Source organism: Mesocricetus auratus, unplaced genomic scaffold, assembly GCF_017639785.1.
Source record: "Mesocricetus auratus isolate SY011 unplaced genomic scaffold, BCM_Maur_2.0 Super-Scaffold_100013, whole genome shotgun sequence".
Lineage (NCBI taxonomy): Eukaryota > Metazoa > Chordata > Mammalia > Rodentia > Cricetidae > Mesocricetus > Mesocricetus auratus.
This window is the reverse complement of record NW_024429196.1, coordinates 50258614-50330702: the sequence shown is the minus strand read 5'-3', so window position 1 is coordinate 50330702 and position 72089 is coordinate 50258614.

The window sequence follows — 72089 nt, the reverse complement described above, 5'->3', positions numbered from 1 at the left end:
TCAGATGCATAGATCTCTGATAGATTCTAGTGTAACAGGAAGGAAATTTCTAGCACGTGAGCCCTTCACATCCTGACTGATCATACCAACCCTCAACTATCTGATAGTTCTTTGATTGTAGCCATACCTATAGCCTCTCTGGGGCATGCTGATTACTCAGAAGTACATCCTTAATAATTATTAGTGAAGGGATGTCCACATGGTGGCAGTCAGCAAGTGTTCTACATGTTGCCATGTACTTGGTGCAAGGAATGGGGTTGTATGGTTTTTAGGCAACAAAATGAGGAGCTGAATCCACTAAGAGATCATATGCCTTTTCCACGCTTTTGGTTTCCTCTTGACAGTGACTACAGATGATGCACATTGAGATACAGAACCCTAAAGTGGCGTCATGTAGTGAAAGAGTTGCTGAGCATAACAGTGCATGGCTTAGATGTGGAAGGGTTTGCTTGCTACCCCTGGAACATTGAGATTGTGGTTCCAAGACTGTAACTTGCACACACATATTATTCACCTTTCCAAGGGACTACCTCTCAGTCCCTTGATGGCTTTCTCCTCAGCCTTGTTTATTATTTTACCTCAGCTACCCATCTCCTTTAGTTGCATGTTGACTGTCAACAATCATAGAATCCTTTGGATCAACTTTAAATTAAGCTTTTCATGTTTCACACATCATCTTATGTATTTCTAAATCATTTCTGCTGCTTTAATTAAATCCAGCAAATCTGTAAACCCTAACTTTTGTTCTTCCTTGATACACACATCCTAATTTCTGTCTGAATCCTGGTAAGATTGCACAGTTTATATCAGTATAGTCACTTCTGTGAATATAACCTCAATTATTTTTTGTCCTTTCTTCTTGGCAAAACTCTCACCACATTAAGTTCAACATGTTCACAAGTGGATATACCTGCAGAAAAAGATGAGGACTTGTGAGTGAACTCTAGTCCAGGCCTCCAAGTTCATTCACTTCTGGTGTCTTAGATGAGCATTTCAAGCACAAACTTTCATATGGAAGTTGCACATGGCAACCCTATGGGAGGAAGCGTTCCAAGAGCAGGCACAAGAGTCAGAGACCCACTTGTTCTCACACTCAGGAGTCCCACAAGAATACTAAGCTGATAACAATAATATATGAAAAGGATATGGTATAGTCTTGCTGCTTCAGTCTCTGTGAGCTCATATGCACCTTTGATTAGTTGAGTCACAGTGTCTTGTTCACCTGGTGTCTTCCATCTTCTCTGACTCTTATATACTTTCTGCCTTCTCTTTTGCAGCATCCTTTGAGGACTGAGGGGAGGGATTTCATGGAGACCTCCAATTTTGACTCTTCTAACATAATGTCTAGATGTGGTTTTTTGCATCTGTTCCTATCTGCTGCGGGAGGAATCTCTCTGATGATGACTGAATAAAACACTGATATATGAGTATAGCAGAATATAATTAGAAATAATATATTGATTTTTTTGAACAGTTAGTGTTTTGACCTAGGTCTGAGGGCTATCTAGTCTCTAGTAGTTCTTGGTTACCCAAGCAGTGTTGAGTGTGGATTCTTTCTTGTGGAGTTGGCCTTAGGTTAAATCAGACATTGGTTGACTATGCCCACAAGTTCTGGGTCACTATTGCCCATGCTATCCTGGGTTGGTGTCCAAATTTCTCTTTCAGGGGCCTGCAGAGCACTTTCATGCACTAAAGAGAATAGAACAAACAAATGTGGGTTCCATGTAGGCACCAGCTCAACTTTTCCATGTTCAGTGAGTTGGGTGGGTGGTGTCCTTGACAATGAAGCCCTGCCTTCAGTTTTCAGAGAGTAACCTTTTGTCTTAGCAACAGTCTGAGTTGTTTGGGGATTTCTGTGGGATCCCTTTGGACCATAACTTAATTGAATGAAGCCTGGTACCACCACTGGAAGCCTTTCCTTACTACAAAAGATAGGCGATTGCGATTCCATATATCCCATTACTGGGAGTCCTCATTAGGATCACCTTTATAGATTCCAGGAAGTTTCCACTGCACTTAGGTTCCCACACCATCTTTCAAATCCCCCTATTCTAGTCATCGTTCCCCAAACTCTCTCCCTCCACCACATCTTCCTCCAACCTGACCCTGTATTCTCATCCCCATGAACCCCCCAGTTTTCCCATAAAAATCTATTTTATTTACCCTTCCCAGAGAGATCTCTGTGCCCCTCCTAGACCCCTACTTTTTACGTAACCTCTCCAGATGTAGCTTAGTTATCATTTACTTAATTGATAATGTCCCCTTTTAAGTGAATGTATATCATATTTATCTTTCTGGTCTATGTCTCAGCATGCTCTGGTCGTTCGGTCCAGGGCAAGTCAAGGGTGGGTGGGTTTTTACTTTTCTTTTTTGTTTGTTTTTGGTTTTTTGTTTGTTTTGCCTTGGTTTCTGTTTCCTCTCTGGATTTTCTGAGAGTGTGATGTTTCTGAGGTCGTATGTTGCCTGATTTCATGGAATGTTTAGCTGGTGTATTCACAGGGAATGGCTGCTGGTGTTGGAGACTGGGTAACCGGGTGACTTATGGGAAGGAAGGTTCAAGGAGATCTTTGTGACCCTTTTGGGGATGGGGTTTGAGAGGACAGGGAGACCACAGCAGCTTTCCTGCTGCTGAGTTTGGGAGCAGACTGGAGAGATTGAATCTCAGGAGGTATAGGAGAGGTGTGGGTCCGCCTTCAACTTAATAGTTGCCTTGGGAGGAGCAGCCCTTGGTTTAGCAGGGTGCTTCCTGGAGTTGGGGTCTGGGACAAAGCTGCAATTTTTGGGAAGGAGGCTAGAATGGAATGGCTTATGGGATCCACAGGAGATGTGGGCAGGGATGAGGGTAGGCTGGTGGACTGTTGCAGGCCTAGAGCTGAAACTGGGGGGTTGAGTCTTGAGGAACACAGAGAGAAGAGAAGGCCTATGGGCAGCCTACCTGGTTTTCTGGAAGGCATGGCCTTTGTTTTAGTATATGATTTCTGCTGGAACTGGGAGCTGGGATTCAGCAATGGAGCGGTGGTGAGGGTGGGATGGGGGGGGATTACGGGAGGACTGTTTGTGGGATCTAGAGGAGATGTGGGCAGAGGGGAGGGAAGGCTGCCACTGCATTCTGTTACAGCATTAGGGAGGAGACAGGGATTGGGTCTGGGTAACAGAGAGGGGGGGGTTCTGCCTATCCTCTTTTCGTTGTTAAAGTCACATAAAGGAGAGTCTGCATGGCCTTTTCTCGCTTTTTCCCTAAGCCCTCCAATTAAAATCATGCTCATATTATCTGAAGATCAAATTTCCACTTTCATCTTATGGCATTGATGACAAAGTCTCTTAAAGCAAATTAAAATAGGGGATTAAAAAGAAATTAAAAACTGAGATTCTGGGATTTCACTCTCACAGTTCTTTTAGCTAATTCTTTCTCAGTTTCATTTGCTTTTCATCCTCTAGACGTCTTTCTTGTGTGTTGACATGACAAAGACACAATTTTCATCTACTCTAAACCATTTTCTAAACCACCTCTTTTGATCCCATGGCTAGTGAGATAGTTCAGTAGATTAGAGTGCAAATATGGGAACTGGATTTCACTACCTAGAACTCAGTTAAAAGTCAACTACAGCGTGCATATTGTAATCTCAACATTGGGCCATAGGGACAGGTGGATCTCTACAGGTATGCAGCCAGCCACATATCACTCTTCACCTCCAAAACAAGATTCAACCTTAACCACTTCCAAATGAGTCACCACTCCTGACTAGATATTTAAAACTCCAGTGCAGAGACACCATTATAGACCCTTTCATTTCTAAAGAGCACAATTTTGCTTTTTATTCTTTTTGTGCTGAAGTGCAAGAGGGCAGCTTACCAGCTGGAAAGTAAGTCCCTAAATGTTCGATTGTCTTTTTGAAGTTTTAGGGGGGTTGAGCACTCTGAGAAACGAGATCTCTCTACTCATAATTAAGAATTCCAAAAGGATCAAGAATGAAGTCATATTTTTCCCTTAGTATTCAGCATCAGATTATCACATTTATATGCTAAATTCCTTTTCTCCTATCTGTGCATGTTTAGATATACAATTCCCTTGTCCCATTCCTTCTCTTCTAACCAAACCTTGGCTTTACATTTTTAGGACAGGTTATAACTGAAGTAACTAAATTACCACTTGCGCAGTTCATTTAGGACTATGTTACATTAGGTTCAAAACCTGGACTATCAAATATTAATTTTGAAAATTGTAGTGGTCACTCCAGTAGTATTTTAAACTTTATTTTCTTGCTTTCCCTTGAAAACTTGTGCAAGCTAAAGCAGCGATTCAAGGTTGCAGCAGCCCCAAAAAAGCAAGAGTGTGGTCAATAGTTTTGTGTAGATCTTTTCAGGTTGTTAGTGAGGTTTGGATAGGGCTTTACAATGAGCTGAATGAAGAGAGCTACTGGCACCTGCCCTGAACACTAGTTTTCAATGAGTCACCCTTCTGGAGGTATTAGCTGCCTGATTTAAATAATAATGAGATCCAAACTAGTGGTTCCTAAGGGCTCTCTTAGGTACTCTCACCCCATCATCTGTTTTTCCCTCTCATCTTTATAGTGAATGACAGTGAATAAGCAGTTAAGTCTCTTTTGCTTTGCTTTATCTTAGGGACTTCACAGGTGTGTGTTTGTTGTGCCTTCCCTGCCTCTCCCAGGAAGCCAAGGCTGCCTCGCACTCTGTTCTCTGAAAAGAGCCCATGCTTTCTGCTCTTCTGGACTTGCTCCCACATGCCATCCTCTCTTTCAGAGACTCTTCTTTCTGGCTAGCATCCTTCTTCTCCTTCTCCTTCTCCTCCTCCCCCTCCATCTCCTCCTCCTCCTCCTCCATGTCCTCCTCCTCCTCCTCCTCCTCCTCCTCCTCGTCCTTGTCCTCGTTCTCCTCCTCCTCCTCCTTCTTCTTCTTTAGGAACTTTTAAAATTTTAAATAAAAAAACATCTTATTTCACATATCAATCCCAGTTCCCTCTCCCATGTGTCCTACCATATCCGCCCCCCATCCCACCCTCCATTCCCTTCCCAAGGATGGTGAGGCCTCGGATTCTTATAAAGTCCCTGGTTCTCTTGTGCTCTTAAATAACCCCTCTCCTTTTTCATGAGGATGAAGACCAGAAGTTCCAGTGCCCCAGACCCTTTTCTCCCGAGTGTTTGTGAATGGTGTCAGAGTCGGGCATGTGACCCAATGCAGCCATCAAAAATATTCCTATATTACCCAGGCATGGTGGGGAATGACTTTAATACCTGCATTCTGGAGGCTGAGTTTGATTTTAAGCTTCTGACTATTGCAAACGGGATTTACTACTGACTTTGATGTTTATACCCATCAAATATGGACATTAGCAGTAGAAATTATGGGCATTTTCTTTCCCTTTGCTTTTCTCTTCCTGTTTTTCTCAAATGTGTGTTTTGATATGTGTGTGGAGGCAGAGGACAGCCTTGTGCATCATCCCTCCTCAGGCACCATCCACCTGTTTTTGTTTGTTTGCTTGTTTGTTTTATTAGGCTAAACTGGCTGGCCAGAGAGTCCCCAGGTATTCCCCTATCTCCACCTTCCCAACTCTGGGATTATAAGCATCTATTATTTCAACTTGGGTTCTGGAATTCAAACTTGGACCTCACACTTGTGTGGCAAGTGATTTACCTACTGAATCGTCTCCCCAGGCTTTCTGCGCCTCTTTCTGAAGCTATCATAAAAACTTGCCATGTTTGGTAGGATGCTGGCACAAATTCTGGCCCTTCAGTCACACTCTAAACTGCTGCCCTACCTGTCCATACATACCTTATCCCCATCCACTCCTTCTTACAATAGTCTTTCACTCACTGGCTGCAGAAATGAGAACTTACCAGGATGCTGTTAATATGTCCTTTATGGATCTGGGTGCAGTTTCTCCTGCAAGACATGACTATGCCTCCCAAGTCAGATGCATGAAGAAGCTCCCTGAATTTCAACTTGAATTAGGGCTGCTTTTAGATTCTCAGGCCACAGACTCATGAACGTATGGATGTGCTGTGTCTACTATTGTTCGGACCACACACAGGGTTGAGAAAATGCATCACTGGTGGAAGAGAACAAGGCTAACACATATGAGGACCACGGATTTAGAAGGACAGTGTGCATGCTATGGAGCAAAGGTCCTGGGTATCTCACATGGGGGCACTCTAGAGCAGGCTGAGTCCTTAGAAATAGCTGTAGAGAGGAGGTTTGGCATATCGGACACTTGTAGGGATCAGGGTCTATAACCCTTTGTGGTGTGGGCATAATTGTTTTATAGTGGAAGACCTCTTCATTGTCTTCAGTCAACTCAGGGAATAGCAACTCTTAGTAGGAAAGTTAGGTCTTTTATATAGACTTCAAAGGCAGTGGGGAGGCATTCTGAGGTTCAAGGTTTTGGTGGACCCTTGTCCCACTTGCTCCTTCCAAGGGAAAGACCCAATTGTTCCAACCAGGTTCTGATCTACACCAGGCTGTCTGGGTTGGCTAGTTTGACTTCTTGAGGATTTTGGTCACTCTGGACCAGATTTTCCCCCATGGCAGATCACTGAGGCTTTTATACGTCTTTGTTTTCTTTGGCTCACAGTCCGATGATGTCTCTTCATTAATGTTTCCTAGGAAGGGATTTTTCCATAGGGACACCCCATGGTCACCACCAGCAGCATTTTCTTACATTTACCCAAAATGTCAAAATTGTTGGACTCTGCCTTTGAACTTCTCAACCCAAAAAATTAGACTGGAGCCCAGAAACCTTGCTATTTATCAGTTGTCCAAGTGAGTTTTGTGTGTTTTTAAATTTGAAAACCATGGTTCTAGAATATCAGTATTGTGTAACAATTGCCACCACATAGCACTGTCCTGTTAGTTGTAACATCATAGCATCTCGAAACTGTCTAAGAACTCATTATAGTTACTGGTGTGTTGTTCCATATTGACCTCTGCAGTGCATTTCAGACCCTAGCCTTGTATTGAATGCTATTCTAGTTTAAATTAGCAGTCCACTGCTTACTACTAACTGATTTCTGATGAATGCACCTAAAACACTTGGTGTATAGCTGTGCAAAGTATATTTTTATTAACATTATTAATAGCAATCTTTTCTTACCACATAATCATGTACTGCTTTGATGCTTACAAAGTCCTTTCTTATGCTTCTTTCCATGAGTATAGTAATGAGAAGTCTGTGAAAGGAAAAGTAAGGCAGATTCTACCAAGATGCCTATGGCTCACCATCTTTGAATAGCTTCCCTTTTTCTTTTGTGATGATATGAAACATGATAATGTAAAATAAGATAGAAATTCCTCGTTCTAGCACTGTGAGATGCTCTCATTCTTCCATTGTCTTTAATTGAAACTTGCTCCTATGGTCTCAGGAGAGTTGCAGGGATAAAGACCTGTCCTCAGCCTTCCTTAGAGACCTTTTCTGCTGTCACTGGCATGACACAATCTGTCCACAAAGCATATGACAGTGTTCAATGACAATATGTTTCGCATTCTCTCTGGGTGTACATGCAGTTTCCAAATGACACACTTGATCCTATCATTTTGGCAGGCCTCAGGTTCAGTACCGATCGCTGCTCTCAACTAACTGTGACTTACATCAGCTGTTAAGACAGATGAGTGCATTTTTACATTGCAGCTTCTGTGCTTTTCATTTTTCAACTGTGCTCCTGGTCTCCACGTCTTTAAAGCTGAAATCACCAGTCTTTGCTCCAATAGCCAGTTTGACTTTAGCTATTCTATCTGCTCAACCAGGAAATGAATGCCAGTTGAACCCTAAATGCTAATATCTGCTGGGGGAAATCCTGAGGCTGGAGTTCCTACATTAGAATCCCTGTGCAATTGATTCATCAAGAGGTGATTATTGAGGAATTCTGAGAAGACGTGGGGGAAGTCTGGGAGGGAAAGGAAACAGCTAAGATATGATTTCAGAAATCATTTAGTCTCTGATTATGTGTTCTCATCACATAATCTTACAGAATGCATCATACAAGAATTTGCTCTGCATAGACAGGAGGACTGGGTTATTTTCATCATTTGCAGGAGTCAGCTATTGGCTATAAGTGGCCTTAAAGAGGGGAGGGCATAGCACTCCAAATATCTAAGTGGAACTCATTCTTGTCTGCTGAAGTGGCAAATCCTCATACTGAGGCTATAGAAATAAACCCTTGCCAGTTGGCATCTTCTATAGCTGGGTGATGGGATACAAGCCTGGCATGGGGGGAATCAGGGCAGCACCAATGACTTGTATATGAAAAGTAATTACTTGAATTTCTAACAATAATAGTAATGCTAATAATAGCACTGCTGTAGGTTGAGCTAGACAAATAAACCTACATTCTGCCCTCCCTTGGTAGAGTTAAGCTCACAAAGTACAAAGAGACAGAATGAAGAAATTGCAGGAAAAGCAGAGGCAGAGCTATGGAAGAGATGATGTGACAGAGATGGAGGAACAGTATTTTTTGCCCTTGGTCCCGGGATCCATCCCTAACATTTCCCCTGCACTGATCTCTGTCACTAACCTTTGGTTCCATTAAGCTGAAGCCATTAGTAGGAAATCTGACCTCAGAAAAAGGAACACGCTAGGGTATATCCCCTTTGCTTCCTCTCTTAGTGGGTATTTCTAACGGGTTGCATTACTGACTTGATTCAAGCTCCCTCTGTAAGTGCCTCCTTTGATGGCATCACCTCTCATGGGGCAGGCTTGCCATAGTCCCTGCTACTTCTCAGAGGTCATGCTTTCCAGATTCTAGTGGCCAGTAGATTATTGCTATTTTTAATGGGACTTGTCATTCTTCCTTGGGCTTTTCAAAGTCACCATCAAAATAAAACCAACCCCTTTACTAATTTATTTTAGGTGATATATCTAGAATAATTGGTTATATTGCTGTGCCATCATTCCATACTCTGCTAAGGGAATGAATTCTAGGATTGATCTTTATGTAGCACCTGGTACTGTGGTACCCTGAAAAGATGGATAGCATTCTGTTTTCAATCACTGAATTAATTGTAGTGGTAGTTTTTATAATTTCTTTCCTTTTTATATGAGCTTGTGACCTGTGCCTTATTTGAGATGGCTTGAACATTACGTCTGATTTGGAAAACTAAGTTCAGTTTAACTCAATGATCTATAAAGGGAAAGCACTTACATAAAAAGCTCTTTTATAGGGATCCTTAAGACCAGATATTAATCACAATTTCCATGTATATCTATTCCATTTTTCTATTTAACAACAGGAATTCATTGTTTCGATATTTGTTTTTAAATAGGATCTCAATCAGCAGCCCCATGTAGGCCAGGGACTCACCGTGTAGCCCAGGCTGGGCTCCTGCCTCAGCTGCCCCTGTACTGGGTTTTACAGTCTGATTTACCATGCTTAGCTAGCAGTGGGGATTCTTAGCCTAGCAGCAAGTGGCAGGGGCATTCTCTGCTCACAGTATGGAGCTGACCAAAAGTACTATTTGTCCATCTCCTTGTAAGAAACTCAGAACTAACCTCATAGAAGTTCTCTATCAGAACATAGGAACACCTTGGATGATAGTCTTATCTTTCAGAAATGGATCATGAGCCATCTGGAGACAGGACACCTGTATCAAGACTGTATCACCCAGCCTGAGCTGAAATGTTGAGAAAGGTTTGTATAGATCAATGGAATTGGAATTGTAGATTGTTATGAAGACCTGACATGATGCTGGGAAGTGAACCAGAGCTACTCTACATGACAAACAAGAGCTACTAACTGCTGATCCATCTCTCTAGTGGCCTGTACCTTTTGTTTTTTCTTTATTCTAACATGATACATGATATTAAAAGAATATTTGGATGGCAGGGCAGTGGTGGCACATGTCTTTAATTCCAGCATTCAGGTGGTAGGGGCAGATAATTATTTTGAGTTCAAAGCCAGCCTGGTCTACAGAGTGAGTTCCAGGACAGCCAGGGCTATGCAGAGAAGCCCTGTCTCGACAAACAACACAACACAAAACAAAGCAAACAAACAAAAAAACCCACTACCACCACCAACAAAAAGAATATTTGGAAGAATGAAAGGAAATTACATAAAGGACTGCAGTATATTCTATGAGATATTGTTGGCTATAACATGCAAGTCAAATCCCAGACCAGTACCAAATTCAGAGAATTCTGGTGGAATGACTGTCTCTGAGTCTGCATGGCAGACACATCACTCTTAAGCCTTCCAGAATGTTATTGCAGGACCACTTAGGAAACATCCTCATTAAATCACATGGTAGAAGTCCCCTAGTGATAACCAGGAGGACTTCTAGCTGACAGGCATTAAAGTCAAGTTTATTGCAGCATAATTCTTCTGGACAAGAGTAGGGACAGCCCAAGCCATCTGCAGTATATCATGGTGAGTGGGTGACCAAATACCAGTTCAACAAGAAATAACTGACAGGCAGTCAGGCTGGTGGCAGTTTCAGACTAGTGAGTAAGAGCAGCAATCAAATCCTCCTGAGCTCACTGTGGTTTGGCCTTACACACTAGGGTAAGGCAGGTTTGATCTAATTTATTCTCAGATACAGAAAGGCATAGCAAGCCTGGGTAGGAGACAGAGTGAGGATCCCTGGTAGGAGTTTGGTCTTGGGGTGGGTTTTAATATTACCAGGCCAGTGGTGTCAGTGAAGAAGGAACAGCTGAAAGATAGTGTGACTGAAGTTTCCAAAGGGGGAAGAATGGCAACTGAGTTCTCATGAAGGTTCTGAGGTCGCTTGTATTCCTCGTGTTGTCAGGTTTTTCAACTGGTGCATCTGCCTTAAACAAGGAGAAGTGCAAAATCTGTATGTCAGTGTGTTGATTCAGCTGGGTGATGCTGCTCATTTCAATATTAGTGGCATCCCAGCAATTCGATAGATGACACTTCACTAACTTAGTTGGAATAGTTATTTGGAATTGTTTGTTCAGTTATTTGATTAACACTTTCTATTTATGATTTAAAGCACAACATGAAGAAAAACCATTTCATGCTGATGAAGAAAATAAGGAAAGATGCTGCAGTCCTCCCCCAGCCCCTTAGGTTTTAATGCTTTCACCAAAAAGACCTAAAGGCATATGCTTCTTTGAGATAAAATACATTTTGCATCCTGGTCTTTCTACTCACATCCTGAGCCTATGCCTTCACCCCCTCCCTAGCTCTGGCTTGGAGGCAAGTCTTATCTCTTCCCAACATGCATCCTGGAATGTTATATTTCTCAAATGAATGGAAACCTGTTTCGGAAGGGAAGAAATATAATGATCATCTCACCTGTTTAAATGGCCGTGTGAGTGTGCTTTAGTCATCATCATTAAAAATATGTTTACTGGGCAGGTTCTATTGCTGGATGAGTTCCTCTATACGAATTCCTTCATGATAGCTATTAGGGCATGGAAATCCAGTTAAGTGACTATTTTCATATGCATCTTAAAATTCAAGGCTACCATTTAATGAGATGAAAAGGGCTAGAGTTAAGAGCTTCCCTGTTCTTTCAAGCTTTTCCATTTAATATTCACATGACCTTGTCACAAAGGTCACACTCTTTTCAACAATAAGCTTCAAATATGTAATCGTAGTGGTTCAAATAAACAAAACTTAAGAAGCCAAGGAGGTTTGGAAAACCCCAGAAGAAATGCTTTGGGACTTGTATGAAATACTGGACACAGTACCTGGTGCAGACTACATGCCTAAAAATAAAAATATTTTCTGCTGCTTCTAACCTTTTAGTTTTCATGTTTTTAGTTCTTGCCCTTGAGAATGGCTGGTGATATTCTATTTGCTGGGCAGGAATTTTGCTAGCATATTCCCAGAATGAGTCAGATATCTGTTTTCTTCAGATACCAGATAGCACAGAACTTCATGAAAACAAAGCCAAGAGTGGGTGAGTTGCAGCAAGTAAAGTTGGCCCTGTAAGTCTCTCTTGCCTTCTTGACAAGGTGGTATCATTTCCCCATTTTTAGGTAACAAACAAACAAAAAACAAAATCAAAGCTCAAGTGTTTGCAAAATGAAGACATCTCAGTTATTGGGAAAACAGTTCAGACTGTTTTCTAGAAACGTTTGGAAATATAATACATGAAAGAATAATGTGAAGAAAAAGAGTCTAATTTTTTTGTTTGTTGTTCTTTCCTGTTTTTGTTTGTTTGCTTTTAGATTATGGATAGGAAGTGGCTAAGTCTACAGTAGCATTTGCTGGTCAAGCATGGGAACCCACGTTTAAATTCTCAGCACTTACATAGAAAAATGATGGGAATGGCCACATACACTTGTAGTCCTAGTGCTAGGTGGGGGTCAGAAACACAAAGATTCCAAAAGTTCCCTAGCCAGTAATTCCCATGAAACTGACAAGTCAAGCTTCAGGGTCTGTGAGAGACTCTATCTCCAGCAAACAAGGTGGATAGTAATGCAACAGGACACCCCGATGTTCTCTGGAAGATGTTTGCCCACATATGCATCCCATCCAGCTACATGTACATACATCCACACACAGAAAAGAAGTTATAGGTTCAATTTATTTTGCTCGTTTCCCTCCCACAGAGTAATTTAGTTTATAGCTGTAAAAATCCACATAAGTGGATTTTGCTATCTAGGATAATAAAAGTATGCTGTCACCATCTCTGGAAGGTCAGCTGGGAAATGTTCCAGGCTTTATTTCCTTTCAAACCAGGGCATAGTCAATATTTTAGACAGAATACCTATCATTTCCCGCATCAAAAAACCATCTGGGTCTAGAATGAGTATGATGTGGTGAAAAAAAAATGTGCGTTTGGGAGTTGGGTTTTCTCCATCTAGTCCTTAGCTGTGGGCATAGAGGACTGGACACATTTGAAGGCCTTTGCCTAGTGGTCTTCTGCCTCTGCCCAGTGGACAGTGCCATTGGACTTGCTGACTGGTTGTGAGACATGAAGGAGAAGGAAGATGTGAAAGTACTTGGAAAAGACTAGTTTCAACTAATAACCATCAAATATGGAATTGTAATGGTTCAAAGATACTGTGGGAAGCTGTCTTTGTGGGGGGCTATAATTGGAATCAGACGACTTGCCCAGTTTGTACCTGAGGGGGGAGTATGGATTGAGAAAGGGTAGGTAAAGATGTTAAGAGAAAGAGACACAGAATAGAGTCTAGAGGGCAATTCAGTCAATACTGAATGCCTCTAGTTTATTCTTCAACATTCTTAAGTACCCAGCCAAAATGGGGGATGGGGGGAGTATGGCAGAAGACTTCTATTATCATGTACAAGGAACAACCAGACTTCACTTCCCTTAATCCTCCAGGCATTTGGTAACCATGCCTGTTATCCAGCCTTCAGAGTCAAGAGCCCAAGTCTATTGTTATTTAGATAAGACATCTGCTACCAAGACCAAAATATTCTGCCGTAGCAAAACTTTAGACCTTTAGGTCTTTAGACTTATTAAGGACAGTTTTGAACTCTCTGACCTTGGGGCAAGATGAACTGGACCCATCTTTATGGGGCCCAACAATTTCCCCTTCCTAATTTAATTAATTAATACCTGAGCTTCTACTACATGACAGATGACTGTGTCGGTCTTAGGTTGTCTTCTGTCACCTTCCAGTCTTACCCGTCATTGGAACACACATTCTGTCATGTGTGACCTGTCTTGGTTTCCTGGAAGCAAAAAGATCTTACCCATCTTTGACTACCAGCCTCTGTAATAAAAAGGGTAGGGGATAGTGCATAGCTTGATGCCATGTACCTCTGAGCCAACTTTTCACTGAAAATTCACAAGCAAGCTTGATCATGCTAAACAATGTATATGCTTTTGTGGCTATAACACCTCCTATTCAAAGAGTAAGGATGATCATGACAGAATGGCCTTTCAAAATTGGTCTACGTTTTTTTCAATAGTTTTAGCTATAACAAAATCTAAATCTGCCTTCTTAATTACGTTGCTTCTAAAGACTCATAAGCATCATGTCAAATTCCTGTCAGAATGAGCTCTAACTTCTTTCATCCATTAACACTTACATAGCACAGCAAAGGTTATATGATTAATAACAACGGATACATAATTGACTAGATTACAATTCTCATAATTTCAATTCAATCAAAGGACAATAAAATGGTCTCATGGTAGGTGAAGTATGAATAACTCAACAATTCTGAACCGTTACTTTTTCCCTCTCTTAAAGTCCAATGCATTGCTGCTTGTAATTTCCAAAGATAAGTTTGAGAAACTACAGTCCTTGAGTACTGAATACTAGCTGCAAAACTTTTGTCCATCTCCTCCTCAAATACTGAAGAAGGGCTTTAGATACATGTCCCCTCCATAATAAAGACTGGCAAAAATGAGTTCTGTGTCCCAAGATGCAGTGTGGATGAACTCCTAGACATTCTGTCCTTGGCTGGATCCAGGATAAAACTCAGGTCTGGGAAGTTGATGCATCAGGTTTGTTGAGAAACTGAAAATCTCTAATCACAGTCTCCTTCCCTTCTCAGACTATAGAATGATGACATCAGAGGGTCAGGAACACAGCTTCAGCAGATCTGACTCAAATTCATTTGTGGGGACTCCAGCAGTCAGTCACAATAACATCCGGCCTGGCATTCCTCTGCATCACGAACCTCACCAGAAGTTCTGGCAGTCATCGAGCCTCTTTTCTTCCTGCAAGAAAGCACAAACGTGCCCTCGACCCCATATTAAGGAAGGATCAGGTCCTTTCCGTAGTCCAGTGCAAGGATCTTTCCATTTGGTTTGAGCAAAATTCACTCAAATTTTATCCACAGCAGATTGCTCACAGGCATCCACATTCAGAAAACTTAAAGTAAAGAGTGCGTGATTTAATACATTATGTGGAGACTGGGAGCACAACTCCCCTTTGCTTGCTTTTTGAAGTTGTGTTTTCAAGGAGCTATGGGCATGCTCCACGATTCCTTGTCCTTGAGGATTATAAGGAATGCCTGTTTTGTGTCCAATTTTCCTTTGGGAACAAAATTGCTGAAATGTTTTACGAGTATATTCAGATCCATTGTCTGTTTTTATAATTTTAGGAAATCCCATGTAATCACAACCTTTTAAACAGTGACTTATCACACGCGTAGTGGCTTTTCCAGTTTGTGCAGTGGCCACTAAAGAAGCCTGCATATGTATCAACTGCCACATATTTTAACTTGCCAAATTCTGTAATATGAGTAATATCCATTTGCCATAAATAATCAGAAGCAGGCTTCAAGTATTTACTCCTAAGCTAGTGACAAATAAATATTGTGGGCACACCTCACATTGTTTGACAACTTGACCAGCAGTCTGTCTAGTTAAACCAAATTGTTTTCTTCGACTTTTGCTATTCAGATGATGAAAGATATGTGACTGCTGAGCCAGTACTACCTGGGATAAAGTGATCATCCTTGTTAATCTATCGGCTGATGCATTCCCTTCAGACAGTGAGCTGGGAAGGTTTGAATGAGCTCTTATATGACCCACAAAGTATGGTGATTTCCTCTGATGAATGGAATTTTGAATTTGCTGAAACAGTATTCTAACCTGATCATTACTAGTTCCATGTACAGAACTGTCTCTGTTACTTGAAGAGCTTTAAAAACATAATGACTGTCAGTATACAAATTATAATTATTCACGTGAAGTTGAAAAACTATTGCAATAGCTTGTGACTCACCTATTTGAGTGGAAGCTGGAGTTGTTTGTACTACATTTTTTTTTTGCTGTTAAGTTACTTTAGCATTATTTCCTTTATTTATTTGACACATAGCATTTAACATAACCAATTTTAAGTGTGTGGCTGTTATATCCATAATCAAGAGCAGTTTCTCTCTATTGACCATTACTTTTCTTGTGAACAGGCCATACTTTCCCATTCCTTTTTGTGCCTTGCAACTTTCTTTTTTCTTTCTTTTTTTTTTTTATTTTCCTTCCCCTCCTCTCCTCCCCTATCACCTACCAGCCCCCCATCCCATATCCCCTCGGCTCCCCAGGGAGGGTGAGACACTCCATGGGGTTCCCCAAAGTCTGTCATATCATCCAGGGCAGGTCCCAGGCCCTCCCTCATGTGTCCAGGGAAAGAACACATCCCTCCATGTGGAATGGGCTCCCAAAGTCCTTTTGTATGCTAGGGACAAATTCTGATTCACTATCAGAGTCTCCATGAATTGCCAAGGCCTCCTCACTGACATTCCCATTCTGGGGGTCTATATCAGTGCACGCTGGACTCTCAGCCATCAGTCTGGGGTGCATGAGCTCCCCCTTGTTCAGGTCAGTTACTTCTGTGGGCTTCACCAGCTTGGTCTTCACCCCTTTGCCCATCACTCATCCGTCTCTGCAATTGGGTTCCAGGACTGCAGTTCAGTGTTTAGCTGTGGGTGTCTGCCTCTGCTTCCATGAGCCACTGGATGAAGGCTCTAGGGTATTCAAGGTTAAAGTCAATCTCATTATAGGGGAGGGGTATTTAAGGTAGCCTCTTTACTATTGCTTAGATTGCCAGTTGATGTCATCCTTGCAGATATCTCGAAATCTCCCTAGTGCCAGATCTCTCCTCAGACCTATAATGGCTTCCTATATTATGGTATCTCTCATCCTGCTCTCCTCTATTCTTCCCCCACCCTTACTCAACCTTCCTGATCCCCTATGTCCTCCTCTCTCCTCCTCTTTTCTCCCTCTCCTTCTCCCAGCTCCCTCTCCCCTCCCCCCATGCTCCCAATCCAATCAGGTGATCCTGTCCCCTTCCCCTTCTCCAGGTACCATGTATGTTTCTCTTAGGGTCTTCACTGTTTTCCAGCCTCTCTGACGGTATGGATTGTAGGCAGGCAATCCTCTGCTCCATTTTAAAAATTCATATATGAGTGACTGCATACCATATTTGCCTTTTTGTGAATGGGTAACCTCACTTGGACAATTTCTTCTAGTGCTTGTGAATTTCAAGATTCCATTTTTTTATTTTTTTGCTGACTAGTACTCCATTGTGTAAATGTATCACATTTTCTCTATTCACTCTTCAGTTGAGGGGCATCTCTGTTGCTTCCAGCTTCTGGCTATTACAAATAATGCTGCTATGAACATAGCTGCACAGATGTACTCATTGTATGAATGAATGTGCATCTTTTGGGTGTATGCCTAAGGGTGGAATTTCTGAGTTTTGTGTTAGATTGATTCCCATTTTCCTGAGGAATCTCCATTCTGATTTCCAAAGTGGCTGTCAAGTTGGCATTCCCACCAGCAGTGGAGGAGTGTCCCCCTTTTTCCACATCCTCTCCAGCATAAACTGTCATTGGTGTATTTAATTTTAACCATTCTGATAGGAGTAAGATGGCATCTCAGAGTTGTTTTGATTTGCATTCCCTGATGGCTAAAGATGTTGAGAACTTTCTTAAGTGTCTATCGGCCATTTTAGACTCCCCTATTGAGAATTCTCTATTTAGTTCTATACCCCCCTTTTTAATTTGATCTTTTGGTGTTTGGAGAATAGCTTCTTGAGTTCTTTGTAAATTATGGTGATCAACCCTCTGTCAGATGTGGAGTTGGTGAATATCTTTTCCCATTCTGTGGGCTGCCGCTTAGTCTTATTGACTGTGTCCTTAGCCTTACAGAAGCTTCTTGGTTTCAGCAGGTCACATTTATTAATTTTCCATCTCAGTGTCTGTGCTACTGGTGTTATGTCCATGAAGCAGTCTCCTGTACCAATTCACTGAAGGGTAATTCCCACTTTCTCTTCTAAGAGGTTCGGTGTAGCTGGATTTATGTTGAGGTCATTGATCCATTTGGAATTAAGTTTTGTACATGGTGATAATGGATCTATTTCAGTCTTCTATATGCCAGCATCCAGTTATACCAGCACCATTTGTTGAAGATGCTTTCTTTTTTTCTACTGTATAGTTTTAGCTACTTTGTCAAAAATCAGGTGTTCAGTTAATATCAGGGTTTTCAATTTGACTCCATTGGTCTATCTGTCTATTTTTGTGCCAATACCAAACCGTTTTCAGGACTATTGCTCTATAATAGAGCTTGTAGTCAGGGATGGTGATGCCTCTGGAAGTTCCTTTATTGTTTAGGGTTGTTTTAGCTATCCTGGGTCTTTTGTTTTTCCATATAAAGTTGAGAATTGTTCTTTCAAGATCTTTGAAGAATTGTGCTGTGATTTTGATGGGGATTGCATTGAATTTGTAGATTGCTTTTGACAAGATTGTCATTTTTTACTATGTTGATCCTACCTAAGAGCATGGGAGATCTTTCCATTTTCTGGCATCTTCTTTAATTTCTTTCTTTAAAGACTCAAAGTTCTTGCTATACAGGTCATTCACTTGTTTGGTTAGTGTTACCCCAAGATATATTATGTTGTTTATGGCTATTGTAAAGGGTGATGCTTCTCTGATTTCTTTCTCATTCCTATTGTTGTCTATATATAATAGGGATGCTGAATTTTTTTTAGTTAATCTTGTATCCTGTCACTTTGCTGAAGCAATTTATCAACTGTAGGAGTTCCTGTGTAGAGTTTTTTTTTTGGGTCACTTATGTAAAGTATCATATCATCTGCAAAAAGTGAAAGTTTGATTTCTTCCTTTCCAATTTGTATCCCCTTTATCTCCTTTTGTTGTCTTATTGCTCTGACTTCCTAGAATTCAATGAGCATGAAGACACACCATACTGAAACCTATGGGACACTTTGAAAGCAGTGCTTAGAGGAAAGTTCATAGCACTAGGTGCCCACATGAAGAAACAGGAGAATAGTCACACTAGAGAATTAACAGCACAATTGAAAACTCTAGAACAAAAAGAAGCAAACTCACCTGCAAAGGAGTAGATACCAGGAAATACTCAAATTGAAGGATGAATTCCATAAAGTAGAAACAAAGAAAGCAATACAAAGAATCAATGTAACAAAGAGTTGGTTCTTTGAGAAAATCAACAAGATAGTCAAGCCTTTATCCAAACTTACCAAATGACAGAGTGTGAACATGCAAACCAACAAAATCAGAAATGAAAAGGGGGACATAACAAAGGACATTGAGGAAATCCAGAGGATCTTTGGGTCTTACTCTGAAAACCTGCACTCCCTTTCTTTGATAGATATCACTTACCAAAATTAAATCAAGAACAGATAAGCAATTTAAATAGACCTATAGCCCCTAATAAAATAGAAGCAGTCATCAAAAGTCTTCCAACTAAAAAAAGCCCATGGCCAGATGGTTTCAGTGCAGAATTCTACCAGAAATTCAATGAAGAGCTAATACCAGTACTTCTTAAAAACTGTTCCTCACAATAGAAGCAGAAGTGTCATTGGCAAACTCTTTTTACGAGGCTACAATTACCTTGGTACCCAAGCCACACAAAGACACAACTAAGAAAGAGAACTACAAACCAATATCCATCATCAACATCAATGCAAAAATACTCAATAAAATATTAGCAAATTGAATCCAAGAACATATCAGAGAAATCATGTACCATGATCAAGTAGGCTTCATCCCAGGGGTCCAGGGATGGTTCAACATAGGAAAATCTATCAGTGTAATCCACCATATAAACAATCTGCAAAAGAAAAAGCACATGATCATTTCACTAGATGCTGAAAAATTCTTTGACAAAATCCAACACCCCTTCATGATAAAGGTCCTGGGAGATCAGGGATAACAGGAACATACCTGAACATAATAAAAGCAATATACAGTAAACCACCAACCAACATCAACCTAAATGGAGAGAAACTCAAGGGGATTCCTCTAAAATCAGGAACAAGACAAGGGTGGATATTGCAGGATAGTTTACACCTGTTAGTGTGAGTTTTCAATTATTGTAGTGGGAAGGAGGTGTTCAGACTTGGGTATCTTTTTCAAATAAGCTAAGGTTTAGATGGTATAGATCATAAGATATGGGTAGATTATAATTTGTTTATCATCTTCTATGTATATATGCTTTGTATATGTTTGAGACATTCTGTTTATTGACACAATTTAGTTTTGTTTTAAGTTTAAATCTTTTCTTTTGACTAAAAGGGGAATTGTAGGGAGTGATTTTATGTATCCATCAGCACTGACCACTCCAGTGTGGGTGTGTTCACGGGTATGTAGAACATACGGGTAAATAGAGCGAGGGGGAGGTTTTGGTTTTTGGGTTTTGGTTCCATCCTGAAGAGCAGTGTAGGCACCTTTGGTTCTCAGCTTTCTTGGCTTTTCACATAAGTTATTTCTCTTTCAATAAATATCATAGGACACCCTTAAATTTGTGTAGTTTAATATTTCTACTTGAGTCCACTCTCTTCATATCTCTTCAATATTATACTTGAATTAGTACATATACTTTACCATCAATAACATGAGCTGTTTTTCCATTAGAACCATCAGTAAACACTACTAAAGCATTTTTTTTCAGGATATCTCCTTACAATTTTAGGGAATATAAAAGGACACATTAGTGCAGGTTACAACAGTCTATTATCTGGCAAGTGATTATCAATTTGGTCCAAAAATTGTGCAAAAGCAATTGCCCAAAAATCATTGTGAGTTGTTTGGTATAGGAACAGGTATTACACTTGGTTATCAGCCAAAATATTTCCTAGATTCCATATGGCATTTCCACACCATACAAGCTACTGCTTCCTAATAAGGATTTAACACTTTGGCTGGGCAAACAGATAGGTGTAACCATAATAATGGTCCCTCTTGCCATCAGACCGAAGTTGAACTATGCTGTGTAGAAGTATATAAGTTTCCCATGGTTTTGCATAGTTAATATAGCATATTGCTGTGGCTGGATTGCATTCTCCACCTGGAGAGAATTTGCCTACCTTCTTTAGTGAGCTGTCGAGGTGAGTTGGGATCACTATCTTCTTTTGAATGTTGCTTAAAGTTTTCAAATCTCCAGTAGATACATTTAAAGAAGGTTGAATATTTCCCAGTAACTTCTGAACGTCATTCAAAGATTGCAAACTATCTTTCCTAACTTCCAATTTTTGAGGCTTGATTTCTTTAGGGTATAACATATGTCCCAAATAATGAAAAGGTAAGGTGGCTGTCTCTGCACCTTTTTAGGGGAAATTACTAATCCTGCTCTGGCAAGGTTCTCCCACAGCTTCACTCTTATGGGCAAGCAAAATATCTTCCATATAATTAACAATATAAACCTGTGGAAATTGATCTCTAACTTCTGGTACAATGCTGCACTATTAGTCATGTCCTGGGGCAAGACCTTCCACTGATACTTCCTCTTGGTCTCCTAGAAATTAACTGATGGAACACTAAATGCAAATCTATGACAGTCTTGGGGAGCCAAAGGGATGGTATAAAAGCAATCCTTTAAGTCTACAATAATCTTATACTTATCTTTTGGTATGACTGTAGGAATAGACAATCCCGGCTATAAAGCTCACATTAGCTGTATGGTCTCATTAACTTGTCTCAAATCTTGCATTAATCTCCATTTTCTAGATTTCTTTTTATTGCCTACAAAATTGGAGAATTTCTGTATCCTCTCCTCTGATAAAGGCTATTGAATCATCCATACAAGCTCTTTGGGTTCTCAGATCATGCTGACTTTGGTCATTTCCCACTGACTGGCTCTGGGGGTCAGCCATGGGAGATGCAGCTCTTCACATTTTACTGTTAAGACACTGTCTGACCTGGTGCCCTTTGTGACTACATCCAAAGCAATTCAAATAGGTTCTTTTGTTATGATTCAGGCATTCACAATCATGTGTGTGTGTCCAGACCATACAGAACATGCATACATCTTTCAGCCCTCCTTTACTTTGTTGGAGTAAAACATCTTTAACTGAAATCTCTTGTAATGCAGCAGCTATAGATAACCCTTGAGTTATGAGCATCCAAAATCTGAACAAATTCTAATACAAAAAAGATCTTTTTTTTTTTTTTTTTTTTTGGTTTTACAAGACAGGATTTCTCTGTATTGTTTTGGAGGCTGTCGGTCCAGCCCAGCCTTGAACTTACAGAGATCTGCCTGCCTCTGCCTCCCGAGTGCTGGGATTAAAGGTGTGCGCCACCACCACCCGGCTTCTAAAAGATCTTAAAGCACTTTCTATGTACCTGACTGGGCTGTGGTCATGGCAGCAGCTCCCAAGGCAGCAGACTTCTTGGCTTGACCTGACCTCAGCTTGTCTTTGTCCTCTGGGCCTGGGTTGGCCTACTGCAGGTCATCTGTGGCTGCAGCTGCTTGAAAAGTCAACAGCCACCATTGTCGCAACTCTGAGTTCTTTTAACCTACAGGTCCTGCTGACCTAGAACATATGCGGGGCCACACTTTGCTTGCCCAAGCCCTGGTGCATGTCTGAGACAGCTGCAGTGGTGACTTCTGCGAGGGGGAAGGATACTCACAAAATTTACAATTTCTAAACATTTCTGTACTTACTTCTGCTTTACTCCAGTTCTCCTGGCTACTAAATATACCCAAGTGAATATACAATCATCTGACTAATATTTTTCTGTTTCATATCTACAATTATGTACATTTTTACTCACCACAGCACTTCACTTCTTTTATCTGATAGTTCTCTTCACATTTGTACACCAGCAGTGTCTATTCTTCTGTGGTATCCATCATTTCTGTCCACTGTACTCAGGTCCATGCTGCGATGGCATATGTGGTCACTCTCTGTGGTTGCCCTACATTGCTGTGCTATCTGTGGGAAACCATCTTTGTGGGGCTACAGTTGGAGTCAGCCGACTTGCCCAGTTTATACCTGAGGGGGGAGTATGGATTAAGAAAGACAGAGACACAGAATAGAGTCTGGAGGCCAATTCACTCAATACTGAATGCCTCTAGTTTATTCTTCAACATTCTTAAGTACCCAACCAAAACGGGGGGGGGGGGGGAGGGGGAAGGGTATGGCAGAAGACTTCTATTATCATGTACAACCAGACTTCCCTTAATCCTCCAGGCATTTGATAGCCACACCTGTTATCCAGCCTTCAGGGTCAAGAGTAAACATACCTGAGCCCAAGTCTATTGTTATTTAGATAAGATACCTGCTACCAAGACCAAAACATCCTGCAGGAGCCAAACTTTAGACCTTTAGGTCTTTAGATTTACTAAGGACAGTTTTGAACTCTCTGACCTTGAGTCAAGATGAAGTGGACTCACCTTTTTGGGGCTCAACAACATACCAAACTTAAAAAGCTGAGGAGACTTGGAAAACTCCTGAAGAAACATTTTAGGACTTCTGTGAACTAATATGAACATATGGAGTAGATTTCCCAATTTGAGCATACTGTAGCCTTGGGATTAAGATGAAAATTATTGATTTTTACCCACCCTGGAAAGTCTGACAGGAGTTCAACACATTTGACCCTTCGCAAACCCCACTGAATTTGCCAGCACCGAGGAGCCAGGAAACCTTAGATGAAGAAATATATCTGCCTCCAAGCCTTCAGACGTAGCTGATTGAGAGTTCAGGGTTACACATACATCAGGCTCTTTTGAGATTGACCATGAACGCTCCTTAACACTGCAACCATTCTCCCCCTCTCTCCATCTAATTTCCAGTGGCACTTTTTAGAGATTAAATCACTAGTTCATGCACGGTATTTTCTTCAGCACTGCTTTTTAGCTCATTCCCCAAATTATGCTGCAGTTGGACGAGGTTCAGTTGCTTCTGAGAGACTGTTGTTTGACTTCTGGATTCCATTCACATGACTCTCCCCTTCATTACTCATAGATCATTAATAATAAATGCTGTCAAGAGTATGTTATGTGAAAACTAATATTAAGAGGCTGAACTTATAAAGCAAGACCTATTAGGCTCTAGCAGACATCAAGGTTCTATGGAAGCTCACTGCCTCTCTATATTATGTTCCTCTGTTTCTTTCTCAATATTTCATGTGAGGCTTCAGGTCTTAAAGCTATTACATGATAAAAGCACAGATTAGAAGACGTCACAAGTGAGAGTTCATTAGTACTACCTTCCAGTTCTTGCTGGAAAGACCACTGATGAAAATACTTTCTCAGAAAGGGAATTTTCAAAATCTACATATTGCCTGAAAGATAACTAGACATTGTTAGTATCCAAAAGGATATTTGAGTCAAGGCCAAACTCAGAACTGAGAAATTGAGTCACTTGTAAGCATATTAAAAGTTGGGCAACTGAGAATGGGTATAACTGTATGGAACACATCTTGGCTTTGAACAAGAAACAACTTTCAATGTTACTAGGTGTATGACTTATCTACTTAACTTTAAATGATAATCAGGATGTTGCAATGTGGGGATTTTATAGTAGATAAGCCAAGAATCTTAGTCAAATCTCACATTAGCATATATACCTTCAATAAATGATAACACTGTGATAAAAAGCTCAGATATAAGTCATTATGATACATAAAACCAGGGTATTGTGAGATAGAAAATGACCATTCTAAGTATCCCTTCTAGCACCCAAGAATTAAAGACCAAGCATAGAAAATTTAAATGAATAAAGATAATAAAAGTCTTAGTTTCTTTGGTATTGCAAGATAGCATTGGGTAACACCAAACAGTACAGGTTAGGATGTGGCAGAATATAGTTTGGAACATTATGAGATCTCCCTCTAGACAGTCTGAATGTGCAGCTAGGGATAGCCACTTCCTCTTTGTGTAGCTATGAGCAAATAATTTACTCATTCCACATCAACTTCCATTTACACATCTGTAAAATGGTAACAATAGCAGTTGTGATAAGAATCTCTTTCCAAGTTGTTCTGAAGTAAAATTCTTAGCCCAATGTGTACTTACTAAGAACCATTACCCTCCCCTTTTCTAACCTCCCTCCGCTCAAACATTTTACATGCACAGCTCAATGACATTAAATTAAGCACATTTGCACTGTATCACCATCATCCATCTTCAGGGTTCTTTTTATTGTGCAAAGCTGAAGATCTGTTTGCATTTATCAGTCCTTCATATTTCTCCTTCCCTTCAGATCCTGTAAGCCATCATTCCATTTTCTATCCTTTTGAATTTGACTATGAGAGCTGCCTTGCATAAGTGGAATTATGTAGTATTTCTCCTCTGGGGCTTGGCTTTTTTTTTTTTAATTCAAGATTTATTCACTTATTTTATGTATACAAACGCTGTATCTGCATGTACAACTTTATGCCAGAAGAGGGCATCAAATCCCACTATAGATGATTGCAAATCCCACTACCATATGGTTGCTGAGAATTGAACTCAGGACCTCTGGAAGAGCAGCCAGTGCTCCTAACTGCTGAGGCATCTCTCCAGCCCAGGGGAATGGCTTTATTTCACACAGCATAGTGTCTTCAGAATACACTCAAGTGAGCAGGTTTTAGTATGTCTTTCCTTTTTAAGGTCAAGTCATATTCTGCCTCCTGTCTGTTTCTCATTTGCTTTTCCATACATTTGCCTATGGTACCTTAGTCTGAGTCTACCTCTTGACTGTTGGGAATGATGCTCTGACCATAGCGCTACAGGTCATTCTTTGAGCCCTGCTTGCAATTCTTTTTAGTAGCTTAATGACTAGTCCTATGGGAGTCCCACCAGACTGTTTCCATGCTTGTATCATTTCACATTCCTACCAGCAACGAGCAAGTCTTACAGATTCCTGACCACTTCACGAAGCATTACTATTTCCTAGTTTATTTTATTTTATTTTTATGAGGATAACAACTATCCCAATGGATACGTTGTGGGTAAATCCACTGTTAGTGCCACTTGACCTTGTTTTATTATGTGCATGCTTTTCTTTGTACTCCATTGCTTATATTTCCAAATGTCTCCATGCTGGGAAAGAGAAATCTCTGGATATCATACAAAATTGTCTTTAGAACTCAGAATGTAGGACTTCTTCCATAGCTGTGTCTGTGGAGTAAACCAAGGTTGGAAAACTAAAGAATGAGGATACTGGCTACAGTGACTCCAGGTGGAACTTCCTAAACAAATGTAATTAGACAGCAAACATGCATTGCAGGAGTGCATGAAGGGAAGCTGAAATTCATTGGCGCATATTGTATGAATGTTAAATATTAATTATTGCACTCTTAGTATATCAAGCCAATACATGCTAATTAAAACTAAAAATTGTAGACAGGACAGCATTTACCTTTTGGAAAACAACTGCATCTGGGTCTGTAATGAGGACCTGAGAGGTTCATGGTGGTCATGCAGGGTTTTTTTGTAATTTGCTTTAAAATCCATCTGGAGATAGGCAAGGCAACAAGCTTCTTTTCAGAGATTCACAATCTCTGGCCTTGTTCTTGAGAGGCACCTCTGAACCTGTATTAATTGGCAGGGATAACAAACAAATCTCCAAAGGAACTCATTGTTGGTGAACCTGGGACTCCTTAAACTACCAGAGGAAACCAAACCAAAGAAGATTAATCTTCATGCGTCCTTGGACAAGATTGACCTCAGAAACTAAGAATGGTGTGTGTGTGTGTGTGTGTGTGTGTGTGTGTGTGTGAGAGAGAGAGAGAGAGAGAGAGAGAGAGAGAGAGAGAGAGAGAGAGAGAGAGAGAGAGAGAGAGAGAGAGAGAGAGAGAAAGAGAGAGAGAGAGATCATGTGTTTGTATGCAGGCATGTAGTTCACATGGCATCAGAGGTCAACGTCTGGTACCTTCCTCAATCCTTCTCTAACTTGATTTGGAGACACAGTTTCTGTATAAATTGACTCAAGGGAACTTTGTCTTTGCCCCTCACCTGGCCATGTCAAGGGTTACAACTGGATATAATCCATATAATCTCATCTTTTTTTAAGGGGATTGAAGTCCGGTCCTCATCCAAACCCCTTCCCAAGCCCCCTCTGAAGCCCTCTCAGACTCAACAATTAAAAGTGGGGTTTGATTGAAGAATAGTGGTGGCATTCATTACCATGCTTCTCCCTCTTGGATGCAAACTCAGGCAGGAGCAGAGGCTCTTGGAATGCTGTGGAACTGGATGTGTGAGACTGATCTCTCCTTGATTTCCTTTGACCTCTGCCACATCCCCATGGAAGCTGGGGTACTAATCTCAAAAGGTACAGGCCAGGATTTATGGGAACAAAGTGAAAACAGAAATCATCTGGCCTGAGTTTATCATTAGGCATATAAGTCAACACAGCACATGCTTGTGACTTTAGTTGTAGTTTAATTGATTTGTATTTGCTTATGATTTTAGCTATAATTTAGTTGATTTGTATTTTGTGTGTTATTTCATTTTCTTCAAACTTCACTCTTTAAATGTAACATCTGGTTCAATTAAAGATGGGTAGAACATAGGCATTATGTTTCAGATGTTGAAAAGCGGGTTTAGACTTCCAAACAATATAACATAGTTGGTTTGTACATGCTGCAGAAACTTGAGGTCCAGCACAGCCTCCAGAATTTACTATCTGCCAATCTTTCCACAAAGTATACTTCTCCATTTTCATTATAGCATAATGATACTCACTGAAAAGCACTATGTGAACTTAATGTTCATTAAATGTTTATATCATTCTCTTTTTGATAGGTGGATATACACGGTGTGATCTCTGGGTCTGCTACTGTTCATGGGAGATGCTACTATTTGTGGGCATGCCACTGAGGAATGATTTTTGTTTATTTCTAAAGATTTATTTATTTTTATTTCATGCATGTGATGATTTTACCCCTATGAATGTACATGCATCCTATGGATACCTGGTACCCATGGAGGCCCAAGAGCAGATGGGATATGCTAGACCCGGAGTTATAGATGCTTGTAAGCTGATATGTGGGTCCTGGGAACCAAATCTACATCCTCTGTAAGGACAGAAGTGCTCTTAACCATTGGAGCCATCCCTCTAGTCCTAGGAATGTGTTGTAAACCTCCGTGAGTGTCAAAGAATTTCAAGTAAATACCCCATGACTAGCAAGCAGTACAAAACACTGAGAAACAGTCACAGGGCACAGAGGGGGTGAGTGTTTGACATGCTTGGTTTTGCTCTTCACAAAACAGTAGAGATCCCTTCAACTAGACATGCTCCTAAGCTTTAGATAGAGAGTGGAGTACTTGCCCTTGCAGGGCAGTGGTGGGGGGAGAGTAGAGTGAGCTCCTGAGAGACAAGGTCAAAGAAGGTGGTCTGGTTCTAAAGCCTTGTGCTTTTAGAACATAGGGAAACACAGTTCTGTGGGTGAGGAAGAAGTACAATGGGTTTGGATTCTGTGACCACTGGAGGCTAGTGACAGGAAATCAGTGGGTTTCCAGCCGATGGAGTCCATTTTCTCTGCCGGATGGGAATTGGGGTCATCTGTGAGGGAGGTTACAGTAAGAAGTTGGAGAATGGAGAAAATTGAAAACAGCTTTAGGAAGAAGATAAGATGCTGACCAAAGAAATAGATTTTTTAAGCAGATCTTATTGTTTTAGATGAGGGAACTAATAGATGGGAGGCTATACAAGATGGACAGTATCTCAAGTCTAGGGATCAACCTGGCATTGGATGTTCACAGTTCCCAATGCCATACATCAATTGGTCTATGCAGTTGCTTTCTGTGTTGCTCATGCAAATGCTATATGTATTGCTCAGTAAATTCCTGGTGTGTAGGATCTGCTGTTCATTTCATCCTTGTGTTCCTTGGGGTGCCTGGCACAACTGCATGGAGGAAGAGGAGACATAGCAAATATTTGCTGGGAGAGTGAGGGAATGAATAAAGGAAGGAAAATGTGCAAGGTATGCATAATCAGCTGAGACCTAGCTGAAGCCTCTCTCCAAGATAAGGGTAGACTGGGGAGCAATGATCTGAAACCACGTGTAATGATGCAGCATGGAAAAGGGCTGCTTTGTGGGAGTTTTAAAAATTATTGTTATTATTATTTTTTTATTGTTTTGAGGCCTGACATAGCCTAAGAGCTAACACCTGGGAGGGTCCCTTTCACCAGGATGACTGACATCACAGGGTTCATGTCCTTATCATTCATTCTCGTGGAAATAAACAAATATTGAGATTGGCTGGGGCTCTGACCTTGGGAATGAGTAAGATTTCCCAAAGTTAAACTTTGACTAAGAATTTCCCCCTGAGCCTCAAATTCTATCATTTTCTGCTATGTTTACTGATGATGTTACACTTTATCTGTATCTCAGCAAATATTTAATTTAATTGAGTGAAAACATGTCATGAATGCATTACGCAAAACTCTGCATTCTCCAAGAATCATCCAAGTGGCAGAAACAGAATTTCAAGCCAAGTGCAAACTTCAGTTCTGAATTCTGAGGCAAAGAGGTATCTGTATAACAGAAGACGAGTAATGATAAAGGGTTAGATAGAGGGAGTTAGTTGATCAGTTAGCTCTTCCTTGTGTTGGTTCTGCCCAGCTTTGAAATTAAATGGCTTAAGATATTATCATTTAAGAATCAAAAACATAGGCCAATAAGAATAAAAAACCGGGGCCAATGCCCCCTCAAACCACAAGATCTGAGTTTGATCGCTGGATCTCACCGGGTAGAGAACTGACTCCTGAAAGTTGTCCGTAGACACTCCTCACCCATGTGCACAGTGTCACATGTACACACACACACACACACACACACACACACACACACACACACACACACAAACACACACACTCCACACTTATAAACAACAGAGAGCATGTGTTGAAATAGATCACCTCTTTTTGTTTCTGAATTCTCGCTCCACTGTCAAGTTTACAGCTGATGATGGAAGACCCCATGGGTGAGATGTCATATCACATACCATCACATGCTTTGGTACCAATATCAGAGCCTCAGAGCTGAAACTCCCTAGAGAAAACAGAAGACTTCCTGACATTGATGCTTTTGTGACATACAGTATTCTAGAAAACCAAAATGGGTTGTTTACAGAAGAGGTTCCATGGGTAAGCACCTGTAAGAACTCATTATTGGCACTACAAGCTGAAATCTGACCATAGAAACAATTCTTTTGCTTTCCCAAGTGACCTCATAAAGGGTTTGCATGAACTCTAATTCCAAAATCCAAAGAAAATAAATTTTATCCAGATGTTGAGCCTCAAGAATCACGGTGCATGACAAACAGAACTGGTATTTGTTTTGTGGAAATATTACTACATACTGTATCTACCTTACAATAAAGGTTATGTTTGCTTCTTCATTCCTGCTGTGGCCCCATGTTCAGCTTTGGAATACAACTTCCCCACTTCCGAGTCTCCAGCATTTCTGTGTTTGTCGACAACGCGCATGATTAAAACGATATTTTCATATTTCAGTGTAGTTGGAGCTCCTTAAAGCAGAGAGTTGTAAGTGCAAAAAAGGAGACGTGCAGTTCCCTAATGGCTCATTAGCATCACATTTGCAATTCAGATCAGCTCTAAATTGACTGAAATTTTTAAACACATAGCAGGCAGTTTAAACTAATGATTGTCTGGAGGTTCACCACTGACATGAACTAAGCTTCTGTTCAAAACAAATTGCAAATAATTCCTCCCTTAGAGTCAAAATGTCACTTTTCAAACTCCATGTTAATGCTAGATTTTTGTCAGCTATGTACAGAAAAAAAATCCATGTATGGTGTGTGCTGTATATTTGAAAGGACACAGAGTGACACCCTATTAAAAAGAAATAACATAACAACATGTATAAATATATATGAACCTACGTTATTTCACTAGGAATCCCCCCCTCTCTTCCCCTTCAAAAATCCTAATTGTAAAGTAAAACACCCTTGGGGCAGTGGTAGGCCCAAGTTGCTTAGCAACCCTCAGCAGGTAGCCAGGCTTCAGCTGCAGCTGTCCTGATTCTTTCCTAAGAACCTTCTTATTACTGTTTGTGTTAATCTTTAACCAGGCTTTTAAACCATAGCCTTTTCCCGGGTCTCTTGTCGTTAGATTGCAGGGACCTGCTCAAATGTTGTCCCAGGGGTAATGGCATTAAGGATTGCTATTGAATGTTGGGAGTGTGATAAGCCTTGAAAGAGGTTAGAATTGCGTGTACTAGCTAACCTGATTTTGCATTCTTAAAAAAAAATCATGAAAATTGTATCCTAGTAGGGGCAGTGCTGGGTGTTGGCACACAGATTTAAATCTACCTTTTGCTCCCAGCCATAAACTCCTCCAGGACTCTTCCTCTGCATCAGGCGTTTCTCTTAAAAGACCTGCAACATTGCATTCTTTCACAAAGACTACTTCAGAATACGTTGAGAATTGCAGCCTCCTACTGATTACAGTCTCTTGATGTGATTATAGGAGAGCCAGGTAGGGTGGTACGGATGGGCAGAGAGATGTGAATACAGATATAATATGGGGTTAAAAAAATCTCATTTTTGAGAGAAGTGTTTCTGCTTGAGGGGAGGTTTCTGTCAATCTAAAAGGTCTGTGGTTGGACAAGAAATTGACCAATTCCTTAAGGATAAAAAGTGTTTTGTGGCCAAAAATAAAAGCGCTTTCACTTTTAATAGTGTCCAGATCTCTATTCTGCCATGAGGTTTGTGTAAATTTCAGAGACTGCCCACAACTGTTAGGAACCAATGGAGATGAGCTCATAAAACATTTAAAAATGAGGTTATTTCTATATGCCTATCACGAAGCATAGGGATAAACCACGAAGACAGCTGCCTGGAGGTTTTTCACTCAATCCCTTTCAGTAAATTAAAATATAAATATCTTCAGAAATGATTCATCTTCTGAACCTTAATTCTGTGTCACTGAAAAGGAATTTAGGCTTTTCCCCATCATAACGTTTAGTTACATACCTGGTTTTACCATGTAACATAATATGTACTTAATAACACTGGTTAGCAAGGTAGGAAACTGGAGAAAGGTCAGAGAATATGAGAGAGAAAACAATTTTATGTTTTTTGAGCCTTATTGAAGTTTATGTATACAGATATTGAAAGACCCCGAATTTATAGAAATAAAATATAAGCTTAAACAGGGAGGGCACCCTACTAGAGAACTTGGGAAGTGAACAAAGGACCCCATCCCAGGAACTGGCCAAACCACAGAATGGAATGTATGTTTTAGGAACCTTAATTGCAGAAGGGCTGTAAACCCACAAAAGGCCAAATTCTAGGCTGCTGACCACCTGTGAAGAACTGACCAGGGCGTCAGAGATGGGCAAACAAGATTTGTGGGAAACAAGGAGAGATAACCACCATTTACTTAGGGAGAGATGATTAACTCGTACCAAGGTTTGAGGAATTTACAACGTGTAGGTCAGGAAGACATCTACTTCCCCTGGTCAGTAGTCACGTACCACCCTCTCTCCCCCCCCAGTCACAAGATAGGGACCCCTCCCAAAGGCTTGTGGTTTTTGTCTTTAAAAGCTGATTGTAACTGAACCTCGGGGCCAATCGGTCTAAAAGCTGACTGAGAGGCCCATCTGCAGATGCCTAATTAAAGCCTCTTGCGTGTTGCATCAATTGGCACGTGGACTCTTGATTCCTGGGGTGACGAATCCAGCTTGGGGACCCCTCCTCAATTCGGGGTACCCCAACAATATAATCTTCAGACTTAGGTTTAAACGCAGACAAAGAAGACACCTGCTTTAAACTCTTGATTTCTGAATCTCATTAATTTCCTTTCTGTTTGCAGACATACAGTTAAAGCTCTCTTGTTTGTCACTACACGTGCCAAGTTAGTTGGCCCATGCACTTCTGTAGATTCTCCAGTCAGTCTCCTTCTATCTCACTGAAGGAGCTCTGGAATTATAGACGCATGCTGCCACATCCTGTTCACATAGATCCATGGGACTCCAACTTAGGAACTCTAGTGTGAGAAGTGCTTTCCTAACCCCACATATTTCTTTCCTTCCTTTTCTGACTTTCTTTCCTTCTTTCTCTTTCTTTCTTTCCTCCATTCTATCTCTTTCTTTCCTTCTTTCTTTTTTCTACTTATGAAGAAAAAAAGAAAGAAGTATAGCTTTCCCAATAAGTTGGCCACGAAGTAACCATTGTCCATCATAGTGCCTCTGATGTCATTCCTTTCTACTCTGTTCTAATCACACACGAGAGACTTTGCATTATATTTCTGTTGAGGGAGCTGTGGTGGGGGAGCTTGTTACTCAGTTTGACACAGCCCTATTTTGGATGTTCCAAGGTTCTTGATATCACACAAAGAAGGTTCCTGATGTGAAGTGGCACTTGGGAGTGGTTTTTAATTTAGACACTGGATTTCTCCTCCTGAGAAACTTTATACATACCATTTAGAACCAAACTCATGTTGTGGAATATTCAGCTATGTAAAGATGTGTCACATTCATTTATGCTGTAGAATATTACTTTGAGTGTGTAAATTTGTGCTACATTTGTTTATGCTGCAATTGTTTAATTATGTAAAGATGTGTTGCTGTTTCACCTGCTTAAGGTACCTGATTGGTCTAGTAAGGAGTTGAATGGCCAATAGTTAGGCAGAGAAAGGATAGGAAGGGCTGGCAGGCAGAGGGACTAAGTAGGGAAATCTAGGCAAGAGAGAGAAGAACAAGAGAAGAGAACAAGGGAGAAAAGTGAGAGACACACCCAGGCCAGAAGCCAGGGAGCCATCAGTCAGATAGACAAGAGAAGTAGTGAAAGTAAGACATACAGAAGGAAAGAAAGGCAAAATGTAGATAAAGAGAAACAGATGAAAATAAGAGCTAAACTAAGACTAATTTGGGAGCAGGTTGGTGACCCAAAAGAAAGCCTGATACAAACTCACCCTGTAATGTTAATATACTTATTTAAACACCAACCACTGTCTTTTGGGCAAGGATGATTTGTTCTCTTGATTTTTCCCAACTGATTACACATAGTGTACGTAGTGTGCACTATGAACTCTGATTAGCTAGTACAAGTGTCTGGTGTGTAGACACAAAGGGTAGGGAGACTGCATGTGACATTTAGAGGCTTTAATCAGAAGCTAACACTTCTCTGATTATTTCTTTCACCAGAGAGAACTCTGCCTTTGTTCCTGTTCCTTTCTTGGCTGAATCACTTCTACAGTATATGAACCCATTTTTAAAATTTCAACCTATATGCCATCAGATGGTAGTTCCAGCTTGCTTTTAATACCACACTGACACTATGCTCATATGCCTTTATTAAAAATTTATCTTTAGTAGATTTTCTAAGAACTAGTCTTTTAGACCATGACAGTTTCAAATCCAATGTAATATCTAAATATTGGGAATCTGAGTGCAAACATCCATTCTGCAATTACTATACAGGGAAATGAAGCCAAAGGTTTAAAATTAGTTTGCTGCTCTTCTTGTTAGATGCTTAGGCATGGAAAGAGACAGTTGATATGCACTCTATTTTTACTTTCCAAGAGTAATTGTCACAGTCTTTTTTTTTTAAAGGAATTTTATTTAAATTTGGATTCATTTCACTATTCTTGGTAAATTTTAAGTTCTTAAACTTAATTTTGACATACTAGGTGCATATCCTGTATTTAAAAATGCTAACAAAAGTTGAAATGCATGTAAGTTGTCCTCAATCTGTTTATAATAAATATGCCAAAACAAGGCATATACCCAATCATGATAGAAGGATAATTGTTGAAGAACACTTACCTCTAGACATGACATAGTCTTTATCTTCTTGAACTCTCAGCAGTAACAATGAAATCCACTCAAGATAGGACCCCTTTACTTTTTCTCAGGGAGGTGGGGGATCTTATGAGTTCTGACCCTCCTTGAGGATATAAACTCAATCAATAATTGCTAGAAAAATGAGTTTTTTTCCCCCAGTGGTATAGGTGCTCATAAATTTCTTCCTTGTCTATAAATACCCCTCACCCATCTACATTAAACTAATTGGATCAACAAACTAAATTTTAATGGAATTGTTTCTTTGGCCGGTTGGTGATGTCCTATCATATCTAGGGTGAATAGTTTGTTTCTCTGGGAGACATTCACACAATGCTGGGTACCTGAAATATGTGAAAGACAGAACCAAAGCTGAGTGTGGGAGAAATATTGCTGTTGTTGGTAATATGTACAACTGAAGCTAAGCTGCCTGTGGGTGAAACATCCAGGGAGGAAGTCCCAATATAGTCACCCTTCCCATGTGGTCTGGTGGTACTATTTACTGGTGGTACTATTATATCATCCCTCCACTAGGAGAAAAGATAAGCAGATAAAGCTGTTACATATAAATGGGGATTGACCGTGGATAGAATCCTAAGGTGGTCCTCTCCCTCTATCAGGTATGGAGTGGCATACTTGATGAATGGGGCCCGCACTGTAGGAGAAGCCATCAAAAAGAGTTGAAGAAGAACACATTATAGCCCTTCAAAGTAGCATCCATGGGATAAGACTGCAAGGTTGAGATCAATTTTGTGGCCCTTACTTTGGGCAATAAGATATGCAACTGAAGTTGAGTTTGTGCAATGGAGGAAGCGCAATAAGAAAAAAGCAGTGTAAGCTGCCATTTCTTGTCCCCAATACCCAGTCCCAAATAACTGACTCAGAGGCTGAATATGAATTATAAATGCTTGGCAGATAGCTCAGGCTTGCTATTAGCTAACTCTGACATCAAAATGAACCCATTTCTGTTTACCTATTTATTACAACATGGCTTGTGGCTTTACCTGTCCTCTAGCATGTCTTGCTTCGTGGGCAGCTGGCTGGCTGTGTCTCATTTGACTTAGCCCTCTTTCTTCCTTACTCACCTTACTTTCTGGCCCAGCTACCAGCCTGCCAGCTTTTTATTAACAGAGAGAGAGAGAGAGAGAGAGAGAGAGAGAGAGAGAGAGAGAGAGAGAGAGAGAGAGAGAGAGAGATGCTGGTTTGCCATTTTTCATATTTGGGGATGTACAAGGGAAAGGAATTCTATCCTAAATACATTTTGGGTCCTAAACCTGGAAACCAATGGGAAGAGTTAGGCAATGAGGAGGGAAAGAGAGGTAGAAATGACAGAAAGTATTAGATTCAATCTTTAATACAAAGGAAGAGAAAATCCATAGTATAACATACAGATCAGGGCCTTAATAATGGCCCAGGATAGGAAACTAAAGTTTCTGTTTGAACAGTTTGAATTGGGAAGGACTCTTAAACAAGAAATAAGAAAGCTTCACATAGCTTGGCTCATGAGGCTGTGGGGCCTGAAGACAAATAAGATCAGTAGGAATGTTATAAAATTAGATAAACTGGGTGACATAAACACCTATCTCTCCCCCTTAAGACAAATGTTATATGATCAGAGGTAATATGAAGGAAGTCGGTCCCTGTTGGACTGCTTTATATGAGCCATTAGGACACTTGGTTTTCACTAGCTAGTGTCCCTGTGAATATCAGGGACCGGGGACCACAGAGGAAGGACAGTCATTGTTGATGGAAGGAGTCAGGAGGAAAGTATGTTCAGTTTCCAGTGTACTAGGTCAGAGAAAATTAGGGCTTGCAAGATGTCTTAGTGGGCAAAGATGCTATATGCCAAGTCTTATGACCTGAATTCATCTCTGGAGTCCCTCTGGTTGAAGGATAGAACTGACTCCACAAGTTGTCCTGTGACTTTCACGCATATCCCACAGCATATGTACATCCACACAAAGATCTACACACACACAGTAAACAAACGTAATTATAAATTTAGAACAAAAGAAAGAGGTTGATTGAACAGATCCCTGAAATAGGGCATGGGGCTTTAGTGGTTTTACCAATAGCTCCATGGGGAGACATGATTTCAGTGATGTAGGGAAGATTTTAGGAGATTCGAATGTTTTAGATTGGTATGTAAGAAAGACTCATAAAACACTAAAGAAATCCAGAGGGGATAAGAAAAGGAAAAATAAGACCAGGAGGTGGTGGTGGACGCTTTAATCCCAGCACCCAGGAGGCAGAGGCAGGTGGATCTCTGTGAGTTCGAGACCAGCCTGGTCTATAAGAGTTAGTTCCAGGACAGGCTCCAAAGCCACAGAGAAACCCTGTCTCAAAAAACAAAACAAAACAAAACAAAAAAAACAAAAAACAAAAAACAAAAAAAAAACAAAGAAAAGAAAAGGAAAAAGCAAGGAGCCAGAGAAGCTTGTCTGAGTCACTTGAAAATAAATGTAGATTTGTCTTGAGTTTGGGAGATCTATGCTTTGCTGCCAAGAAAGAATGGAGGTCATGGAGGCTGAGAGATTGAAAAGATTTTGAAGAACATAGTAGATAAGATATTTTATTTATTCGAGATGAAGATTTTCAGGCAGGAAGTCACCAGTTGGCACCCAGGGCTAACAACAGCAAGCATGGACCACACACAGGTACGCAGTACACTGGTTGCACGGTGGTAGGTATATAGGCCTCCAGACAAACATACACAGGCATGCTGGTGAAGGCCAGCGCTCCAGCCTCTGACCTCAAGGCTAAGTTTATATAGAAGCAGCATTCTGTCAACAATAGTTGTGTAACCAATTGCATCACTGCTTACTTTGGATTGTCTATGAATATCCAGTGTCAGCCATTTTGTGCTGACTCATAGGTTTCCCCACCCCACCCCACTGCAGTCTAATATCAGCCATGTTTTACATGAGTCATGCTGGATTTCTCTATCTGCATCTGCTGTCTAAAGATAAATTGGCCTTTGTAGCCTCCTGTTTCCTACACTGCGTCATTTGTAAACAAATGTGAAAGATTTGTCTTGAACCAGATATTTTAATAGAAGATTTGACCCAAAGCTAATTTCCACTCTGTGAGCCTCAGAACTGCTTCAAAGCCAGAACAAAAGTTTAATGACGATATAAATGATAGAGCAGTGCAGGTAAGGAAGACTAAGCTTGTCCCAGGCATAGGCAATTACCCTTCCCGAGAAAGCTGTGTTCATTTTTCTCCAGTAAGAAAACATACTGAATTGCTCATCCAGCCTCAGTCTTCTCAGCTGTCAGGTGTGGCCAACTAAGATCAGCAGCAAGCTGGTGCTCAGAGGTACAGTTGGTCAGACTCCAGCCACCTGGGTGGGCACAGCAGATGAGAACACGGTTGCTCTCCCTCATGGCCCAAGGATAGTTAGTAGATGAGAGCTAACCTTGGCCTTCCTGAACCTGTGGGGAGAGAGGGAAGCCCGGAGCCCCATGGCAATTATCCAGGATAAAGAAGTAGGATGGATCATAGAGAATGCTTGTGGACTGTGGAGGGCCAAGGTAGTGTCCTCTATTTACACAAGGTTACACTCAACATTGATGGAATCTTTTCCTGCTGTATTGGACCTTTGATCATTTTCCTTTAATATCCCTTTATCTGAGGTCAACCAGGACTTTTTCATAATGGAGGGTGTTGGACCTTCAGTAACCCTGTTCAGCTTTTCCAATGAAGGTTTCATGGCATAAGTAATGTAATGGTAACCCTGGAGTCTTTTTAGAGATGTAGAAAAGTTTTTGAAAAGCATACAAACACAGATAAGGGAGCAGGCATGGGAAATAAGCTTATATAGGGTTCAAGGGCTAGACACAGTTGTGAAATTATTGAGAGCCTTATGGCAGGGTGAGGTACAGCAGACACACAACAAGGCAAATAAGAACAATCTTCCATCATCTCTGACCTATAAACATTAAAACAGAGTTTGGTAGAAAGGTGTGTGTGTGTGTGTGTGTGTGTGTGTGTGTGTGTGTGTGTGTGTGTAAGAACATACTCTCAAAAGCTGTAATTCCTGGGATGAAAAAAATCCAAGTGTAACTGCTAGTCCACCTTCTGGCAAATTGTTGGCCAGGTTGACCCATGAAGCCTTCAACAATATAGGTGGGCTTCTACCTCCACGGCTGGGTTCCCAACAGAACAAGATATGGCCCAATTCCTAAAGTGGCTGTAGGAAGTGAGAAATCAAGCCAGAAGCTTCTAATCTAGTTACTATTCATGGTTCCAGCCTTGTTGGGGAGGATTGTCAACACTTCTACTCAGCTGTGGACTTTACATGCCATGCCACAGTATGTCAGGCCAGTGTGCCTGCTGGAACAGCAGAAGAAAAACAGTCTACAATCGTCTGCTTTCTGAAGGGGCTTAAGCCTTGCTTCACAGGAGGAAATTCCATATGGTACCATAAGTCCTGTTACAAGCCCAAGGATGTGGAGCTCATAGGTCCTAGTGGGTTAACTATTACCATTGTTTTTCTAAAAGAATGTGGCATGTCCCTCAAATTCCCTTCTGAACCTTTATGTTTACTCTTATGGATTACTGCTATCGTCATACTTGGTCAGGAAAGCTTTGTGAAGTGCTTACTGAAGAGAACCATCTTGTTGAGTCTTACGTGTTTGTTGAATGTTCATTTCTAAATGGGACAATGGTATCATCCCTGTAAGACATGGAGAATGTAACAGAAAAGCTGAAGGATAGGATGAGATGTTTTGGAACACTGTTGGGGGAAGGCATAGCTTGACTATTGCCCTCTTGAACTCTTTGAAACTATGATTAATAACCAGAGTCTTGTACACTGACTCTCCCTCATAGTGTTGGTAAAGGGCTCAAGAGACCCCACGCCTCCAGAGTTTATTCAGACAGCTGAGGGGGTTCCAGGAGAGAGAGACTTTGTCTTCAATGATGTAGTTTGCTCCTGTGAGTAACCCTAATTAAATTTGTTGGTTTACTAAGCTGAACTTGGGTAGATGGATTTCTTTGTTCTGTTATAGATGCTATATCTGAGGTAAATAAATGTTTCTTTGTGTCCCCAGGAAAAGTTCACATAATTACAAAACAGAAATGTGGTTGAATAACTTGGATCTTTTAGGAATCATACTACAAAGAATTTTAGTGATTGAAGAAAATGTGCTTTTTTAATTGAAAAAGGATTCAAAATAAATTTTAGTAAATTGTTGTAAAATAGTAGACTTTAGTTTTCTTTATAGTTTAATTGTTAGTATACTTACTTATAGGTATATGTACTTATTTAATATATTAATTCTTCAATCACTAAAATTCTTTGTAGTGGATGCATTTGTTTTTGCGGCTTGATGAGTGATTTAAATGCCTTTAAAGATTGCTTCTGTTTTCTATAGTATCTTGAGTGAGCATAAAAATGCTTTTGCAATCAGAAAGGAAATAAATGGATATTTAAATATGGAATTAAACTAATTTAATTCTTTTTGGATTGTAGCAATATAATTAAGAGGAGCCTGAGAGATTTTGCATAATTTTTCCTTGTCTTTAAAAAATCTATTGTTATAGAAACTACTCTTAGCCTGGTGCTGTTGTTTCAAAAGAGGGTTTTAAACAATTATTCTAGATGAAGGGTAGAGGCTATTGTCTTTACCACAGATAATGAAAAATGAGTTATAAGAAGATAGGCACAAAATCAGGGGACATTGTCCCAAGTGTGTATAAATTAAATAGCTAATTTTCAAAAAGGTCAAATCTAGGGTCTGCAGATGGGTTTGACAAAAGAAAAATGCAGTGATATTTTTCATTATGGTTAACAAAAATGCACTTAAGCAATACAGAATGGAAGAAGGAACTGCTTGAATGCTCTTATCTAAGGAAATGATTATTGGGGATGGGAGACAAATACTCAAAGAGTGATGCTGGGATGGCATAAAAACCAAAAAGGAAGCAGGGAAGGAGTTTGATCCCAAGACCCATGGGGTCTAGATCTAGTACCAAGTCATGAACAAGTTGTGTGATCTCTTTTAGTTTTTATTTCTTTACATATAATCTCTAAAGCTTTGCACTCAAAGTTATTTTTTTAATAAAGTATGGCATTTTCCTAACCTCCCATATTCCTGTAGCACAGATGAAGCCACTGAGTTTATAATTCTGAGCCTTGATACAAGATGTTGGTTCATTTTGTGGCTATCTGAGCATCTGTGGCAATCAGAATTCTTTGGTGGCCAGGCAGACATTCTCTCCAACTAGTGAAGCCAAGTACCATGGAAAGTGGGCCAATGCCCACACAATCCCTCTTGGTTTCCAATGAGCAATGCTTAATCCTTAGGAACACTGTCTCCACCTGTTTGGAAGCAGTTCATCTTTCATGAAGAGCCAGTGTGCATGCGTGATGGGAACCAGCACAGACTGATGATAGTTACTGTGCTTTGCAGATACAAGTGTCTGTCCAATATACCCAATGTGAGTTTGTCTACGTGAGTGCACTCACAGAAAGGTACACATGAATACCTTAGCTTTCAAAATGACTTCCTCAAAGCATCATTGACATGAAACAAGTTGTACATATTTTAATTGTGTAATTTATTTTTAAAGCATGTTTATATGCATATGCATCATTAGAGCCAAGTTAATAAATATACCTCCAAATGTTTCCTGTTGTCCTTTGTAATCAGTTTTCCAACTCATATGTGGAGCAAAGAAAGATCAAAGTTCCTTTTCCTTTTTGCTTTATGGCTACCCAATTATTTTAATTACCATTAGCTGAAAATCTGTTCTTTTTCTTGAAACTGTCAAAAGTTAGCTTCCCATAACTATTTAGTTATTTCTGGAGTCACTTCATTTCATGGATACAATTATCTCTAGGTGAGTACCCTGTCTTGACTGCTGTAGCTTTAGAACAAGCCTTGAAGTTAGAAAAGTGCACTCAATGTATTCTCCTCCCACCAAGTAGTTTGATCTTGTTTATTTTTACATGAATTTTAGAATCTGCCAATTTTATGAGAAAACCTGCTGAGATTCATATTGGAGTTGCATTCAATATCTTGATCAGTTTGGGGAGAATTGCCATGTTAATGATACTGAATTTTCTGGTTCATGAACACAATATATTTTTTCATTTATTTAGGTCTTCTGTAAAGTTTTATGATTTTCAATTTTTAAATCTCATACATCTTTTCTTGGAGGTATCCTTGAGTATTTCATATTGTTGATATTTGTATAATTAGTAATGCTTATTTTAATTTACTTTAATTAATTTAAATTTAAATTTAATAGGGTCTTATTATATAGCTCAAGCTGGTTGGAACTCACCAGACAGTTAAGATTGGTTTTTAACTAGAGGTTTTCTTGTCTCCATGAGCTAGTGCTATAGGTGTTCACAACTATACCTGGCTTTATTTTTTATTTATTTTTTATTTTTTTAATCAATAATGATTTTTTTTATTCTTTTTTTTAAATTTAGATAAGAAACAAGGTTGCTTCACAAGTCAGTTCCAGGTCCCTCTCCTTTTCCCTCCCCTCCTCCCGTGCCCTCCCCCCCATCCCCCCCATTATCCCCTCATTCCCCCAGGGAGGGTGAGGCCCTCCATGGGGGTGTCCATAGTCTGTCATTTCATATAGGGCAGGGCCTAGACCCTTCCCCAAGAGTTCAGGGTGAGAGTGCACCTCACATTGTTCTATGGGAGTCCAAAGTCTGTGTGTATACTTGGGATGGGTTCTGATCTGCTGCCCAAGGCTCAATAGATTCCCTAGGCCTCCTCACTGACACCCAGATTCAGGGGGGTCTTGATCAGTCCCATGCTGGATTCCCAGGCTGATGCCTGGGATTCAAGAGTTAACCTTTGTCTGGTCAGCTGTTTCTGGGGTTAAACCAGCCCAGTCTTAATCCCTTTGATCATCAGTCCTCCCTCTCTGATACTGGCTTTCTTGAGTTCAGCTCAGTACTTAACCAGCCACTAAATGAAGTTTCTGTTTCCCAGACTCTCTGGCCATAGGATTGTAGGCTGGCACTCCCCAGATCTATGTCTAAAATCCATATATGAGAGAGTACATGCCATGTTTCTCTTTTTGTGACTGGGTTACCTCACTCAGGATGGTTTCTTCTAGTGTCATCCATTTGCCTGCGAATCTCATGATTCCATTATTTTTTTCTGCTGAATAGTACTCCATTGTGTAGATGTACCACATTTTCTCTATCCACTCTTCGGGTGAGGGACATCTAGGTTGCTTCCAAGTTCTGGCTATTACAAATAAAGCTGCTATGAACATAGTGGAACAGACATCTTTGTTGTATGAATGGGCATCTTTTGGATATATGCCTAAGAGTGGAGTTGCTGGGTCTTGTGGTAGGTTTATTCCCATTTTTCTGAGGAATCTCCATACTGCTTTCCAAAGTGGCTGAACCAGTTGTTAAATGTGGTGATAATATGAAATTTTATTTTGTTTATTCTAATGTTAAGTGTTTTCTACATGGATATAATATCATTTGTGAATAAAGAGAGTTTAACTTTTTAAAAAATTTTTATTTTTAAATTTAAATTTAAACTAGAAACAAGGTTGCCTCATATGTCAATCCTAGGTCCCTCTCGATTTCCCTCCCCTCCTCCCACCAACCCCCCCAATATCCCCTCATTTCCCCAGGGAGGGTGAGGCCCTCCATGGGGGTGTCCATAGTCTGTCATTTCATCCAGGGCAGGGCCTAGACCCTCTCCCAAGAGTCCAGGGTGAGAGTGCATCTCTCATTGTTGGATGGGTACCCAAAGTCCTTTAGTATGCCAGAGATAAATATTGAACTACTACCCAAGGCCTAATAGATTGCCTAGGCCTCCTCACTGACACCCACATTCAGTCCTATGCTGGATTCCCAGCCATCAGTCTGGGATTCAAGAGCTAATCCTTGTCAGGTCAGCTGTTTCTGGGGGTTAAACCAGCCCAGTCTTAACCCCTTTGCTCATCAGTCCTCCCTCTCTGTCACTGGGTTTCTTGAGTTCAGCACAGTGTTTAGCTGTGGGAGTCTGCCTCTGCTTCCATCAGCCATTGGATGAAGGTTCTGTTCCCCAGACTCTCTGGCCATGGGATTGTAGGCTGGCAGAGAGTTTAACTTTTTAAGTTCTAATATCGGTGGATCTTTGACTATTTTCATGTCAGTAAAAACTGGAACTGTCAGTAAACTGACAAGTAGAAGTGGTGACAGTGGGTCACCTTCTCTGTTAATGATACAGACATCACAAATTCTCACTTGGCCCTGTTTTGTAGTCACCCAACCCGCTAAGATCCAAATATGGTCCATTTAAACCTCACTAGGTAGTTCTCCATAATCTTTCTGCATAGACGCAACAGATTTTGAGCTGTACATACTGCCCCCCAAGGAATGGAATCTCATTTTCCAGCCTTGATCCTCTTGTCATATGGAAAGATTATCCTGTTTGCATTCTCTGCTCGTCTCACACATGAGTAAGCTCTGGCCCAGATCATCTGATGAACTGCTATGCCTTATGGTGGGCTGCAAGCATAACTTTCCTAAGAGTGTTGATTCAGTCTCAGGGTAATACCCCTGTCCTAGATAATTTTAACACTAACTTAGACTTAGTCCATAGTCACCTGAGCAGGGAGTTTCAGGCAAGACATTGTCTAGATGAAATCGACCTGTGGGTATATCTATGGACAAACTGATTATTAACTGAGGTAGCAGGGCCCACAGCATCACAGGCAGGTAGCTCTGGGATGCATAATGAAGCTAGCCTGTGAAGAAGCTACCAACTAGCATTCCTCAGTAGTTTTGTCTTCAAGTTCCTCTGAATTCCTGGTCTGACTTCCCTTGAAGATCGACTGTGATCTAAAAGTATAAGCCAAATAAATCCTTCCCATCCCCAAGCTGCTTTTGGCAATCACAGCAGCAGAAATCAGCTAGAACAATAGCCTTCCATATATGTCTCTTGGTTATTAGTTGTCCTCAGACTGAGAGTTTTTCTTTTGTTTTGTTTTGTTTTTTTTTTTTTTTTTTTTTTTCGAGACAGTGTTTCTCTGTGGCTTTGGAGGCTGTCCTGGAACTCGCTCTGTACACCAGGCTGGCCTCGAACTCACAGAGATCCGCCTGCCTCTGCCTCCCGAGTGCTGGGATTAAAGGCGTGCGCCACCAATGCCCGGCTCCAGACTGAGAGTTTTATTGACATCAATACCCTTCTTCCTCATGAATGAGTATTCTTTACATCATACCTTCTCTGTTCAGTTTACTGTGTGTTTTATGTTTCCTAAGTAGATCCTCACTAGTACAATACTTTTGAATAAATATTTATTGGCATCTAATACACGTAAAATAAATAAAAACATACAATTTAATGTATGTTTATATGACTATACCTGTAAAACACAATAAAATTAATCAGCATTTTTTGTCTCCTCTCCAAATTTTTTTTTATGCTTTCTGGTATTTTGGGGATCATATAAAGAAAGTAGGTCAGGTGTAGTGATACATACCTGTAATACCAACACTTTAGAGGCTGAGGCAGAAGAATGGTGGGTTTTAGGCTGATTTGGAATTGAGTTCCAGGTTAAGATGAGCTAGAGATGTTTGTCTGGGTTAATCAGGACAGGCCTATGTAGCTCAGTGTTACACATCGTTTTTTGTGACTGTCATGATGATTGACTTTTGGAGTTAGTACACTCCAAAATGACATGTCACCACAATTTGCATGTGCCTTATGGCACTGAACAAGGTGGATCATGAAGGAAAGATAAGAGACAGCTTACACAAATACATAGGGTAGGACCTGGGTGTGGGAAATTGTCCTGCATCTTAAATGCATGTGGTAGATGCTTTCCAAATATAGCAACACAACATTTAACACAGTTACCCGTCATGCACAATTTAGCAAGAAGTCAAGAGAATCATTATTAACTACTAACAAAAGTGAATTTTGATTAACTATGCTTGAAAAGATATTACATTATTGTCTAGCCTCTTGAAAAAATTAAATTGTTTTGTCCTATTAAAATATCAAAGAGATTAAAGCAAAAAATATAGGGCAAAATGTATTATAGAGGTGGATCTAGGCAGTTATTTGAAAAAAAAAAGACATTTTTTCTTGAGCATATAATGCTTATAGCTTACATTAGAATTTGCAAATTGAAGTCTGGTTAATTCCTTTCTTCATCTTAAATGCTCATTTTATACCTACTTTTGTATCCATAATTAACTTTGTCCATAAAATAAGACTCCAAACATGCATAAGTGTTGGGTCCCATAAAACGTGGGTCTACATTTGCCTCTAAAATAGTTCTAAATTCACCTTTCATATTCACAGTAAGTGACTAGCACAGCATGAGGTATAGTTTATGGATCACCATTTGAAGTAGGGCTCTGTGAACACTGACAATGATGGCGGTGATCAAGCTTGCCTTCATTATTAAATTGGTACATAAATTGAGTACATACGTCACATGCATACAAAAGTGGGAAACTAATACTGTAAAATTGAGGGTAATATAATTTAGTGTTATTTGTCTAATTTTTCAATGATATTTTCATAGTCGTTTTCTCACTTAAACTTAGCATTGCAATTGGCAGCTTCAGCTAGACTTGTGGTAAAAGACAAAGGTTACAGGTGCTCATATTCTTTATAAAATCATATGCCAAGAATCACAAAGCATAGATTAAATCATACAAACATTTATTACATTTTATTGTTTTATTGACTTACTTGGAAAGTGTATTGCTTTAGAAAGGCTTATTTTGCTCTTATTCTTGAGTGTCTTTCTAGTTTGCAGAGATCCAGTTGCTTCTCTCTTAATTTGCCTCTCAGTTTTTACAGTATGACTTCGGAGTCTCAATACAAAGAGTTCTTTGATCAGGAAAGGGTTAAAGAATGGACTAGAACAGAGTCAAAGGGAAGACTAATTCCCAATTGGAGGAAGCCTACAGCAGCAGCATCAGACATCAGAGGAGACATGGAGGATGAGCAGGAAATTGTGAGTCTTGCCTTGTGATTGGGCATCATTATCCTTCTGTTGTCTAGGAAGATGATTGGTGTAATTAACAGCAAATGTCATGGGCAACTGTAATTTACCATTCACTGTAACAAGCAGCACTTCACTGTTTTCAATGCTTTCTTTCACCTCTCACCTGCCCACCAAGTTGTTCTGTCCATTCTGCCGAAACAATCAAATACAGAATAAAACCGATTTGTTTTATGGTATTTGTATATTGTATTTATCTATAGCAGTAACATGACTATGGTTTTTAAAGTCATTAAATGGCTAATCACTGAAATTTCAGGTGTGTTTTTCTAAACTAAAGTCCCTTTAAGGAAAAAAGAAAAAGGAACCATGGAGTTTTATAATAAGAGTGATGGAGGTGTCTTTTACAGCTATTTGAGACCCATTTCTTTTCAATCTTCTTTCTAAATGCTGTACAAAAGGATGTTTCACTAAGCAACAAACCGACTTTAATATCCTTTAGGATTTATTTGTACTGGAGTTTTTATTTTCAGTTCCATGTTCAATTCATTATAGCAATTCAGTAGAAATATATATATGGTCAGTTAAATTATTGAAATAGAATACAAAAGACAGTATTTTGTAAGGCATTATACCGACCCTTGAAGATATTTACCTAACATGCATTTTTTTAGTATTTGCTGAACAATGGCATAGTTGCTGAATGACTCCATTTTATTGCTTTTTCTTGAAAAAAATTTCACTTGTCTACACTCGTCATACATGCTGATGGGTCCATAAAGTCAATTTCCTTCATATATTTTGTGTACTCTGGCCATATCCATTCCCATACCCTCTCCCATCTCACTGCTTCCCATGTTCCATATCCTCTAGCCTTCCTCCACCATTTTATTTTTAATTTATGAAAATTATATTTTAAATTTTTTATTAGTTTATTTTTTTACATTCCATTCACAGTTCCCCCTCCATTCTGCCCTCCCACTGCCTCCCCTGCTTCTCCCTCCCACCGCCCATCTGTTCCTTGAAGAGAGTAAGGCCTCCCCTAAGAAGTCTACTAATCTGTCCCATCATCTCACTGAGGCAGGACCAAGAAACCTCTCCACCCCCTACACCCATGTGTCTAGGCTGAGCAAGGTTATCTATTCCATGTAGAATGGACTCCACTAAGTCAGTTTGTGCTTTAGAGTTAGGTCTTGGACCCACTGCCAATGGCCTCATATATTATCCCAGTCACACCATTGTCACCTATATTAAGGGAGTCTAGTTCAGTCTTATGCAGCATCTCCAGTTGTCAGACCTGAGTCAGTAATCTCTTACTAGTTCAGGTCAGCTGATTCTGTGGGTTTCCCCCATCATGGTCTTGAATCCTTTGTTCATATTATCGTTCCTTCCTCACTTTGTACTCTAGGAGGTTAGCCCCTAGTTAGTTGTGGATTTCTGCATCTGCTTCCATCTGTTTCTGGAAGAGGGTCTTAGCTTCTCTGGGGTTGTGGTTTGTAGACTGGGCATCTTTTGCTTTATATCTGGTTTCCACTTATGAGTGAATACATACTATATTTGTCTTTCTGATTTTGGATTACCTAACTCAGGATTTTTTTCTAGTTTTGTCCATTTGCCTGCAAATTTTAGGGTATCATTGTTTCTTACCACTGAGTACAACTCCATTGTGTAAATATACCATATTTTCTTTATCCATTCTTCAGTTAAAGGACATATATGTTGTTTCCAAGATCTGACTATCCTTTTTTCTTTTCTTTTTTTAAATTTAAATTAGAAACAAGCTTGTTTTACATGTCAATCCCAGTTCCCCCTCTCTCCCCTCCAACCCTACCTCCCACCCACCCTCATCCCATTCCCTTTCTGCTCCCCAGGAAGGGTAAAGCCTTCCATGGGGGATCTTCAAAGTCTGTCATATCATTTGGAGCAGGGCCTACGCCCTCCCCAATGTGTCTAGGCTGAGAGAGTATCTTTCTATGTGGAATGAGGCCCCAAAGTCCATTCGAGTACTAGGGATAAGTACTGATCCACTACCAGAGGCCCCACAGATTGCCCAGGCCTCCTAACTGACACCCTCGTTCAGGGGGTCTGGGTCAGTCCTATGCTGGTTTCCCAGCTATCAATCTGGGGTCCATGAGTTCCCCTTGTACAGGTCTGTAACATAAACAACACACTCGATGAGGGTATAGGTAACTATTTATTGTGGTGATTACTTACAAGAGAAAACTGGCAACCAAGGTGAGTTAGCAGCTTTCCCTACAGGACTGGAAGCCCGAAAGAGAGCGTGACTCTCTCCTGCATTGCCTTTTATGACCACCTCCATACAAGCCTCTAGCCATGCCCAAAGTGGGCATGGTTAGTGGCGCAGTCCTAATGTCTCTTCCTACACAGGTCAGCTGTTTCTGTGTTTTTTTTTTCTGGTTTTAGGAGAGAGGGTTTCTCTATTGCTTTGGAGGCTGTCGGTCCAGCCTGGCCTGGAACTCACAGAGATCCGCCTGCCTCTGCCTCCCGAGTGCTGGGATTAAAGGCGTGTGCCACCATCGCCCGGCGTTTCCGTGGGTTTTTTCAGCCTGGTCTTGACACCTTTGCTCAGCACTCCTCCCTCTCTGCAACTGGATTCCAGGAATTCAGCTCAGTGTTTAGATGTGGGTGTCTGCTTCTACTTCTATCAGTTACTGGATGAAGGCTCTAGTATGGCATATAAGGTAGTCATCAATATTGTTATTGGGGAAGGGCATTTAAGGTAGCCTAATATCTGGACATTTCCCTAGTGCCAGATTTCTCTTTAAACCCATCATGGCTCCCTTTATTATGGTATCTCTTTTCTTGCTCTGCTTTGTTCTTCCTGACTCTATCTTCCTGCTCTCTCATGTCCTCCTCTCCCCTTCTCTTCTCCCCTTCTCTTTCTCCTAACTCCCTCTCCCCTCCTCCCATACTCCCAATTAGCTCAGGAGATCTAAGATCTGACTATTATGAATTGTTGCTATGAACACAGTTGAGCAAATGTCCTTGTGGTGTGAATGTGCCTCCTTTAGGTATATGACCAACAGTGGTATTTCAGGGTCTTGAGGTAGGTTGATACCTAATTTTCTGGGAAATTACCATACTGATTTCCACAGTGGCTGTACAAGTTTTTACTCTCACCAGCAATAGAGGAGTGTTCCTCTTTCTCCACATCTTCTCCAGCATAAGCTATCATTGGTGTTTTTGATCTTAGCTATTCTGACAGGTATAAGATGGTATCTCAGAGTTGTTTTGATTTGTATTTCCTGATACTAAGAATGTTGAGCAGTTACTTAAGTGCCTTTCAGACATTTGATATTCCTCTATTGAGAAGTATCTATTTAAATCTGTACCCCATTTTTAAATTGGATTATTTGGTAGCTCGATGTCTAATTTCTTGAATTATTTGTATTGTATATGTTGGAGATCAGTCCTTTGCCAGATGTAGGGTTTGTGAAGATCTTTTCCCATTCTGTAGGGAGCCTTTTATTCTTGTTGACTGTGTTCTTTGCTTTATAGAATTTTCTCAGTTTCAGGAAGTCCCGTTTATTAATTGTTGCTCTCAGCGTCTGTGCTACTGGCGTTTTATTAAGGAAGTGGTCTCCTGTGCCAATGCGTTCAAGTGTATTTCCCACTTTCTCCTCTATGAGGTTCAGTATGGATGGATTTATACTGACATCTTTGATTCATTTGAACTTGAAGCTTGTTTTGTGCATGGCAATAGATATGGATTTATTTGCATTTGTCTACATGTTGACAACTGGTTATACCAGCATCATTTGTTGAATATTTTCTTTTTCCATTTTATATTTTTAGCTTCTTTGTCAAGTATTAGGTGTTTGTAGGTGTGTAGGTTGGGATTGGGGTCTTTGATACAATTCCATTGGTCCACCTGTCTGTTTTTATGGCAATACCAAGCTGTTTGCAGGACTTCAAGTAGAGCTTGAAGTCAGGAATGGTGATTCCCCCAGATGATCCTTTATTGTACAAGATTGTTTTGGTTATCCTGGGTTTTTAGTTTTTCCATTATGAAGTTGAGTATTTTTTTTCAAGGTCTGTGAAGAGTTGTTCTGGGATTTTGGTGGGAATTGCATTGAATCTTTAGATTACTTTTGGTAAAATTGCCATTTTTACTATGTTGTTCCTACCTATCCAAGAGCATGGGAAATCTTTCCATTTTCTGATATCTTCTTTAATTTTTTTCTTTAAAGACTCAAGGCTCTTGTCATACAAGTCTTTCACTTTTTTTGTTAGTTACCCCAAGGTATTTTATGTTGTTTGTGGCTATTATAAAGGGTGATGTTTCTCTTATTTCCTTCTCAGTCTGTTTGTTATCTGTATATAGGAGGGATACTGATTTTTTGAGTTAATCTTGTTCCCTTCTATATTACTGAAAGTGCTTATCAGTTGTTGGAGTTCTCTCGTAGAATTTTTGGGGTCACTATGTAAACTACCAAATCATCAGCAAATAGCGAGACTGACTTCTTTTCCAATTTGTGTCCCTTTGATTTCCCTTTGTTGTCTTAACGCTATAGCTAGAAATTCGAGTTTTATGTTGAATAGATATGGAGAGAGTAGACATCCTTGCCTTGTTCCTGATTTCAGTGGGATTGCTTTGACTTTCTCTCTATTTAGTTTGATGTTGACTGTTGGGTTACTGCATATTGCCTTTATTATGTTTAGGTATGTTCATGTTATCCCTCTTCTCTCCAAGACCTTTATCATGAAGCAGTGTTAGATTTTGTTGAAGGAATCTTCAGCATCAAGTGAGATGATCATATGTTTTTTTCTTTAAGTTTGCTTATTATGGTGGATTACATTGATGGATTTTCGTATGTTGAACCATCCCTGCATCTCTGGGATGGATCCTCCTTGGTCATGTTGGATGATTTTTTTGATGCGTTCTTGGATTTGGTTTGCCAGTGTTTCATTGAGTATTTTTGCATCTATATTCATGGGGGAATTTGATTTATAATTCTCTTTCTTAGTTGTATCTTTGTGTGGTTTGGATGTCAGGGTAACTGTAGTCTCGTAAAAAGTTTGGCAGTGTTTCTCTGTTTCTATTGTGTGGAATAATTTGAGGTGTATTGGTATTAGCTCTTTTTTGAACATCTGGTAAAATTCTGCACTGAATCCATCTGGGCCTGGGCTGTTTTTGGTTGGGAGACTATTGATAACTGTTTCTATTTCCTTAGGGGTTATAGGTGTATTTCAGTTGTTTATCTGTTCTTTATTTAATTTTGATATGTGGTACTTATGTGGAAAATTGTCCATCTCCTTTAAAAAAAATTCCAATTTTGAGGAATACGGGTTTTTGAAGTATGACCTGATGATTCTCTGAATTCCCTCAATGTCTGTTGTTATGCCCACCTTTTTGTTTCTGATTTTATTAATTTGAATATTATCTCTTTGTATTTTGGTTAGTTTGGATAAAGGCTTGTCTATATTGTTGAATTTCTCAAAGAAACAACTCTTTGTCTCATTGATTCTTTGCATTATTTGTTTCCATTTTCTTGATTTCAGCCCTCAATTTGACTGTTTCGTCTATTTCTTCTGGGTGAGTTTGTTTCTTTTTGTTCTAGTGCTTTCAGTTGTTCTATTAATTCACTAGTTTGGGATTTTTTTCCAGTTTCTTTATGATAGGCATTTAGTGTTATGGACTTTCCTCTTAGCACCTCTTTCATTGTACCCCATAAGTTTGGGTATGTTGTGCAGTCATTCTCATTAAATTTTAGGAAATCTTTTTTTGTTTCTTTGTTTTCTTTTCCCTCTTTTTCACTATTTATTACATTTTTTTTTTTTAGAAAAGAGCTTGCTTTACATGTCAATCCCGGCTCCCTCTCCCTCCCCTCCTCCGGCACTCCCCCACCATCCCCCCCCAGCCTCCCACCCTTCCTTCCACATAGGGGATATCCAGAGTCTGTCATTTCACTCAGGGCAGGGTCCAGGGCCTCCCCTAAGAGTCCAGGCTGAGAGAGCATCCCTCTTTGTGTTATGGACACACGAAGTCCATTTGTATGCCAGGGATAAACACTGATCTACTGCCCAGGGCCCCATAGGTTACCCAGGCCTCCTCACTGACTCTCACACTCAGGGGGTCAGGATCAGTCCCATGCTGGCCTCCCAGCTGTCGGTCTGAGCTCCAAGAGCTCCCCTTGTTCAGGTCAGCTGTCTCTGCTGGTTTTGCCAGCCCATTCTTTGCCAATTTGCTCATCACTCCCCTCTCTCTGTCACTGGGTTCCAGGGGTTCAGTTCAGTGTTTAGCTGTGGGTGTTTGACTCTGCTTCCATCAGTTACTGGATGAAGGTTCTAGGATGGCATATAAGATAGTCATCAAGTTCATTATCAGGAATGGGCATTTAAGGTAGTCTCTCCACTATTGCTTAGCTTGCCAGTTGGTGTCATCCTTGTAGATCACTAGAGGTCTCACTGGTGCCAGATCTCTCTTCAAGCCTATGTATCCCTCTATTATGGTATTTCTCATCCTGTTCTCCCCCCTCTTCTTCCCCAACTCAACCTTCCTGCTACCCCATGACCTACTGTCTCCTCCTCTTCTCCTCCTCTCTTCTTCCCAGCTCCCATTCCCCCCCCACATCGTGCTCCCAATCTGTTCAGGAGATCTTCCCTCATTTAGGAAATATTTTATTTCTTTCTTTATTTATCCATTGATCCAGTGGTAGTTCACTTGATCATTGTTCAATTTCCTCATGTTTGTGGGCTTTCTTAAATTAATGTTGATGAACCAAGAAGATTTATTGGAGTATGGGTGAGTGGTTACTTATAGGATCACAAATAATTCAAAGACAGCTGCATCAGAAAAGCCCACATCTGCATGAGTGACAACTGATGAGAATTGGAAACCTGGAGTGCATTTTCAGACAGCTCAGCAGGTTGGAAAATGTCTATTTTGGGTTGGAGAATGTCTCTTTCAATCAGCTCTTGTGGTCTTAGCTTCTTTCCAGTAGCTTTATAGTCTGAGAGTGTCTCTCAGCAGTCCTTTCTACTTATAAAGACTCAAGGAAGCAGGGGGGTCCAATGAATCTAGTCAATTTCAGGGACTTGTTGAAGCTTTTGTGTTGTTGAGGTTCTCAGCTTAAGCAGCTTCCCTACAATATGTTCTGTTTTACCTCAGAGATAATTACTGCACAGCAGGATTTTTATACCTTAATTCCTTTCACCATGTTTTTAGTTTTCATTTTACCTTTGTTTAGTATACTGTATGGCATTTTAGAGAGATCATAAATACTTTATGAAAGATAACTTGAGCATTTGAGAGCAGAGATAGCCTTGACCTTTCATTGTTGCATGACTTTATAGTTTGGAACCCTTGTGTTCTCTAGCTGCCCACTATATGCAGTCAGACCTTACTAAAGGCCTGCTTACTCTTCCTAATACAGAATTTTTTCTCTGCTGACAAAATGATGCTCCACTGCTTTCCCCAGGGAGTATAGGAAATGGCTCCTGCTGCTTCCGTGCATTGCTGGTACCATGCACTTTAAGCATATAAATTTTAATACACAATTTAAGTCTTCTTGGAAATATTAGATTCTGAGAGCTTAATGTTTTTGATGACTCATATTGTCACTCAGTTTCTTTGGTGATTTAGTAAAAGTTCTGAACTCCTCTCTGAAATGAACACACTCATTTAATAAAAAAATGAAATGTTTACATAATTATTTTGATCAGAGCTGACAGTAAAGCAGGAATTCTGAGAAATGTTGCTACTAAATATTGTCGGTAAACTCATTTCTCCTTTGTCTGAATTTATGTCTTACTTAAATGGCACATCAAAGATCCTATATCCCCTGTGAGTTGCTTTAGCATTCATGCTTCCTGAATAAATAAGATGAATATAGGAAGGTTATTCTTATTAGGTCATCATTCTTTCACTCATCCATTTATTTCTTTATCCAATAGCTGTTCTGGAGCATGGATGATTCTACACACTGGAGAGACAGTGGTGAACAATACAAAATTTATGTCTTTGCACAGCTTATGCCCTCTAATCAGGGGAAGGAGCTAATAAACACTTTAGGATGACAGTGGTACATAGTGAGGATGTGATGAAGGAATAGAAAGCTGGGCATGTGCAGTGAGGACTTTGACTGGTGGGATCAGGACAGGCCTCTGATCTCCCTCTTTCTCATTCTATGAATGTAGATATGTGTGTATGTGTGCATGTGTGCGTGCGTGCGTGTGTGTGTGTGTGTGTGTGCGTGTGTGATTTTATGTTCATTTGTGCATGAAACTGCATGTAGAGGTCAGAAGTCTATGTTGGGTACCTTCTTTGATAACTTTCTACATCATTTTTTAAAACAGGGTTTTTCACTGAATTTGGAACTCATTGATTAGCCAATGACCTCTAAGCAGTCACTTTCTTTATATCCCAAAGCTGAGGTTATAGGATGTATAGGTTACTATGACCAGGTTTATACATGGATGCTGGGGATATGAGTACAGGTGCTTACTCTGAGATATTTCCCTAGTCCTCGGTCTCCAATCTTTCATCTAAGTCAATGGTTCTCAATCTTCCTACTGCTGCAACCCTTTAATAGAGTTATGGTGACCCATAACTACAAAATTATTTCACTGCTACTTCATAACTATAATTTTCCTACAGTTGTGAATTGTAGTATGAATATCTGATATGTAGCTGGGCAGTGGCGGCTTATGCCTTTAATCCCAGAACTCAGGAGGCAGAGACAGGCAGATCTCTGTGAGTTTGAGACTGGCCTGGTCTACAGAGTAAGTTCTAGGACGTGCTCCAAAGCTACAGAGCTACAGAGAAACCCTGTCTTGAAAAAAATCTGATATGCAGTCCTTAAAGGGGTTGTGACCCATAGGTTGAAAACCACTGCTCTAAAGTCTCAGTTATAAATGGGAAAGTCAGCCATGTATAGATCTAATGAAAACTCTTACAAGCAGAGGGAAGAAAATACAAAAGGATTTTTGACAGGACGGTGTTTGTTTTTTAAGGGTCCAAAAAAAGAGTTTGCAGAATCACAACCAGGAATTGACAACCAGGAAAGCTAGGAGAAAGAGACCCAAAAAGGACCTGGTCATTTACTGTCTTCAACTATGTTTTCTAGGTCTTTGTACAAGTCATTGAACTGTCTAGCCTCAGTTTCCCATTCTCTAAAGTCCTAAAGTGATAGGAATGAAAGCTACCTTAGAGCCTTGCTTATGAAGAAGGCCTGACATTTAAGACTTTATTTGTTACCTGTCATCATCATTATTATCAATTAATTATTAGCCTTGATAATAATTTACTGCTCTCATTGACTTTTTTAACTACTCTGGATCCTATAAGTCATGTCAAATTTGGATGGTGTTCTTCACAGGATTATTTAATTCAGAGTGAATCAATGAGGATTCAGCTTCCCAAATCTGATGGAGTAAATGCTGATTACAATAGGCAGAGATTTATTGTCCAGCAGGCACTCTCAAATAATCACTCAGAGGCTTAATTTAAATTATACATTCTCAGTCAATAGCTCAGCCTTGTTACTAACTAGCTCTTACAACTTTAGTTAACCCATATTTCTCATTTGCATTCCGCCATGTGACAGTACCTTCATTAGCATGGCCCATTCATCTCCTGACCACTCTGCATCTGGCTGGTGACTCCTGATTCTTTCTCCTTCTTCCCAGAGTCCCCTGTTTCTGCCTGTCCCACCTATACTTCCTGCCTGGCTATTGGCTTGTCAGCTTTTTATTAACCAATGAGTAATACATATTCATAGTGTACAGAAGGATTATTCCACAGCAGATTAGAACTTTGGTCTCTTGGCTTTCAGACTAAGAGCGTTCTTAGTATAAGATAGTATTGGTTCTTAGCTACCAACTTAAAGGCTTAGTTATTTTTTCTAGTTATTTGACTCAAACAAGATTCTATTTACAATAGTTTTTAGAAAATAAATTTTTTTGCATGCACTGATATGGTGACTATAGTGGTAATGAAATTATAAGCTAGTGATTTACTGATAACTGAAAGATATTTGGAATAATAGAATTTAATCATGAAGATTATAGCAGCATCTATGCATAATAAAATAATATGTAACTACTATTTAATTTCCTAGCCAATGGATCAGCCACAAATTTAAATCTGCCTTTAGTAGTCCCAGCATTTATACTTGAACAATACATATATAGAAAAATCATTTTATTGATGCTGTGGTTTAAATCTAAAGTATTCACATAGAACATTGTTAGAAGCTTGATTTCCAGATGGCTGTCTAATCTTGGAAATTTCTAGAAATTTCTTTTTCCTTCATATTTTTTTATTTAACTTTTTACACATGTCACTCTCAGTTCCCTCTCCCTCCTCTTCTCCCCTAACCCCCAATCCTCTCAACCCCTCACCACCACACCATCCTCCCTCTGCTCCCCAGGGAGGGCAAGGGCTTCCATGAGGAATTTTCAGAGTCTGTCACATCATCCTGGGAAGGGCCTAGGTTTTTCCCCATGTGTCCAGGCTGAGAGAGCATCCCTTCATGTGGAATAGGTTCCCAGAGTCTGTCTGTATGCCACGAATAAATACTCTACTCTCCAAGGTCCCACAAGCATCCTCTCTGTCACCCAGGTTCAATGGGAGGGATGTCTGGATCAATCCCATGCTGGCCCCTCAGTCATCAGTCTGGGGTCGATGTGTTCCCCCTTGTTTAGGTCAGCTGCCTCTATGGGTTTCGCCAGCCTGATCTTGATTCCTTTGGTCATCACTCCCCTTTGCAACTGGTTTCCAGGAGTTCAATTCAGTTCACAGCTGTGGGTGTCTGCCTCTGCCTGCATCAGCACTGGATGAGAGTTCTAGGATGGCATATAAGGTAGTCATCATTCTCATTCTCATGGGATGGTATTTAAGGTAGCCTTAATGCCAGTTGGTGTGACCAACGGCAATGAATTGAGCCCTTTGGAAAATGAATCAAAGTAAATCCTACTATACTCCAGTTATTTCTGTAGGGGGCTGTCACAGTTACACAATTACATTGTGCATTCATTCATCAATTCACTTATTTTCTCAACAACTTCCAACTGTATCAATCTACATTCCAGACACAAAGTAGTAAATAATGGGATATGCATGTGATAGGTCTGTCCTCATGTAACTTATAGTCTAAATAAGAGGAATAGATAACGAATATACTGATGACTTAATATATACCTAAAACATGTATCTCAGGGCAGTCTCCAAAGTATTTTAAAATTGGGAGCCAATGCCTTGCTTGTTGAGAACATAGCTCACTGATAGAATACTTGCCTAGCACGTACAATGACCTGGGTTCTATTCTTAGCGTGTGCACACACACACACACACACACACACACACACACACACACACACACACACTAAAATTAGAAGAGTTACCATATTTTAAATGATTAACTTATTTTAACAACTTATGTTTCAAGCCTCAGTTCTCTAGCCTTATAACCTGCTAATAAATAAATTAATGGGTTACAAAATTCAAATGTAATTATTCCATGTGCATAACTCAGTGGTGAGGCTTAAATTAAATTAATTAATATGACAAAATAATTTACTAAATCCTCCATATGTAGAGCTAAAATTATTTTACCCAAAAGATCTAAGTTTGGTTTCTTGAATATCTTCCTGTACCATCTCAGAACTTGCCAGGCAAAAGAAAACTGCTTCAGGGATTTCATTTTTTCATTTTCTTCTTTTCTTTTTGTCTTCTGTTTTCCTCTGGGTAGAAAGTCTATTATCTGGGGAAGGTTTTGCTGCAAATGTTAATTTGTAAGTCGTTTTGAACTCATTCATTATAGAAACAGCTCTTAGCATGGTTGTTAGATTCAAATATCAGCTTGTAGAAATTTATTTCACTGTTTTGGAAGAAGAAATGTAGTCCTCTGAGTTCTGGTCCTGTCAGACTCCAAGTGGCAAACAGGGTGTGCTTCTGTTCCATTGCAGAGCAGAGCCCTGGACCCAGTACTTACCTTGAAATGACAGGGCCCTCTGTCCTCCAGAACACTCTTCTGTTTAGGACTCCAAGGATTGCTTTCCTTATTAAATAACATGTATCTTCTAGTCTTTATTTCCTGTCTAATTGGAATAACATTCAAACTGATATTCACAAATTATAAAGGTGCTTAAAGGGCTCTCTAACAGGCCCAAGCATTGCAATCATGGTGCCCACAGGTCTTTCCCTCTTCCTTGCAAACCATTAGATTACATTCCTAAAGCTAGCCACCAAGATATAGTCCCTTATTTGGCCTCTGTCTTATGCCTAACTCATTCCTGAGGATGAACACCAAGGTCCAGTTATCAAAACACCAAGGTTCAGCAAAGTTCATTTTATTTGGCTCCACTGTCTATCATGTCGAATCAGAACTTACTAACTCTTCCTAGCACAGATGTCCCCCTTTTCTCCTTAAAGGGACACTGCAGAAACATCTGCTGTCATCTTTGCCTGATCCAGAGGCAGCCCCCCCCCCAAAATTGTCAGTCAGCTACCCTAGGGTAATAAAATCTCCTTTGTGCTGAGGAATTGGTGTCTGGGTGTATTCTGTGTGAACTCGGCACCTTTCAGTGTATATTTTCAGACTGTCAAACATATATGCTGAAAAGTCAAAGTGATTTCTTTGAACTTTTGTCGAATAACTGTTTTGAGAAGACAAGAAGTCACTTATTTGCTTCTTTTATAATTTAACAAATTCCTCTGTTTGGTCATAGCCATGGTCAACTATCCCCAAATATTTTTAGAATGTCCTTGGTCCCATGGGATTTGAAAAGTTGTGGGGTTTTACTCAAAGCTAGCAAAATACCTTGGTAGAAGGGGTTAAGAGAGATCCTGAGCTAAATGTCTTTGTTGTCCTGCAGCTGGCATTTGCTTCATTTTTTGTATTGTCCATGGATATTTGATGTCACTTTAGAGAAATCTGCTACATGAAATCCTAATCTAAGTGAAAAGCAAATGGGAGCAGTAATTTAGTTTCACATAAGGACTGTGTACTGGTATGCTGTTGGCCAAAAATAGATGAAGTTTATAGTCTGATCATCTCCACTGCTCAAACATTTTTATCTCCTCTTCCCAGCTGAATAAATGGAATGGAGAAGAGAAAAAAAATCACTACCATTAAAAAGTACATTTCCCTTTCCCTGTTTGTGTGTGGAGGGACATCTTTACAAACCAGCAGCAAGCCTGGAGGAATGACACACTCCTGAAATGGTGTGTAACCCATACCTTAGCTTCCAAATGAAAACAGTTTGAACATATATTTAGGACATATAAACAGAAATATTGACACATGGCATGAAGTGTCTGCCTGAACCTGCGGATGATTTATTAATTTTTCCAAAGGATTTTTGTTGGTAACTGGATAGCCTAGGACTGGACTGATTATCAACCATGAAACAGAAATCCCTGGATTTTAAAGGGCAGCAGAAGTATTTACTTGATAAATCATGGGGATATAAAATATGAGTTAATTATCAATATTTTAAGAGATAGCTGAAGTGGCCTATTTCTCCTTCTGTTGCAGTTTCTATATGGTGTTATTTTCTGGGCTCCACAGAGCCATGGTAATCATGTAATTTGTGTGTGGGGGGGTGTTAATATTTCCAGCTGAATTCTTGTCTTCATTTATGTGTGTTTTGCAAGTGCTACCTCTCAAGCATATTGAAATGTGCACATAGCATATTTAAAGTTATGAGGTTCAGGGATCTAATGTGGAGAACAAGATTTTGGGCTGTGCACAAAGTTGAACTCTAAAAACAGTCATCCTTGGATTTATATATTTATCTTTAAAGTGGAATAGATATCCAGTTGACTTCTAAGGTTTCTTCCTCATTGGCATATCTGGCAAATTCCAATTGGTAATTATTTAGATGAAAAACTTTCAAATGCCAAGAGTGTTGGCTAAAAAGCTATAATATAGAAGCAAAATATCTTAAATTAAAATTATAGCTATTTTTATATAGTCATGTGTGGAGCACAAAAAATAAAAGACACGGAGACTAATATTGGGGTTCAAGCTTCAAGCTGAAGACCAGAGGATCAAAGCAGCCGGCCACTAGTTCTTACCTCTATCTTTGCTCGGAGCAAAGAGGCTATCATCTTGAGACAGCTCCCGACTTCACTGCTCCTCAGAGCCACTCAGATTGCTGTGCTCTTCTCAACATGGCTAGAGACTAAATCTCCACATTAGACCCTTTACCTTTATACCTCCCTAGTTCTGGGATTAAAGGTGTGTGATCCCAAGTGCTAAGATCATTTTTGTTTCTATATTAATGATTTTAGAAAAATGGTGTTCACACTCCTTTTGCTCCAGTCACATTAGTGCTGGATCATTTTTTTCTTTTTCAAAGTAAAAAATATTCCTTTTGAAGCAACAGTCTCATATTATAGCTCAGGCTGTCTTCGAAATCACTATGTATCCCAGGCTGCCTAGAACTCCTTTTTTTTGCCTTCCTGGTGCTGGGGTTATAGTGCTGGATCTTTGACTATCTTTATTTCCTAATTCTGTAAATATCTACACCTTCATCCGGAAAGCAAGGCGGTACCTTTAAGTGATGAAAATGGAGATTTAGTAAGTTATTAAAAGCAGGTGGCTAGTTAGAAGCTCTCTGCTGAGGGTCGACAAGTCAAGCATCCCTGGGAGCAAGAAGAGAGTAACATCTCCAGGTCTGCAAAAGCAAAAGAAGCCAGTGATTATTACAATGGATATGAAGAGGTTTGTACATATGATACCATCAGGAGACAACCTTAACATAGAACTCTGGCTTCAGTGAAGACACCTGGTCACTTTACAAAAGAAAAACTGTAAGTGAAATTCATGAATCTTTCCACTGATTCTGCAGTTGCTTGATAGAGCCTACCACCAGTCAAACTCCAGCAGAAACTGGAAATGCAAGGAGCCAGGAGGATATGGTCTGATAAGGTTATCCTCCAGAGTCCCAGAACATGATTGACAAAGATAAAGAGTTAAGGGGCAAGAGGTTCTCTGGGAGGTCAGGGAGCAGCAAATAGAGAATACCAGCATTCTTGAGATGCTCTGCTTATTAACAACAGAAGGGTTACTGTGGCTTTTAGTTTTCCAGAAGGCCATCTCTAACTGATTGGCAGCCTTGGTGTTTGGGTCTCTGGTGATCCAGTACAGCTCTATAGCAAGAGTGCATGTCAGGACAAAACTGCTCACCTCATGGTTAAGAAGTTAAAAACAAACAAGCAAACAAAACAATGAAGAGAAAAGGACTTGGGTTCTATTATCCCTTTCTAGGACAAGTCAGCAATAATGCAGACTTTTTAACATTTCATCCTTGTGCCCCTAGTTCCCATCAGCATCACCCTTAGGTTCAAGGTTTTAACACACAGATAACTGAACCACAGTCCATTAAGTATAATCCCCTGATTTATTCTTCATTTTTATTTATTCATTCTGTGAAACATCGATCACATGTGCTGCATGGATATTTAGAATGACTTTTTGGCATGATACACTTTAATGGGAAATATGAATTTCTACTTTGATTAGACTTGGGTGCCTGCCATATTATCTTGCCAGGATCCTGAGTCAGTGCACCACAGACTCCGAACCACTTGGGAAGATGAGACAGTATGAGCAGTTAGGAGAGGAGGAGAGATTATTTAGGATCTGTTTTTATGCATCATGGGATTAGTTTTGTGAGAACATAATATTGCAATGTAGCCTTTCCCTTGCAGCAACTCTTCCCCACTTCACAGATAATGAAACATCCTACTGAGACAGTCTGTGAGTCCCTTAGGAGCAGACTCCCCAGGGACATGCTGTCTCACATGGGAAGTGAGTATACCTTAAATGACTGTCACAACAACTTCCCCACCCCATTCCCTGACTCTTGTCTAGGATACAGACAGCATGGCTGCACACTTTTGCTGTTAACTGCCCTATCCCCAGAGCTGGAAGAACATCTCTTCTACTTCTGCCTTAGAGGCTCTGGATTCTCTTCAAAAACCCCACCATGCTAGTGCTAGAGTCTGAACATCTTGAGGACTCATCATACTGTTGTCTCTTTATCTGTTTTTCCAGGGCATTAATAACTTTTAAAATAATTCCTTAGTGTCTAGTAATCTTTCCAGTGCCCTCTTGAACCACAGGCTCCATTTACAGCCGAGGTTTGTTATATTTAAAATGAGGCCCTGACTATTAGGAGAAAAGTTGGATTTGCTGTGCAGTGCTCCTAAATATCTGTTTTTGTTTGAAAAGTAGAAAAAGGGTTGGGCATTAGTCAGTGGTAGAACATATGCCCATCAATAGCTAGGTCATGGATGGGGTATAGGTTAGTGGTAGATTACTTGCTCATCATGAGCAAGATCCTGGTTGGGATAAATGGTTCAGTGGTAGATCACTTGCCTAGATACATGTGTAAGGACCAGAGTTCAGTATCCAGCACTGCAAAAGAAAATGTAGAGAATGTTCTACAATTCTGGCTTATAGAGGAACCAAGTTCTAGAGCTATACGAGGTAAATCCATAAGGGCAGAAATGTTTCAAATATGAGTGAACATTGCATGAAGTTAAGGGAGATGGAGAAAAATTTAACTATATTTGTTTTTAGCATCTTAAAATTAAGGTTTTAGCCAAGTTCAGTATTTAACAGCATCTTATCATCCACAATCTTTTACTCATTTTCTTCTTTCCCTATTTCCCCTCTTCCATTCCCCTTTATTCTCCCCCATCGTTTTAGTTAATTTCCATCTGAGTGTTAAATGGGATGTCTCATATGTTTAGAAATGTTTACAAAAGCTGTATGAAGTGCTATAGGAACATGCTGGCAAAGGTACTGCTTCTCAAGAGAGCTGGTGGTGAGTTACCCCTCATCCTAGGTTGCTTACAGGGAGTTGGGAAGCTGGGTTCTCATCTCTGCATTACTCTCCAGACCACATAAGTAGAATGTAAGGTGTTTTCAAGGGGTGAGGAAGGGTTCAGGGATATTACCACTATGCTGCTCGGAGTGGTTATGATGCACTACTTTCCTTTGGGCCAGTGGGCAGAAAGCGTAGTTATAGCAAATTTTATTTAACAGAGATCTTTCAGAGTGAGGGGCTCAGAAGCAGACTCTGATGGCTCGACTGTTCTCTGGATGAGAGAATCAATCCATGGAATGTTATTTGATAAGGACATTGTCTCCTAGGTGTCTCTGATGGTCAGAGAATTGGGGAATCACAAAGTACTCCAAGAGAATTCTGCTTCTCAGAGTGAATCCAGGTTTATCTCTGGAAGCATTAAACCTTCCAGAGTCTGTTATGACAGCAGGGATGTCTACAATTTTCTATTTCTCTTCATCCTCTGTTCCAGTCCAATAAAATCAAAAGAATGGTGATCTAAAAGGATGGAGAAGAAACAGGCCAGGGACTGATCACTTCTGCTTTCCTTACTCTGTCCTTCGAACTACCGTAAGATGAGAATATGAGGTAGCAGTGAGTTTGACTGGAGGAGTTGTTAGACAAACAGTGACCAGGACATTTTCCAGATTTTCCAGGGAGCATGGCTGGAGATAGCTATCCGAGGAAGGAGAGAGAGGGAGGGGAGAGAGGGAGGGGAGAGAGAGAGAGAGAGAGAGAGAGAGAGAGAGAGAGAGAGAGAGAGAGAGAGAGAGAGAGAGAGAGAGAGAGTTCATGTTTGTATTCTGGCATATTCAGACCATTTAGCAAATTTTATGATCTTTTAATTGTATTATAATTGTACATATCACATTTCCTATCATTTCCCTTCAAAGGTTCGCTCACAGAGATATTTGTGTTCTTGGTAGCATGAACAGATTGATTAATTGTCATCTCACAATTTGATTATGCTAACGAGACATGTGTTAACTTACTGTGATGCTAAAGTAAGTTGTGAATTGTCTTATTTGCAAGCCAAGCTTTTGTTACTTATGACAAATTGTGATAGGGACTCATACTAATGGTGGTGATACCTTTTCTATCAAATGAACAAATGGAATTGACAAATTGGCTTTTCAGACTTTGACTTTTTAGAGCCAGTTTTTTTTTTCTTTCACACAATATTCGAACCAGGCCTCTAGCTTCGATTGGACCAGGGAGAAACAGGTGATCAGGCCTCTGCATTCTATAGGGACAGACACCATCTTGTGTCCAGGACTTCAGTCTAGTGGCCTCAAAAGTCAATGCAGGGAGCAAGCATCAGCTCCTGTGTTCCCAGGGTCCCCCTGAAAACTGGAGATTTGTGTTCTGTGGTCTCTATGTCACTATGAGTGTGGGGTTTTTATTTCTGAGGTTCTAGTAGTCACTGAAGTACCTGGTGTCTATAGTTCTGTTGTTCCAAAGGTTACTATGAGCCAGTGGCTTAAGCAATAGCTTCCAGAGAGTAGATAGACTTCAGTATGTCTAAAATTTGGTATCCAGTCTCCAGAAGGTTCAAAGGGTGATCAAGGTTTTGGTTCTACCTGATCACCTTGGTGCTCAGTATACAGCTTCACCCTTGGTCCTGTTGGCACACAACTAAGATGAGATCACTTCGACAGTTCACTTGATAATCAACATCAAATTTGCATAGTCCAATAGCTGAACTGCATGCACATATTATTCTAGAAGAGTTGCAAATCCCAGAATACCCCAACAGACTTGGAAGAGGAAACCAAAAGCCCACTTCAAAACATGACAATGCAACACAGAGCTATGACACAAGTAGCATACATATCCTGTCACCAGCTGAACAACTCTCCTGGAAGGAGAGCTGAAATGACTAAAAAAGATTTAGAATCTTAGTGTTCAAAAGAGTTAATGATTATATAAAAGAATCAAACAAATGGATGTTTAAATTAAGGAAATTTGTTACAGATATTGACAAGACAGCCTCTAAAGTGAATGTAACAATTAGTAAATTGGAGTCAAAAGTCCAAATTATAGAGGAAAACTTTAACAAGGAGATTGCAACATTGAAAAATAATCAAACAGAAATACTTGAAGTGAAGAAGATGGACAATCAAATAAAATCCAAAACAGATGCCAGCATTAACAGAAAGGACCATGCAGAAGAATGAATTTCAGAAACAAAAGACAAACACACAAGATAGACACACAGACACAGACACACACACACACACACATTTATAAAAGATTAAGGACATAATCAACATGTCCAAGAAGTCTAGCATATATTCAAAAAGCCAAAACTGATAATTCATAGAGTTGGAGAAGGCTGATTTAAAAATCAAATGGAATAGAAAGGCTATTTAATAAAATTATAGTAGAAAAACTTCCTCATTTACAAGAAGTAGCTTCCGAACACAAGAGATATAATGAACACTAAATAGACATGAGCAGAGATGAAACTCTCCATGGCATATTATAGTCAAGATGTCAAAAATACAAAGTAAAGAAATAATCGGGGTAAAATGCCAACTTGCAGACAAAGGCAGAAATAGTAGAATTACTTCATATAGTTCACCAGCAACCATAAATGCCAGAAAAGCATGGGATACAATAATTCATGTTTGAGAATAAACAACTGTGATCCAAGACTGCTAAACCCTGCAAAAAATCTTTCGAAACTAATGGAGAAGTGAAAGTATTTCAAGACAAACAACAATTAAGACAATTAATTATAACTAAGCCAGTACTGTGAAAGTTCTGAGAAGACTAGTCTAACAAATGACTCAAACATTCATGCCTTGAAAGGGCATAAAATCAAAAGAATTGTTTTTTTTTGTGAAATTTCATTCTCACATAGAAATGCAGATATGTCAGCCTCATTTATTGATTGACTACATTTTTTCTAATGTGTTTTTGAGTTCTTTGTAAAAAATTAAGTGGACAGAGCCTTTTTGTTTTATTTCTGTGTCCTCTATTCTGTTCCATTGTTCTTCTTGTCTAGTTTTATGGCAGTGCTGGGCTGTCTTTATGACTATAGCCCTGCAGTATAATTTGAGGTTGGGCATTATATACATTTACACTGTTCTTGACTGTTAGGATTGCTTTGGGGACCCATGGTCTTTTGTGGTTCCACATGAATTCATGTCTTGCTTTTTCAAAACTTGTGAATATGAGATAGGAATTTTGAAGATCATTACATTAAATCTGTAAATTAATTGTGATAGGTTAGCCAAATTTCAATATTTTTGCCAACCCAAGAGCATGAAATGTCTTTATATCATATAGTATTTTCTGTAATTTCCATTTTCAATATCTTGAAATTTTTCATGTAGAGATTTCCCACAATTGTTAGATATTCCTAAATAAGTAATTATTTGGAAATTATTTTGAATGGAATATTTTTTTTGCTAATTTCTTTCTCTGAGAGTACACTGTATAAAAACAGCAACTTTTTACATCAATACCTTATCTTGTAACATTTCTCTTTATTAAGTTCATGAGTTTTCTAGGAGACTCAATGAATTCTTTTAAGTAAAGAGCTTTATTGCCTGCAAATAGAGATAGTTTGACTATTATGTTTTCTACTTTATCTTTCTAAAATGTCTCTGTAGTAGCCACTGCTTTAGCTAAGACTTTGGGCATTATATTAAATAAGAGAGAGGAAAATACACATCCTCATCTCATTCCTGAATTTTTTTGGAAATGCTTGTACTTTCTCTCAATTTAATATAATATTGCTATAGTTTGTTGGATATAAACTTATCTTGAGGTGTGTTTCATCTATTTCTCAAGTGTCCAGAGTTTTTATCAATAAGGCATGGTGGACTTTGTCAAAAGCCTGTCAGCATTAATTGAAATTACTATGTGCTGCTGTCCTTAAGTATATTTCCTTGGTGCAATACATTTATTGATTTATGTATGATGAATCTACCTAGTCATTCTGAGATGACAACTACTTAGTCTAATGTATAATCTTTATGATTTATTTGCTCCTGGTTTTGTTTACAACCATTTCATTGAGAATTTTTTGTCTATGTTCATCAAAAAGCTATCTGTGCTTTCCGTTTTTAATTGCAGATTTACCTTGTTTTGGTTTCTAGAAAATATGTCTTCATACAACTAAATTTGTGGTATTTCATCACTTTTTATTTTATGGAAAAAATTGAGAAAAATTGATATGATGTTTTCCTTGAACATTGGTGGGACCCAGCAGGGAATTCCATCTAATCCTGGGCTTTTCTTTGAGAGGAGGCTCTTAATAAAATTTCCAATCTCATTTCTTGTCATATGTCAAAAGTTTTTTTTATATCTTCAGGGTTTAAATTGGGTAGATGATATGCATTTAGAAATTCTTCATTTCTTTTTGGTCATTCAAAATTTCAGAATATAAGTTTTCATAGTGTTTTCTTTTTTTTTTATTCTCCAGATTTATTTTGGTAAAAAAATCAGATATAACCTTTCAAAAATTACATTAATGTTTAACATGCATTCAAATAACTTTCTTTTTTTTCCAGTTTAAATTTAGATAAGAAACGAGGTTGCTTCACAAGTCAGTTCCAGGTCCCTCTCCCTTTCCCTCCCCTCCTCCCGTGCCCTCCCCCCAACCCCCCCCCGTTATCCCCTCATTCCCCCAGGGAGGGTGAGGCCCTCCATGGGGGTGTCCATAGTCTGTCATTTCATATAGGGCAGGGCCTAGACCCTTCCCCAATAGTTCAGGGTGAGAGTGTACCTCACATTGTTCTATGGGAGTCCAAAGTCCTTGTGTATACTTGGGATGGGTACTGATCTGCTGCCCAAGGCTCAATAGGTTCCCTAGGCCTCCTCACTGACACCCAAATTCAGGGGGTATTGATCAGTCCCATGCTGGATTCCCAGGCTGATGCCTGGGATTCAAGAGTTAACCTTTGTCTGGTCAGCTGTTTCTGGGGGTTCAACCAGCCCAGTCTTAATCCCTTTGATCATCAGTCCTCCCTCTCTGATACTGGCTTTCTTGAGTTCAGCTCAGTACTTAACCAGCCACTAAATGAAGTTTCTGTTTCCCAGACTCTCTGGCCATAGGATTGTAGGCTGGCACTCCCCAGATCTATGTCTAAAATCCATATATGAGAGAGTACATGCCATGTTTCTCTTTTTGTGACTGGGTTACCTCACTCAGGATGGTTTCTTCTAGTGTCATCCATTTGCCTGCGAATCTCATGATTCCATTATTTTTTTCTGCTGAATAGTACTCCATTGTGTAGATGTACCACATTTTCTCTATCCACTCTTCGGGTGAGGGACATCTAGGTTGCTTCCAAGTTCTGGCTATTACAAATAAAGCTGCTATGAACATAGTGGAACAGACATCTTTGTTGTATGAATGGGCATCTTTTGGATATATGCCTAAGAGTGGAGTTGCTGGGTCTTGTGGTAGGTTTATTCCCATTTTTCTGAGGAATCTCCATACTGCTTTCCAAAGTGGCTGAACCAGTTGGCACTCCCACCAGCAATGGAGGAGTGTCCCCCTTTCATCACATCCTCTCCAGCATAAATTGTCATTGGTGTTTTTGATTTTAGCCATTCTGACAGGAGTGACATGGTATCTCAGAGTTGTTTTGATTTGCATTTCCCGGATGGCTAAGGATGTTGAGCACTTTCTCAAGTGCCTCTCAGCCATTTTAGACTCCTCTATTGAAAACTCTCTATTTAGTTCTGCAGCCCACTTTTTAATTGGGTCCTTTGCTGTTTTGGAGACTTGCTTCTTGAGTTCTTTGTAAATTTTGGAGATCAACCCTCTGTCAGATGTGGGATTAGTGAATATTTTTTCCCATTCTGTGGGCTGTCTTTTTGTCTTGCTGACTGTGTCCTTTGCCTTACAGAAGCTTCTCAGTTTCAGTAGGTCCCATTTATTAATTGTTGATCTCACTGTCTGTGCTACTGGTGTTATGTTCAGGAAGCTGTCTCCTGTACCCATTCGTTCAAGGGTACCACCCACTTTCTCTTCTAAGAGGTTCAGTGTGGCTGGATTTATGTTGAGGTCTTTGATCCATTTGGACTTAAGTTTTGTGCATGGCGATAAACATGGATCGATCCGCATTCTTCTACATGCCAGTCTCCAATTATGCCAGCACCATTTGTTGAAGATGCTTTCTTTATTCCATTGTATATTTTTAGCTTCTTTGTCAAAGATCAGATGTCCGTACATGTGTGGGTTAATACCCGGATTTTCAATTCGATTCCATTGGTCTACCTGTCTATTTTTGTGCCAATACCAAGCTGTTTTCAGGACTATAGCTCTATAATAGAGCTTGAGGTCAGGGATGGTGATGCCTCCGGACGTTGCCTTGTTGAACAGGGTTGTTTTGGCTATCCTGGGTCTTTTGTTTTTCCATACAAAATTGATTATTGTTCTTTCAAGGTCTGTGAAGAACTGTGCTGGGATTTTAATGGGGATTGCATTGAATCTGTAGATTGCTTTTGGCAGGATTGCCATTTTTACTACATTGATCTTACCTATCCAAGAGCATGGGAGATCTTTCCATTTTCTGAGGGCTTCTTTAATTTCTTTCTTTAAAGATTCAAAGTTCTTATGATACAGGTCTTTCACTTGTTTGGTTAGCGTTACCCCAAGGTATTTTATGTTGTTTGTGGCAATTGTAAAGGGTGATGTTTCTCTGATTTCTCTTTCAGCCCTTTTATCATCTGTATATAGTAGGGCTACTGATTTTCTTGAGTTGATCTTGTAGCCTGCCACTTTGCTGAAGGTGTTAATCAGCTGTAAGAGTTCCCTGGTAGAGTTCTTTGGGTCATTGATGTAAACTATCATATCATCTGCAAACAGTGAAAGTTTGACCTCTTCCTTCCCAATTTGTATCCCCTTGATCCCCCTTTGTTGTCGTATGGCAATAGCTAGAACTTCAAGTACCATGTTGAAAAGGTATGGAGAGAGTGGACAGCCTTGTTTTGTTACTGATTTTAGAGGAATTGCGTTGAGTTTCTGTCCATTTAGTTTGATGTTGGCTGTTGGTTTACTGTATATAGCTTTTATTATGTTTAAGTATGTCCCTGTTATCCCAGATCTCTCCAAGACCTTTATCATGAAGGGGTGTTGGATTTTGTCAAAGGCTTTTTCAGCATCTAGTGAGATGATCATGTGATTTTTTGTTTTTCAGCTTGTTTATATGGTGGATTACGTTGATGGATTTTCATATGTTGAACCATCCCTGCATCCCTGGGATGAAACCTACTTGATCGTGGTGAATGATTGTTTTGATGTGTTCTTGGATCCGATTTGCCAGTATTTTATTGAGTATTTTTGCATCAATGTTCATGAGGGATATTGGTCTGAAGTTCTCTTTCTTAGTTGTATCTTTGTGTGGCTTGGGGATCAAGGTTATTGAAGCCTCATAGAAAGAGTTTGGCAAAGTCCCTTCTGCTTCTATTGTGTGGAACACTTTGAGAAGAATTGGTATAAGCTGTTCTTTGAATTTCTGGTAGAATTCTGCACTGAGGCCATCTGGACCTGGACTTTTTTTGGTTGGGAGACTTTTGATGACAGCTTCTATTTCCATAGGGGTTATAGGTCTATTTAAATTGCTTATCTGTTCTTGATTTAGTTTTGGCAAATGATAGCTGTCCAGAAAGTCATCCATTTCCTTTAAATTTTCGAATTTTGTGGAGTAAAGGCTTTCAAAGTATGACCTAATGATTCTCTGGATTTCCTCAGAGTCTGTTGTTATGTCCCCCTTTTCATTTCTGATTTTGTTAATTTGCGTGTTCACTCTCTGCTGTTTGGTAAGTTTGGACAAAGGTTTGTCTATCTTGTTGATTTTCTCAAAGAACCAACTCTTCGTTGCATTGAATCTTTGCATTGTTTTCCTGGTTTCTACTTTATTGATTTCAGCCCTCAATTTGATTATTTCCTGGCGTCTACTCCTCCTGGGGGAGTTTGCTTCTTTGTATTCTAGAGCTTTTAGCTGTGATGTTAATTCTCTGGTATAACTGTTCTCCTGCTTCTTCATGTGAGCACTTAGTGCTATGAACTTCCCCCGTAGCACTGCTTTCAAAGTGTCCCATAGGTTTGGGTATGTTGTGTCTTCATTCTCATTGAATTCTAGGAAGTCTTTAATTTCTTTTTTTATTTCCTCTTTGACCCAGGGATGGTGCAGTTGAGCATTATTCAATTTCCATGAGTTTGTAGGTTTTCTGCAATTTGTGTTGTTGTTGAATTCTAATTTTAAGGCATGGTGGTCTGATAAGATGCATGGAGTTATTCCAATTTTTTTGTAGCTGCTGAGGTTTGATATGTTGCCAAGTATGTGGTCGATTTTTGAGAAGGTTCCATGTGGTGGTGAGAAGAAGGTATATTCTTTTTTATGTGGATGAAATGTTCTATAGATATCTGTTAATCCCAGTTGGGTCATTACTTCTATTAGACCCTTTGCTTCTTTGTTGAGTTTCTGTCTGGTATTCCTGTCTAGTGGTGAGAGTGGTGTGTTGAAATCTCCCACTATAACTGTGTAGGGCTTTAGATGAGATTTAAGTTCTAATAATGTTTCTTTAATGAATGTGGATGCCTTTGTATTGGGGGCATAGATGTTCAGGATAGACACTTCATCTTGGTGGGTTTCAACTGTGATGAGTATGTAATGACCTCCTTCATCTCTTTTGATTGATTTTATTTTAAAGTCTAGTTTGTTAGATATTAGGATTGCTACCCCTGCTTGTTTCTTGGGTCCATTTGATTGAAAAATTTTTTCCCAACCTTTAACTCTCAGGTAATGTCTGTCTTTGAGGGTGAAGTGTGTTTCTTGTATGCAGCAGAAGGAAGGGTTCTGTCTTCGAATCCATTCTGCTAGTCTGTGTCTTTTTATGGGTGAGTTAAGGCCATTAATATTGAGGGATATTAATGACCATTGATTGCTCATCCTTCTTCGATTT